Genomic DNA, 72,089 nt, shown 5'->3' on the forward strand with positions numbered 1-72,089 from the left:
CGTCTGCTGTCATGAAAAAACCTGAACTGTTCCGACTTTCCATGTTGATACGTCAAATCAGATAGAATAAAACAAAACAAAATATAAGCATGCATGATCACTAAAATAAACACATCAACAGACTGGAAAATGAGGTAAAACCAAACAATGAAATGTGAATATGAAATGAAATAATAATGAAATCAAATTAAGAACTGGTTATAGAGACAATACACGTCAGTCACTTCGTCTGCTTCGTGCATGAAACTCATTGACAACCGAAATGAAATGAATTTTAGCTATACTGGTCATATTAATATTTCACATTGTTTTGAGGCAAAATGTTTTTAATTTACTGTGATTTTACTGAATCAATTGGTTCATCCCTGGTGGCCTATGCCCAGGACCACTGAAGACATTGACCTTTTAGCACTGTCCTGGTTAAATAATAGTAAAACAATATCAAATTCATAAAATCTCCTCCTCAACATTCTATGAATTTTGAGAATTTTGTATAAGATATGTTTACCTTCCAGGTAGTCGTAGTTCACATTAATTTCATGATGGAAATGTACTTTCAGAAACCTCAAACTTAAAAATTTGTTAGAATTGTGTCAGTACATCATTACTGTCTCTAATGTGCAAACTTTTCGTTTCAAGTTTGTTCATAGTAAAATGAAAGGATGCAGTCGATGACTGGTACAAAAGAACAAAAGAACGAAAAGCCCAACCTTAAACCTGAGTTTTAGTTGCCTAACAAGAACCATACCTTAAATGTAGTTTATTTTGTCATCTCCACACTCTTTTACCATAGTGGCCATTCAAATTTACTGTAAAAAGAAAGAATTTTAAATAATTATTGTGGGACACAATCATTAATCTACAAAACACCTGTGGTATAGTTTCAAAGACCATTGTTAAACACAGAGTATGTAATCAGAACAAGCAGGCAACATAACGTTCTGAAAAAACATGGACTGCATTTAGTGACAACTGTTGAAATTCTCTCTTTCTAAATGGTAACCTCAGTATACAGTAGTTAAGGTTACGGTTGAAGACTTCACATGGACCCATTACAAGATTCCGCAAAATCCTAGATTATGTTCAGTGATGTCTTCACAATAAATACCTTTTTTTTTTTTTTTTTTTTTTTTTTTTAATTCTTGTTTTCTATAATATCCGTGAATGTCAAAAACAGAGATTGTGGCTACAGGTAAGAAGAAAAAAACACACAGCAGGTCTGTGAACTTTGAACTTTGGTCTCCTACACACATTCACCACCCCAGCCTCTACATCCCTCTCTACATAACAGGCACACTACTCCCTGCTTTCACACATTTGCACTGGACATGAATCATGAGGTACAGAATTGTCCATTTAAACATAATCTCTACTGGGGTGGGTTGCTCCAAATATCGACCCAACTGGACTCTGCCTGGATGACTCAGACATTTCAGGCATACCTGCAGCCTGGAGTCTCCCAGTTCAACTTCTGCAAACTGGCCCTACTGGAACCTTCAAAAAATATTGAGCTAATCCTGAATTATGGCCCCTTTACCTGTACTGTGTTTCATTACAGCCACAATGGTAGTCGGCTGACCCCCTCTGATTTATATCCACCTCCTCTGCCACTGCATGCCATGCTGGGCCTGTGAAGGCTATCTGGGCCATTCAGAGCAGGATCCCATCAGCCCTGCTGGCTGAGTTATGGCGACAATGCCAGAACACTGCAATGTTGTAGCAATGAGACTGCTGGGGATTTATTAAAGCACAGCCACCCCCCGTCTTTTCTCTTCTGCTCACCTCCCTGCCCCTTCTGTTCCCTGACAAAAAGAATCCTATCTATCTCCAACCCAGAAACACACACTCAGCATCTGAGCAGACTTCAGTCGTCTTGTCTTGCCTGCTGAGGCACACACACACACACACACACACACACACTCAGGTGCCATTACATTACAACTAATAAATATGATGATGATGTTACATGACTCCGCTGTCATGTCTCTCTAAAAAAATCCCCTCTAAGCATGGATTACCAACCAGGTAAAGCAGGCGACTGTCCAGGGGCCCCAAACTCTCCACACGCCTTTGTGGCAATTACTATGTGGTGATTTGATTTACTACACTTTTGTCTGGTAAAACAAAATAAAAAACTGAAATGATAAGGTGGGCTAATCCATAACTCAGAACCAATCATAAGGCCGTTTTATGGAGGGGCCTTGTGTCAAAATCTAGCTTTATTACCTCTGATATGTAGTTTACATGGTACATATCCTTAAAGAAACACATATTCAATTAAAAAAACACAAATTGGTTAACATGCAGCAAAATCAAAGGCAGTAATCCAGTGTTGGTTTGCACTGGGTTAGCTGACCCTGTCTGAAATCCACAGTCCTGTCTGTGGTTTAGGCAACAAAAGCACTCGGGAAGATGGTGATTTTGGTTAAATGTAAATAAAACATAGGGGCTTGAGCCACTTTAAACTTTCTCTGTATAAAACCAGACCAGGATCCAGAGTTCTGTTTGAAATGATATGTTTATCGGTTGTTGGGAAGAGGAAACATGCTCAAGGTTACTCAGAAGAAAAATAGAAGAAAATTATCAGCTTTTATATCTCTTTACATTAATTTGAAGTCTTTTTATATGCTATTACTATACTAACACTAGAAACATCATATATACTGTAGGTTTCCGTTTCAAAATGCTGGAGCTGTTCCGCTCTTCTGAATAACTTATTTACATGACATTACCTTTGCTCTTGTGCACAAATGACATGCAAGTAGCTATACATGCTCCAGGTCTTGTCTTTCCAGTTTTGTCCAGTATGTACATGTGTTGAATCCTGTGAATTCCTTGTGCAAATGCAGAACTAAAGACGGTAACTACATTGAATGAATGCAGAGTAAATGCCATCAACTGTATTATAGTTGATGGCAGTTTAAGTTGAACGGAAGTGTCTCTCCAGGTGTTGGCATGTTTGCATGAAAATGACATGGCACATTAATGGATGTTCAGCAAAGATTAGGGATTTTCATTGTTATTGGCTATTAACAATTATCCATACAGCATTTCCCATGTAGACAGCAACACAGTTGATAGCTGACAGTGATGATGAATATATTGGAATGACCTCATGTGCTGTATCTGCTCAGATTTGTTTCTGATTTGGGGCTGGATGGAGGAGGTTGGTACTTGGGGGTTTGAATGTAAGCTCATTCATCTTCATAAACCGCACAAGAACCAAGCAGCAGCCAAGGTGAAACGCCGTTTCTTCACGTGGGTCTGTTTAAGAAAAAAGGGGAGAAAGAGAGAGAGAGAAAATTTGCTTTCTGCATCCTCTAACAATCTCCACCCGTTTTATTCGCCTTTTCCTGCCTTTTTTCACACACACACGCGCACGCACGCACGCACGCACGCACACACACACACACACACACACACACACACACACACACTTCTCGTCCCTCCCCCCCTAGAGCGAGAGTCTCCCTGGTTGAGTTGTAGGCGCTCGTTATAAAGCGGAAAGCCCCGCCGTTCCCTTCAGATCGGAGCGCTACGACCGCTGCGTGCGCCAGCTATCAGACAATCGGGACTTGAACCTACCCACAGCTATGACCCTGCAGTTCTCTCTACCTGGATTAACTCTCAAGTAACCGCTTTGTTGCCCCCACGCCCCCTTAACACCACCCCCACCCGGAGCAGCAGCAGCAGCCTCCGTCCTGTCCCCCTGTCTCCAACTATCAGCTTTGTTCTGCGGTCATGGGGTGCATCGTGTTCTTTTTGCCTGGACTGCTGAGGGGCTTGGCCGTGCTGTGAGGTAGATACCAGGTGGATTTATGGTCCGCAAAACTGCAACTACCAGCCGAGGGAAATTAGTGGAAGTTTGAGTTCCGGGAGGATGCAGGTGACGTGTTGGTGCGCCGTGTTCCTCCTGACGCCTGTGCTTTGCCTGGTGAGTTTGATTCTCCCGCTCAGTCTTTTTTTCTAGTTGAACTTTTCTCCACTTCATACTGTTTGGATAGAAATCCTGAAAACCTTAAACGTTATTATGTACTCACAGTGAGAGTACTTTACTAGGTTCACCAGTATTCCAGACCCATTTACACCACGGCTGTGTGGCTATTTCACCGGGTGGTGGCACAGTGGCTGAACGGTCAAGTGTGTAAAGGAAGAATTCAAACTTTATCTACACGTTTTTCGTAATTGTTCGACAGTGAAACCTGCAGCAGGTGAGCTTTCTCCTATGCGCAACCCCACTGTGCGTAAAATATAGTTACTTACCATTACTGAAGAAATTATGCTGTCACGCACGGGGGAAGGGCCAAAATGCTTCCTGTCATAAAGATAAAATCTTTCACAATATTTAGGGGTTGTTGTTTGAATACTAAAGAAATCAAGTGCCTAAAACGGCGATATTTAAGCGGCACGTGCAGTGAAATGGTCTCACGGGGGCGCCCTAACAAACCAAAACTCCAAGTCGACAGCCAAGCTGCCTGCACTGTCAGAGCACACGCTCTACAGCAGGTTAGGCAGGGATCCAGGCACGTCATGTCGAAGAAATATAAGTCCTGGTAAATGTGCTTTTTTCAGTGTAGTTCAGGTTGTTTAACATGAATCAGCCAGGAAAATAACAGCTACGATCCGCGAGTATATTAACCATAATGAACTTTATTTCATTCATGTAGCCGAGCAGATGTTGATTCATACACACTTCAGTTTAGGTAGTTTAAAAATATAGTTTTTAAACTGGAACAGGCAGGTGATGGTTCACTGCGCCTTATTTTGACACAACGAAAAAGCAGTTTTACTTTACGCTCTCAGTTTCCGACATAAACCAACAGAAAAAAAAGAAAAAAAAGGACAATGATTCTTGTCAGCTTTTTAAATTTTCATTCCACTTTTTTAAATCGACAGATGAGATGAAATAAGAGGCCTGAATCAGAGAACGTCTAAATCCTCCATTTTCTGTAATTAAACATCCACCTCGCAGATCAGTTACTGCATTGCTTTATTTTATTTAATTCTTCATATACACAGCTTAGATATTCTAATATTCTATTTATAATTGTTAGGAATCTCAGCTAATGGACTGCAGCTATCTGTCAACAGGTGTTATCACTTTAAAATTTGAAGTATGTTACATATGAAAATAAATATAGCCTAAGCTTTGATGAAAAATGTATTACACACGCTTTACAATAGGCTATCCAATTCAATAATCTCAATGTATTTTCCCCATACTATAAATATGTGTAAACCTTTTCTATCCGCACTGGGTTTAGTGTGTAAATGTGTGTGTCTTCCTTTATCTGAAAGCTAACACACACGGTGGATGTGGAACTCTCCAAGGTGCTGAAAGTATTTAAACACTCTTTTCCTTTTAAATATCCAAAGAACCAATTTGTTTTATGAGCCATGACGGGACTAATAAGAAGCTGATAATATATTTAAAATGGAAGAGTACATTTTAAATAGGACTTTGAAAAAATTGAAAACTAAAGCCGAAGTTGTATTGTCTGTTTTGACACGATTCTCTTCTTGTCACATTTTGTGCCTGTGGAGTCCAAATTTTTCTGGCCTCTCTTCTTCTCCCTGAAATATTTCCCCTGATTTCCCTGTGCTGTCTTTCCGAATTAAATTCTGAAGGGTGAAGAAATTTATAGACGTTAAATACAAGCGGGAATTTATTGTAAAATTCCTACTCTCGAGAGAAATGTGTGTTTTTGAAATGGATGCAGCGCACTGGGGATAAAAAAATCCAGTCGGCTCTCCCAGTAAATCCTGTTCGCCGTGTTGTAGAGTTGAACGCTCGGTGCCATCCCGCCCAGCGTAAACCGAGTTTATTGTGCAGCCCGTTAATAATCAGTCCACAGCAGCGGGGATTAGAGCTGAACTTTGATGGTTTTATTTCGTGTTAAAGGCTCCTGTCTCTGCTTAAGCCTCTTGTCTGAGAGCCGCGCCTTGACCCCGATAACCGTACAGCTCAGGTAGACTGCTACAGTACATGAGGCTGAGCGGGACCATTACCTACGGGTCCACTATTTAATCAACTTCAATTAGCTTATTGTTCCTGGACAAAAGAAGTCCACGTGGGATTATCATAATTTGTATTCATACATTATTTTAATGGAATTTCTATACATTTAATCCAGAGCAGTTCATATGGATTAAATGTTAAAAGTTGTTGCGTTCATTTCGCCTCATTGTTAAATACTTTTCTCTACACATCTTTATAATACTGTGAGCTGTGATCAAACTGTATTTAAGCGTTTTCGTGTAATTTTGTATGTATCATGCCATATTGCTGTTTCCCCATATTCCCCTAATTAATGAACAAGTTAGATAAGAAGTCGTGGTTTTGATAATATTGTGACAGAAGAACCATATTTCAGTGCTGAAATTAAAAAACAGCTGTTTGAGCTTTAACTGAAAATGTGTCTAATTTATTAGCATAAACAGTGGTGCTGTTTAAAATGTTATTTTTGTTTTTATTGATGTTCTATATTTATTTTAACATTGTTTATCCTATACAAATTTAACACAGCTCTAACAGTATTTTTCTAAAAAATGTTGTATTATCAGTTGCTGCTGTAATGACACTTTTTCTTTAGAGGATTCATTAGATTTCATATTGTCATAGATATAAAATCAGTCGCTTGGGCCTGGGTGCAGCATTATGTGAAATAAGGCAGTGAGCTCTCTGCTGGTTGCTGGCTCCCGCCACCACTACCACCCCCCAACTCTTCTACCTCCTGTCTCCCCTGGGAGAAACAGATGCAATGGTTGCACTGGCAACAGTCATAGCAGCCACATTAAAGTGTTATTATCAAACAGCGCAAATGGGGCCTGCAGTGTCAAGCAGTCTGCACGGTGGGGAGGAAAGAAAGTCCCACTGAGATCACTACAGCACAGTTCACACAGTGTGAACCCCCCACTCTCTGACCCCCATCTCACCACACCCCCTCTTCAGTCCACAGACCTCTAAATTAGCTCATAAGAATAAAAAGCAATATGTTTTCAATGAGCATTTTGAAGCTGAAATCAAGCGCGGGCCAGTATTAATCAATTATATAGCAAATGCATTTGTGCAAATGCCCACATGCTGCGCGACTGAACACACACACACACATACACTCACACACACAAAGACAAGTGCATTGTGTGGCCATCAAGTGGGAGCCATGGAGAGTGTGGAGTGTTATGTTTTTTTCAGCCCAGATGTCGACTAAGTGAACATGTCTCTCAGTTCCTTGTTCAACCTTTGTGCTACTTAGCTTTTAAAGCAGCATGGAGGTGTCACTTTAGAGCTATTCAAGCCCGGCTGCTGGAGAGAGCGAGTACAAAAGGGCTGAGAGTTCAGTCTTGGAGAACAACACTGCAATTCCCCCACCGCCATCTCAGTGGCCTCAGCTCAGCCCAGTTACCCAGCTCTGTTACATTTACCAGTGTTCGCTCAGTGAAACTGCCTCTCACGGTGGTGACAAGCCCAAATTCAGGCAGGCTTGAGGGCCTCCAGGGGGCCTCAGCGGGTTTTTAGTCATCCGTCAGGATGGTGCTCGAAGGGGTTTGTCTTGTTCTTAAGGAGGTTTCAGGTGTTTTTAAGGAGGTTCCAGAGACCTTTAGCAGGTTTCATGCAATGTTAAGAGTGTTTTAGGGTTCATTCAGGTGGTTCTATGAGTTCTTCAAATTCGAGGGATCCTGGAGGGGTTTAGGAGGTCTTGGGAGTATTCCACAAGTCCTTGGGTTGTTTTGCATTATTTTTTAAATCTTTAATAAACAAATTGAGGGGATTTATATAAACATTCATATAAAAAGTGATCATGTGTATGTTATGTATTCAGAAAAAATCTATTGGCTGAATTATTGCGATATGTTTTTTTTTATTATTAATGAATTCATTTATTTATCTTTAACTTTCAAATGTAAATGTTGGTATCAACCCTTAACATCCACTATGCTTGGAAGTATATTCTGGTAAATATTTAGTTACTAAAATGTCAAGAAATTCAGTTTACAATGATTTAACATAATAAACAGCAGCAAATCCTCACACCTGAGAAGCTGGAACCAGAATGTTTGGACTTTTTCGCATGAAAAATGACTGAAAGGATTAATCAATTTGTAATCAACTTGCGCAGTTTTTTCTCCAGTCTTAATAATTGCTTAATTGCCACAAAGCATGTATGTTTTGTTGGGGAAGAAAAAATATGGAAAAGTCTGAAATCTATCTATAATTGAAACTGAGGCTGCTTGTGTGAAGCTGACCTTTCACCTCTAATCAGTGTGCCACTGTGCATCTTGGCAGTAAGACTAAGGTGCATGACATTGGAATTGACATGTCAAGGTGACTTATTCTTGTTCTAGGGCTTTACACTGTGTGAACTGTTACCTCTGTGAACCTGCCTGTGAGTGCTTGGCTTTCTGATCTGAGCTCAGCCTCCTCAAGCAGCTACATATTCCCACAAACAGCCAAAACAACACTTGACCTTGGTATTTGGCCATAAAGTCAATGGTAATAGCACCTGTGCTGTCTAGAGTCCAGCGGGTGGTGAATGAGGGAAATTGCCCATGGATTTGGATCTTTGATGGTGTTAAATGTTTAAGGAATCTCCCTTAAATATTCCCATAATAAACACTCAGCAGCTCTGTGTGTGTGTGTGTGTGTGTGTGTGTGTGTGTGTGTGTGTGTGTGTGTGTGTGTGTGTGTGTGTGTGTGGATGGTATGTTTGAGGTGGTAGGCGTGATTAATGACCACAGCCTCTATTCTCTCCTCTATTGCTGCTTTTTAATGGCATTCACAGTTCAGAGGTCAAAGCTGGAACTGATCATTGAAGGGTGTTGAAGCCCCGCTTGAGACCCAGGTTTCATTGTAAGGGAAGTTTCACACCCCTCGATTCTCTCTCCTCATAGAGCCATACTTTTATGGTGACACATGTGGCACTTTGAAGTAGCCCAGGGAGAGAAATGTCTCTAAAGGCAGAAAGTGACTAGATAACGTAGTCTACCCTATTTTACATCTCCAGGTACCTCTGTGACTCTAGAGTCTGTCGCTAGCTTGGCTCGTCACAGCTGAAGTGATAGAGCAATACCTCTCCAGTACTCACCCTGACAGCTGCATTCACGAGATGATTCAACAGTCTTTTTGATGGCACGATTTTCAGGCCCCTGTATCCACCATATATTCTTAAATTTTTGAAACTGAGCATTGAGCATTTAAAATGTTTTTACATCATCATTGTCATTGTCACAGTCACTTGTCAGTATTATTCAGATCATTGGTGTGATTTTACGACCTGCAGCTCCACTGTTTAGTTCAGTCCCACTCATTCTTCTCATTTGCAGCCACAACAGTTCAAAACTGTCCATTACCTGCCCAGAATCAAATAACAGACTTTTAGTGAAAAGCTGGTTAACATACCAAATGCTTTTGAAAGCTAAGTTGGTGAAGACTAAATAGAGCTAAAAGGATTTCTACAGATTTTTACTGTTGTGTTAACAGTGAGCTGGTCAGTCCAAATGAACAGCATTATTAACTAATGTGTGAATGAGTGTGTAATAGAAATGGCTCACTGGTGACTGGGCCCATTGGACACATTTGGCTGGATCAGAATCTGGCTTGCCCTCACTAACTCCTCTGCAATGATGCTACATAAAACCTTCTCCACATCTTATCTCACTCTTTTCTGTCGCTGACATTTTGGCAGCTTCTCTACAGTTTTCAGTCTTGTTTAACCATGACCTAAATTCTGTAGGCATTTTTGCCTCTATTAGATTTATCAGAGTGCAATCAAGCATGTATGCTACTATGTTACTCAGCCAGATGCAAATGACGGGTGGTGCAGTTACATGATCATTTTCTCAAACAAAACACCACAATGCCTCTAGACACTTTTTATATACCTGATCAAATTTAAGTTGTAAGTCTGAGTCCTTTTTTTTCCTTTATAAGAGGAGCTTCACTGGTTGGGTTAACGCTATTCCCGCACCTCATTCACTGCAGCCTCCCTGTCTGGCTTCAGTAGTGTTATGAAAAGGATGTGATCCCTCAGTGGAATCCCAGTCACAAACCCACCCACAAAGTGCATCATTTTCACAAATCTGTTAATTAATACTCTCAATAAAAATAATGTTGAAAAAAAAAACATATGACACTCTCAATATGACAACAGTGGAGCTTTGATTTGGATAAGGAAGGAAAAAGGGCAACAAACATGATACCCTGATCCCACACACACAGGACATAACTGTTCTATAGCTGTTTATTTAAACCTATACTGTGTGGCAGAGTTCTAATATTTTCTCCAGTTAGGTGATATCATAAACCATGATTTGGATACAAAGATGTTATGGGGAATTTGAAATTATAGTGAAGTATGGAAGTCATTTTGAAATAATATGTGATGTTCATTGAATTAGGAACCTTTATCAAATTTCAAGTGGGAAACAGTGATCACTCCTCATAGACATTGTCATTGTGTGGCACTAGACATTGAAAATTGACATTATAAAATACAGTTCTTATGGTTATATAACTTTTAGTGTGATTTGTTTATTAAAAATGAAATTGATTTGTACAAAATATGTATTACTGGCTTTTTTTCACCATATTGGAAAAAAAGCCTCAAAATAAACCTGATATTTTGTTTTTCTTGGACATTTATTTATGTTATTTGTTTTTATTTCAAGGTATGATAAATTCCCAGAAATAAACTTCTTTCCTGGAATTCTCCAATTTGAAGAAAAATATGTCTAAAAGGTTGAGATGGCTAATGACAGTTTTTTGCAGTACATGACCAATAATATCTATAGACTGAGGAGATAAGTAAATGTTTGAACTCCGGTTGTTCAGGCTGAATATAGTTATTAACCATGGTGTACAGCTAACTGTCTCTACTCTGATTAGATACAATGGTGATGCAGGCAGTGGATTTGGAGTGGTTTAGTGATGGATTGACTTGCTTTCTATGATGGGCTTGACTGACTAGTGTAACAGAGCAGGCTCAGAGTCTGCACTCCTCATGGAAGAGGAGGAGGAGGTGAAAATAGTGGAAATGGAGATGAAGAGGAGGTGGGGGTGAGCACTGCGATGCTTTCCTGTGCTCTGTCGGCAGTGATGGATCTCCCATCGCAGCTCGTGTCTGCTGCACAGTCCAGCAGTCACAGCCCTCACTGACGGGAAGTACCACACATGTCTGTTATCTACTCCTTTAGATCTTTCCATCCTGTTATGTTACAGTGACTGGCCATGCGCACGCTGTTGCCCTGCTTCAGAGACATGCATGGATGACTTAAAAAAAATCAATGAGTGATGCATACTTGTGAGCTCTCGAAACCAGGGTTTAAATCCATCTATTGGTTGACAGTATTGAACTATTTTTGAAGCAGAGAAATCATTACAGTGAATGTGGAAAGATTTCACTCAACAGTGTAAAACCTGCAATGTACCCAACCTACCCTGTCTAAAGAGCTCTGAAGGAATTCTCTCAGGCTCACTGGAGAGTTTTTTCAAAAGCTCTGAGTGCTATTTCAGTAGATTTTCCATCATAGAATTGATCAAATCCCTGAGAAAAGTTATTTATAAGATTTTTAGCAAAAAAATACTGAATTTGTTTTGAGTAAGTTTTTTCCAGCCAGTATCTTTATATAAATAAAAACTAAACTTCCCTCTCTTACCCTAATGACACATGGTGATGAGCCTTTAAAAACACATAAAATGATGTCTATTAATTCACTATTTACTATTCACACACTATTCACTTTTAAGTTTAGTGAACACATTAACTCACAGAGAACCTCTAGGTCAATATCAAATCAAATCAAATCAAACTTAAATCAGTGGAATAGTTTTCCTGTTTGAGCCTTTCCATCACTCTTGTTTTAAAACAAAGCTTTTCAAAAATGCAAGGAGAGTTTATCAAAATAAATAAATATATCATAGCTATCATAGCTGCATTTGAACTGAACACAGATTCTTTGCTCTGACAGGATTCCTGACAGTGTCGATCTCTTCTTCATCACTGCAGCTCAGAATAACATGAGGGGATTCTGTTATGATAACAGGAAATAAAAACTAAACTGCTGGTGTCTTTTATTATATATTATACTTTTATATATATTTCCATGATTATAAATTCAGTAATTTCAGTAAGTACATTCTTCTCTGCAGCAGAAACAGTCTGACGCTAACTTTAACTTTTTTTTAACTGCATCTCATGTTCATAATAGTTTGTTCATCAGACAAAAGAACAAAAATACTCAGCAAAAACTCAATAATAATTAATGTTCTCAATTACAATATATCCTTAGTCAGACTTTAATAGAAATTATATTTAGACATAGAAATAATATTTTTTTTATTATAGTCATATGTTCATATATTTACATTTCACCTTGTTGAATGTCACTTTTGGATGTGATCATATCATATTAAGTACTTTATTCATGGTTCTGACGATGTTGCTTATAATTAACAAATCTGCGTTTCATATGAATGTGCTCGTAACCAGATAGGTAAACCCTTAACTGAGCTAGTTGATAACCAGCTTCGTGGTACAGGTTATCAGGACAGTCAATGTTAGCTTCGGTTAACCCAGATAACTAAAAGTTATCCTGGGTATATTGAGCTTGCTTCATAGTACAGGTCTCTGGTTCCCCAAAGTAGACTACTATGGTTCTTATTTGCTTTCCAAATGACATGTATGAGCTGCGTCAGCTGAGGTTGTCCATCATCACAGGCTGTATGAGGCTGTATCATTTTTTATTTAAAGGGGAAAATGGTAACAAACTGCATTCCATTTACAAAGTAAAGTAAAATGCACTTTTCTGGTTGGCCTCCTTCAGTATTCATCATTCAGGAGGTCTTCTCTCCAAAAAAAACTAGTAATTAAAGGTAAAAACAGTGAATAAAGCAATCTCACATTAAAAGTCAGTGTTTTTCCGATGCTGTTGGTCAGACACAGGATTTCAGGAGAGGCTGCAAGAATCCGGCCATCCAGACATCCAGCAAACCATTTTTCTTGCAAGCAAGTTAATCCAACAACATATATTTTTAATAAATTAAATACATTTATTTAGTTTATTATTTCAATTTATTTTCATTTATATTTATTTTTAATAAATGTAATTTATTTTTAATAAATTAAATAAATGCATTTTATTTATTTATTTTTATTTATTTTCCCCATCATTAAACCTAATTTAACATGACACCTCATAATGATTTGATTTGTGGAGCTGTGGGGAGTGCGGACAGCCTTAGGGAAAGTACCTGACAGATGGAGTTAAGGGGAAATCAGGCCTCTGGTCACCCAAGAGGTTCCCCAACCTAAATGATCATTTTGGAAACTTTGACCTACCCTTGGATATGACACATAGTGTACCATAGTGCCATAGCTTACATTGTCTGTGCCATCATGGTACTAATAATAAATAGGCTGTCAGGGATGTAGGTCATGGTTTGGTTAGGTTCGGCAAAGATCATGGTTTCGCTAAAAATAAGCACTTCCTGTAACTTTGAGGACTTTTGTCATCATGGTCATAATGATAAATATGTGGTTGAGGTTGTGAAAAGTCCTGTGTTTTGTTTATCCAGCCATATATCCTCCTAATGTGGACTTTGTCACCTGACTTTCTCTCTTGCTCCCCTCATAATTAATACAGCCACTAGAGGTCACTATGGGTCATAACTACTTGCATAGACATCTCTCACACTAAATATGTCTGTCTGAAACAAAACTTTTAAACATATTTTTCTTAATCGCAATTTCTTGCACTACATCACATAAAAAGTCACATCCCAGTTATTCAGAGTGGGTAATGGAAATTTAGTCACTTTGGGGTGCTGTTATAAAAACTGCAAGAAGAATATTTGCAAGCTGATGGAGATGGTTATGGGTTGTTTGTATCTGTTCTCCTGCAATCTTCAGATCAGAGCACAGCAAAATCTTGACATTGAATATTCAAAGCAGCAATCTCTCTGACACCTGTGTTTCATTTGCTTCTTAGTCCAAAGGCAGAAGAAGAGTGAGAGATGTAGAACAGAACAGGAAAAGGAAAGAGGGAAAAGGTGGGAGGTGAGCATGAGTGACTTTTATACGCAGGCTGCTTTATGAGTACAGTACTCCAATTTGTCGTGAACTCCCACATGTCTGTCAGGAGGGCTGTTTGTGCTGTCGCTGTCACTCCAAGCAAACAAGCTGATATATAATGCAGCTGAGAAGAAGCAGGCTGCAAATTGTCAACACTTTTGAAGAGGAACAAATGATAAAGTCAGTTAGGTTTAACAGCAAACTGACAACCACCCTGATATTCCAGCCTCATTCTCTCCTTCACTGCTCATAGATGAGAGGAAAGGTAGAGAGCTGTCAGCATGAAGGAAACATTTGAGATACTTAAGAAAAAAAATAAATATATATATATATAAATGATGTGCCTAGCCTAGGAAAACTGCTGAAATGCTCTGAGTAATTCTTAATTTTTTTTGTGATGAACATACAAATAGTACAATAGAAAGTACACGTTTTATTTGTAGCATTTTAACCCCTATAAAAATGTTCTCACGATAAAATTTTATACATACACCTTATCAAATCTCCTTAAACACAAGTAAGTGTCATAAGAGTGTGAGTTTCCTATTTAAATACTAGAAATGAGTATCCACTGTTAAGAAGGACCCAAAGCACCATAAACAGTTTAAATGATTTATTTAAAACTGTTAAACCACCACAATAAAACAAATGAGATTAGATAACAAAAAGGATGTGACAAGACGTTCGCATTAAATATCTTTAAAATGGGGATGTTAAAAGTCCAATGTCACAGTGGGGATTAATCAGTTAAAAGAAAAGGGAGTACTTAAGATTCAGATTAGCATTGTGATGAAGGGGGTCCTGATGCCTTCAGCTCCTCTGCTTTGGCCCTGCAGCTCCGCTGGATCCCCATCTGCTACTGACGCTTTATTTATCATATACTGGGCGATGAAGCAACTCTTTTCTCTTCTGTCTGGCTCGTCCCGCAGTGGTTTGTCTGGTACCCCGTCCTGGCCGAATCCTCGCTCTGTCGGCCTGTGTTCCTGCAGCAGAACATACCGATCGAGCAGCCTCTTTTCCTACACTCCGCATCCTCATCCCCCTGTGTCTGGCCACAATTCAGTAAAACTAAATATGGAATATAAAATGCTATACAACATGCAACACCACAAGTTCAATTAAACCAATACAGAAACTATATGTATGTAAAAAGGTTATCTGGGGCTCTCCTGTGCTGCAGTAGCAGAATACAGTTAGCGGGTTGGAGAGAGCACATTAAACATCAGACTAAGATTTTGGTGGAACTCTTACACAATTAACATTAAAAAACTACAACTGATGTGATCTACTGTCTGTGACATTTTAATCAACACAAGCAACGTTCAGTGATGACCGTTGCTTTGACTGTCAACATATCCAGAAAGTTCAACCATGTCTGTCAGTCCAGCCCTCTCTCTGTGCCTTTAATGCATGGTGCTCAGGAAAGCGTGCCGCAGACGTTTTCCAGTCTCCAAGTCTGTAAATGAGTGCTTCACTTGTGATAAGGATGTTCTGGTATCAGTGCAATTATGAGGTCATTGTGGTGTAAATGGCTTGTGTATACAATATAAAAAAGCTGAATTAATTGATTTTCTGGCCACTTTGGTCAGCGGAACAAACTGAAAACACAATATCTACATATTACAATCCTTTTGCTTTGTTTTGGTCCATTAGTCCTGTGAAAAATTTATGCAACTATGTTTACCAGCTAGCCGCTAGCTCTATTTGTCTGCTTTTTGGTGGCGTTCCATAGAGCTGAATGCAACTGCTGAATTAGCTCACATAAGGGCTCATCACTATGAGTAGCATGTTTCTCATTATGCATAGTAACTGAACAGAAGAAATATTAGTGCAGCTTTAAATGCTTCATAAATGTAATTAAAAACAACAGCCTTCCTTAGCCTGACCACTGTTCATTTTGAAATTGATGTCACTGGTTTGAAAATATCTACATAAACTTTTAGACCTAAATTATCATGTGTTGAATAGACCGATCCTTTTCAGTTCACCTATTTGCTAAATGACAGGGCTTCATCGCTTACTGCAGCCCTGACGATTTGGGCCATTATGATTTTCAGAGGCGAGTGTGTCTGCATCTGACAGTTGTCAATCATGTGTCAGTGGGATGAGAGTCATCCTTTGGAGAGGTGGTGCAGTGGCGAAAGATGAGAAGAAGGAGTAGGAAGAGACCTTTAATTCCTCCCTTATCTCTTTTTCTCATTTACCGCCTCTCTCTTTCTCCTTGTCTGGTTATTGTGCTCTCTCTGACTTTCTATTCTCCACACTCTCCTCAGATTCACATGAATAACTCGTCTTATCTAGCTGACCCTCGACTTCAAATACTCCCTTACTTCCTGGGAATCAGATGTACTCCTCCTTATTGTTTGCCACTTTTTACATCTTTTTTTTTTTTTAACTCTTATCATTTCAGTGCCATCAATTCATGTTTTTCTACGTGAGACAGAGGAAATTAATTCTATGCAGCACATTGTTCAAATATACAGTGAAAACATCCTCACATGCATTTTCCTGTTTACTGTTTACTGTTAAAACAGACTGAATTCAGATCTGTGCTGTAGAGGAGTGATTCAAGTTGTGGGAGGTGATGGAGCAGACAGAAAGGGGAGGGAGTTACATTTCCTAAGAGAGTTAATGTTCTGTCAGCATCACCTTTAAAGCAGCACAGACACTGATGTCATGTATCTGTTTGCCTGCTAACATAAAGCCTGTTTGGTTTATTTATCAGTGTTTTCTCAGTGTAATGGCTTATACTGCAGTACAGGACAGGAATGCAGTTGAAACTCCATTAGTTCATAACTCCATCAGAACCAGATAAATAACCAAGATTTTTGTCCTTTAGTTATCACAGACTTGATTATAATCAAACTTATCAAGGGAATAAAGCTGTGGATTGAAAAAAAAATCTTAATTTTAATAACTTTTTCCAGAGCTTTCAATCTCTTTCAGAAACTATAATAATACTTAATATAACATACCATTCTTTCTTTAGTTTCTGCCTAACGTTATTAGGGTCGACGAAAAAACGCAAAACAATTCAGCAGCACCACAAACTGCAGCCTCTAAAATGACCATACAGTTGAACTAACACCTGTCTGAAACAGTTTCAACACAAACTGAACATTAAACCTTCATGGAGGAGGATTTGTTGCAAGACTGCTGAAGTTTTAGCAAGATGTACCGAGTGGAGATACAGGGTTAGGTTATACGCTATCATGATATGCAATTCATTATTTACCAGAAAAATCAAGTTACTTTATTTTTGAAATCCTGTGAATCAACCATTGCTCAGTTGTTTGCAACATTACCCACAATGATCTAATGTGAGAGATGTTGAAATGATATGAAATCTACCTTTATATAAAGAGTACAGAAAAATCTCTGATGGCAGACACCACATGTAACATTCTATTGCTCAATCCTAGCATACTTTACCAATTCCAACTTGTATGTTAAAAATGATTAAAAAGCAAGAACAAAAAAACTGCATGTAGACCATAAGTAGGCCTGGATAAGTAAGTCAACTTTATTTGTAAGATCACTTGTCAAAAACTGCACTAACAAAGTACTTCACAAGTGCACATAAAGTGCACACACTATACTGCAATGGCGAAGTGGCCATAGGGAGAACTGGGATTTTTCGCGGTGGGTCACTTCACAAACTGAGCTTGTGGTTCAATCTGAAAAAAATAAAAAAAAATAAAAAATTAAATTGCCTGTAGGTGTGAATATGAATGATTGATGTCCCTTGTAATAGGGCAACCTTAAAGAACAAGCAGTAGAGCTATTGGAAGGATGAATGTGTGGTGGAGATCAGTCCAGTCGAACAAGCTGCACAGCCCACAGCCATCATCTCCTTCATGTCTGGCTCCCTACCCAGCTTTCCATATGGTCCTGGGGCTCCACCCACTTGCTTAAACTTGTACTGAGGCAGACAGTAGTGGACTGTTGCTGCTGATTACTTTACGTGAATAACAGATCTTAAAATCTTAAGATCTTAAAAAAACATAAAGCTGTGGCTCACAGAAAAAAAATTAAAATCCCCCAAAATCCAAATGATTTACATAGTTGTGCATCAGGCAGCAGTGTGCAGACAACAGACAGGAGGAGCAGAGCAGCAGAGAGGCTTCAGGACCACGGCCCACACTGAGTCCAGTACAAACACCAGTCAAGTTTTACAGCATTCAGACAACAGGAAATTTCATCAGAAATTTTGATATATTAATGAAAGTGCTCACAGTCTGTGTGATCAGCTCAGACCTACAGTACTATATTTGATGTTGTACTGTGCAATTTAAATTCTAATCTTATATCTTCTATATCTAACTTGTAGCTACAAATAATGGAATGTGAAAAATAAAATAAAATTTAATGCAATGCAGATTGAGCAGAAGTAAACTCCATCTGCCTGGTCAGTGTTTGTTATGACTCGTTAGTGTTTTGACTCAGATATATGGTAATTTTTGAGATACTTAGCTAATTTGCTGTTGTGGTTGTGGACTTTGATGTGAAAAGGTTCAGTTCTGATACAACAACTATAGAAATAAATCATAATAGAATTTGTAAATTAATTGTTTAAATAACAATTAGGCTATAACATTGCAAAATCATATTAATATAATCCTTGTGTAGGTGTTTCTATTTCATTACATGTACTGTACATACAGGGAAAGAAATGTTCTCTCTTATTCAAAATTTAAGTTCTTGCTCTAACTCATGGCTTCTTGTGAAAACTCACAGGGTACAGAACTTTCTCTCATTCTGTGTGGCTCTCTGTCACAGAGAGCTCCCCTCGAGCATTTATCAAATCAATTACTGCTGATGGGAGTTCCTCCTAACAGATAGTGAGGTGTCTTGGCACTAATTCGCCCTGTCGCTTTGATGGATTCGCTAAGTTCTCTGAGCGTCAGGCCCACAGCTCGGGTAGAGCATGGCTGATCTGTCAGGATTCACAAGCCATTACTTAAAACATTAGCTGCTCAGGACGCAGAGTGCAGCTCCGCCATGATGATGAACAGGAGATTTCTGTGTGACCGCAGGGAGATTCAGGGAGGGCAGGGACTGGACTGTTACAGATGCAAATCCAGAGAGAGCTCCCTGAGTAGCTGTGATGCCATCAGAATATGTATAATATGTAAATATTATTATTGTATATATATATGTGTGTGTAATGCATACATATTTTTGCAGAAACTACACATTATTTTTTTCACATCGAAGGCAAAAGAAAAAAAAAGCAGGGGCTCATGAAACAAATGTCCATGTCCAACAAAAAGAGTTTGAATGCATATTTTTCCCATGTGAGACATTGACCTGCATTAACATACTGAGACATACTGTTTAGCAAAAAAAGGTGGTCACGATCAAAGATGTTTTTTTCTAAGCTGCTGATTGCTCGAAAAGCTGTAAGACTGCTCCTCTGAATAAACATTTACATCACAAAGAATGTCATAGATGCTGCAGCCTGACAGAGACAAATTAATTCATGGAACTGAAATTTTAAAGAAGAAACTGATTTTATTTGATAGAGATTGTTGATAATAACAGTTAACAATAAATAAACAATAATAATTAAATGAGTCCATTTCCTTTGGCTGAGTTGTTATACAGCCTGATGGCAGTGGGAACAAAGGATGTCCTGAACCTCTCTGTTCAGTGAGATGAGATGTTTGCTGCAGCTGTAGCTGCTTCTCTGTCCTGCCAGAATGTGGTGGAGAGGATGATTGGTATTGTCCAAGATGGCCTCCATCGTACATTGCATGCATCTCTACACAACAGTCCAAAGTGAGTCCAGACTCCTGCCAAACACAGCCTTTTGGACCAGCTTTTTCAGTCTCCTTGTGTTCATGTCAGACATACTGCTGCTCCAGCAGACTGCAGCATAAAAAAGGACACTGTCCACCACTGACTGATAAAACATGTGCAGCATTTCACTGCAGACATCAAAGGACCTGAGCTTCCTGAGGAAAAAGAGCCGGCTCTGCCCCTTCAGGTAGATGGCATCCGTGTTCAGGGACCAGCCCAGTTTACTATCCAGGTTCACACCTAGGTTTTTATAAGTGTGCACCACCTCAATGTCCTTCCCTCGAATGTTGACTGGCTGAAGGGTGGGCCTAGACCTCTGAAAGCCCATGACCATCTCCTTGGTCTTGGAGGTGTTCAGAAGGAGGCATTTCTTGTCGCTCCACTCACTGAAGGCCATCGTCAGATCCCTGTACTACTGAGTTGTATTTAAAGTCTGCTGTATACAGGGTGAACAGGAACGGAGCCAGAACATTCCCATGTACCCCTGATGATGTGAAGAGATACACTCACCACTTTCAGAGGTGTAACAGTAAAGCAGCAGTGTAATGAAGTACAATGCTACTCCCAGACAGTAATAAGTAGTAAAATTACTGTTTGAGTAATGAGGCCAACATGGAATAGAGCTGGGTACAGTACTGCTGCTGCAGAACGTCTCCTGTAGTTGCACATTCCCCAATAAAAACCCCATCTTGTATCTTTGACTCAGCTAAAATTTAAAAAAGTATTTGACTCTAAGTCTCAGGTTCTCAGGCAGTAAAGCCATTCCAAAAAAAAATTTCTGTGGAGTTAATTAAATGTGTTTGCTCTAGCAGGTTCCTTACAGTCAGCATAACTGCAGACTTTAAGCTGCAGCAGAGCAGGGGGAGAGGATGGGACAGGAAATACTGTACTGACACTGTGTGACCGCTCCTGAGCAGCCAGATATTGAGCTTGCTGTGTCATCCCGCCATGACTGACACACTGAAATCATCTTTCAAAGGAGAGCAGGATCTCCTAACCATGCTCTATCCCTGAGCATCCTTTCTTACAACCCCTTGCCTACCTGCTGTTACTCACCAAAAAGCACCTGTCAATCATAATCATGTCCTATTATTATTAATACATTAGTCCTTTTACAAATGTGTTCCATGCCCCCAAAGGAACGTTTATGTATTTGGCCTTGAATTCCTCTTCCATTTTGCTTGTGCGCTAGCACACACACACACACACACACACACACACACACACACACACACACACACAACACACACCAGCTGAGCTCCAGCACTGCCCCTTAGTGGGGAATGCAGGGATGGAATCGACTTTCTAACCCACACATTTTTAAAAAGTTGAAAAACCTGGATTAAATCCTCAGAGGGTTTGAGCAGCTCTCAGTCACCAGTAGAGATATACTGTAGCTAATACTGCAGCTGTTCAAATGACTGTGACGAAAATACTGTGGAGAATCTGGCAGTTTAACTCCGCAGCATCACATCAGACATTACTGTGCCAGATTCAAATCGAGAAGTGTCAGTCTGACTGTACATGCTTGATGGCACATATGTGTGCCATCAAGTAGGATGAGTTTGGGATCAGGCACATGATGTAATGTGACGTGGTTTAAGTCAATTTGTTTCTGTATGGATTAGTGTCATTGCCTCATTCAGAATCACTGACTTATTGATTGAGTACACATCTTTCTACTGGACAAAAAAACATGTGATGTGTATAAGTGTGTAGTTTTTTTCTAGTTGAGAGGTGGTTCGTTTCATAACATGTTCCTCTGTCACAATATGTGTGTGTGTGTGTGTATATGTGTGCGCAAAATGTGATCCTGAAGATACCAACTGTAGCAGGAACTACCACAGAGGCGGTTTTGAGTATTTTGGCAGGTTTTGATATGTGTGTCTGTGGACAGATTCTGTCACAGCCATAGCATCAAAACCATGTAACATACAATCACTAAACTTTACAAATGTGTAGTTGAGACCAGAATGAAGGCCAAGTTCAAAGATGGGTGCGGTCCAAACAAGGGCGCTGGAAGTACAGAATAGGAAGGACGGAAGGGGGCCATTGTCCTCCCACTTTATGCCCTTGGCGTAACTCGCAGATCCCAGTTTCCATCATTCCCGTTCACTCCACGACATTTGGTAAAACTAAAGACGATGGGATCACATCAGCTGTGACCCCAACATGGGACGTCAATGTGGGATTTCCTGTTGTCCCATCTTTCCTGTAATCAGCACTAATTCTATTTTGTTTGTGCCAGACTTGCTGAGAATTTACAGTTCATAGTCTTTTTCCTCGTCAGGGAAAATAATGGTTGTGGGATATGTCTATTATCACTGTTGGTTTTGAAGTTGCCTCTGACTATGAAACTCAGACTTGGGGTAAGCTTCACAATAAAGCATTCATTAATTTATGAAATTATGTTTGGGAGGGGTTTTTAAAATCAGATTACATACTGACAAGAAAGATCCCTCAACTGACCCTGAGTCACAGCTCTGACTGCACCCCAGTACAATAGAAGTGACTGTAATTAGTGCCTCGGGGCAGAGGTGTTAAAATTCCAATTTTTCCCAAAGTCATTCCCAACATACTGGGACTAAATAATGCATTATGAATGCATTGGAAGTTTCTTTAAAAACCCACAAATTTTCACCTTTTTTCTGAGTCACCCAGCTCTCTCATACCTGCACGTAGAAATGTGATTCAAACTATAAAACGGAGGAAAACTTCTGCTCTCTCAAAAACACAACAACTGTTTTTACATAACATGTAAACTTTTCAAACTATGAGCACTCAAAGGAGGAGTGGAAATCACTTTTTCTTCAAAGTTAGAGTGACAGCATCAGTTGGCTAGAGTGCGTGAAGCAGTAAAAAATAACCTTTATTTGTATTTTTAACTCGAGCTTACGGCCAAACCGTAAAAAGGAGACAAATAATTCTTTCTCAAAATGTAGACATAGTTGTTGGGATTCATAAAATGTAACTTTGACAGGCAGGGTCTGCACAAAATTTAAACGGGGGTGCCGAGTCCGGCAGCAATACCTGTCTCACTCTCATTGACACCTAATGTAATCGTCTTTTTTTTTCAAAAGAATCTCACTCTGTCTTCGCACTGAGTTTACTCACTCATTTTAAGGAATATCTGAATAACATAGAGACTGTAAGAAACTTCTGGCTTCAGTGTCTGTCACGGTCTTTTCGGTTTTTGGAAAAGAAGTAACGGTTTTCTCATAATTTGCAATTGTTTGAAGCCATGTAGAAGCCAAATTCTGGGCAGAGTTTCACATTGCCATGGCAACGGCAGCTCCTGACCTGTGTGCGTGCGTGCGTGCGCCTAGCAACCAGATAACCATGTACCCATCCCGGCAGTAGCCCCCGTGGCACTCAAAATGTCCCTGGAATTTTATAGTTTAATTTGTTGTGCTTAAACATTGAAACATGACATGACAAAAAAACAACAACAACAAAAAAACCCACTTTATTTCAAGGAAATAAAATTTACTGGAAAATCCACAGAACACACTGTCAACAGTCTTCATTGGGATTACTTCATTGATACATAAAAGTTGCTGACTGACCTTTGCCACAATTGTACCAGTACCTGTACAATTGCTTTAGTCTGTCCCAGACTAGAACTAGACTTAAACATTTTGCCATGGCTTAAAGGATAGGTTTGGGATTCTTTAAGTGTACCTTAAAGCTATATTGATGTGCCCAAATGTACATGAGAATAGGTCTTGGTCACTGTAACTATTCCTACTCTCTGCAAAAGTGCACTCCAAAGTTCAGCTGAAGCTAATATGAACCTCTGCTTAAGACAATCTGACCTCTGAGGTATCCCTCCACTGACTTGGAGGGATGGAGGGATGCCTTCTAGTAGTTAAATGTAGGTTTTTTTTGTGAACCAGCTTATTACTCACATGTATATTACATCTCGATGGACCTTTAGTTTGCCTGATTTATAAATGACAACACAGTTCACACACATTAAAAGGAACTACTTCATGTTCATAGATTTTTTAACTTAAGTTCATAGTTCCAAAAAATTAACTTGTTCACGTTAATTTTTTCCATTTTTTTTTTTTAAATGATGTGATCTGTTGTTTTTCACTCGAAACTCCTACTCATCCATCCCCAGCCAGAGATGGAAAATGTACTGGAAAAATTTTACTCAAGTAAAAGTACTCTTACTTAAGTCAAATTATTTGTGGAATAATGTACTGTATAATGTATAAGGACAGGGTAAGTCAGTACTTTAATGTTACTGTGTTTCATTTTTAAAAGGGGGAAAGAGAGTGGTAAAACATGTTAGGCTTTAATAATGATATATGATAAGACTATTACACTAAAGAAAATCTTTAGGCCCGATGCATATACACAATTTCAGGTGAGAGAACCAATAAATCCCAGTCAGGCACTTTGCAGCCTGTACACACACTGATAATTACAGCAATATACCCCAATATTAAGTTACATAAATCAAACAGCTGCCACTTCTCATAGAATTAACAACAGAATAAGTAGCAGAAAATGAAGATAGATGCACATAGATAGATAGATAGAGAAAAGTTAAATAGTTAATAATAAATGAACAATAATAATTAGATTAGTCCACTTCCTTTGGCTGAGGTGTTGTATAGCCTGATGGAAGTGGGAGAAAAAGGATCTCCTGAACATCTCTGTTCTGCAGTGCTGTGAGATGAGACGTTTGCTGCTCCTGGAGCTGCTTCTCTGTCCTGCCAGAATGTTGTGGAGAGGATGGTTGGTATTGTCTAGGATGGCCTCCATCATTATTATACATGCGTATAATTCTTCAATATAATAACTATAATATGTAATATAATAATAACGGATCTAACTGATCTAAGCACAGGTTCCACAGTTGCACATCGCATGTTCAATGAACATGCTCATTTAGCGTGTTCATGCACAACACAGCACAACCAATGTAGAATGTAGAATTTGATGTCTGATTTTCTGATCTTAAGCAACTGTGTTGCTCATATATTGATTGTGGCATGGCTATAAATGTGAGACAGTGAGTTGATATTTTAGGATAAAGCCATATTTTACACTGCTTGGTTTGTTTACATATTCCTAAGCATCAGCTTTCAATTAAAACTTTCAAAACGGCTGAAGATTAATAATAATATTAATTCTGTCATTGTGTTACTTATGGATGGAAGTATAATGAAAATAAATAATTAAGCTTTTTTCTGAGGGTTCCTCATTGGCAGCAGCAGGATGGTGTATATGGGACTGAGTCAAAATAAACTACAGTGTGCTCACAGTAATGAAGGAACATATCACCCAGTGCAACAGTGTGGCTCACTGATGTGTTTTTAATAGTTAATGGACAACAATGGAGCACTCTAAGTTATGTTATTTTAAGATAACAGTTAGGTTCTTAATGTTTTCTGTTTGCTGTGCAAATCCCCTTTAACCCCCCACACTCACACTATCATGAATATACACAGTGTAACTCACTTCCTTTCTGGCCTGTATGATTAAACTCTCTGCCCGTCAGTCTGAGGATGACAGCCAGCTGCTGTCCTCTGTGATTAATGGTACACAGCAATCAGGCTGAAAGGACAGCGAAAGGCTGGGAGGACAATGAGCATTTTAAATGGACATTATTCCTGCAAAAGCCCCATCGTGCTGCTGGACAATAGGCAAGGTCTTGACACAGTCAAGGTCAATCTGTGCTGCCTTTTGTTAAAATATCAGTGTTTGTTTTTGGAGGGAAGGGTGTAAGTCGGTGGGGGAGGGGATGGGGGAGGGGGTTGCTCAACTTTATATATCTTCTATATATGAGGCTGAGCAATGTTTACCTACAACCTGAAGGGGACTTGGGTTAATTTTTATTAAAATATATAAGGTTACAGAGGAGGTAACACACTCCTGAACACATGTTATGTTAAAGTCATCATCACATCCATGTTTTTGCTAAGCTGGCCTATGCCTGCATCACATTACAGTTTCTTTCGATTGCATAAACAGTAAAATCAAAAGTATTACACAATTATCAAAACCTTACACTCAAGGAGCAAAACATCGGCCCAGATTTGCACCACTATAAGCACAATGTCAGCCTCACACTTTTTGCATAACAATACACACAGTGGTTTGCAAGACACTAAACACACTTGTATACATTAGACACAGAAGTATATCATTATCACTTCCTTGCAATTCCAAAGCACTGACTGTCAAATTACCACATCTATGAGCCAATTGGTTAAACACAGCCATCAGGTGCGCAAACACATGATTGCTTAATTGTAGACACACCAATCAGGTTTAAGCACTATAAAAATGCAGCATTCACCTGTCTTCAACCAAAATGGAAGGGGGAATCCACGGCAGAGGAGAAGGAGGTAGAGGAAGAGGTGGAGGCCGTGCCAGAGGTAGAGGCAGAGGTGGAGGTAGAGGAAGAGGAGGACCTGAAGCAGGAACAGAACGTGCTCAAAGAAGAAGAGGACCAAATTTATCAAATGAAATTCACGCAACACTAGTTGACCATGTTGTGAACCATGGATTGACACTGAGGGAGGCTGGACTAAGAGTTCAGCCAAATCTTAGCAGATATACAGTGGTATCTGTCATTAGGAAATTTCGACAAGAAAAGAGGTAAAAAAAAAATCTGTCTACAGTTACAGTAATCAGCTGCTTATTGTATGCACCATATCAGCACGTTTGATACCCCTTCCTGTGACATTTTCAGAAGGTTACATGTATTTTTTTCTACATAGGATTGAGGATTGAGAATGACAAGGAGGAAGGGGGCCCATATTCACGCAAGAACAAGAGAGAGAGATCATAAACATGGTTCTGGCCAATAATGCTATCAGGCTCAGAGAAATTCAAGCAAATATTATCAGTGACCATGCCATTTTCAATAATGTCCATCAGGTCTCTCTGTCAACGCTGGCACGCATCATGGCACACATCAGGTTCAAATGAAGAAACTTTATTGAGTGCCTTTTGAGCGGTATTCATAGAGGGTCAAACAGCTGCGGCATGAGTATGTGGAGGTATGTAGTGTTCACTTTAGCACTGTGGTGTTGCATGCTGCACACATAACCTTTTTACATATAAATTTACTGTATACTAGATCTAGGCTACTAACTACTAACTACACAATCTTGTCTTTCACTGGATTTCAGAGAGTTTTACAGATGGATGCTGAGGAAATTCATATACATAGATGAGGTACCTCACAAAAGCAAGAAGGAGAGACAGAAATATCATTGGCCATAGGGCTATAAGCAATGTCCCAGGGCAACGTGGGGGCAACATCACCCTTTGCGCTGCCATTAAACAGAATGGGACCCTGTTCCATCATGCCAATATGTGCCTTTACAACACACCTCACATTCTCACATTTTTGGACCGATTGCACAACATTGTCACAGCAGTAAACCAAATGCACCAGATGCAATACATTGTCATCTAGGACAATGTGTCATTCCACTGCTCTGCTCTGGTCCAGAACTGGTTTCAACACTATCCACAGTTTACAGTACTATACCTTCCACCATACTCTCCGTTTCTAAACCCGATCGAAGAGTTTTTCTTGGCATGGCGGTGGAGGATTTACGATCTTTGTGTACTTCACTTACAGTACCCTAATCACTGACAAGTATAATTGCTAAAAGTGTTTTGGGTTAAGCACAGCAGTGTGTAAGTAGTTCAAACAGAATTAAGTCATGTGTGTGTGTTTCATATGGTAACAAAATATGTTTTTTATAAATTAATGTATAGTTTTTACAAGAGTGTTTCATTTTGCAAAGGAACTGAGGTGTCCTGCTAATTGGGTGTGTGGTTGTGCTAATTGTGTGTAGTGTTTTAAAAAACTGGGCCCTGTTTTCCAAAATCGTGCTTAACTAATCGAAAAAAACTGTAAATTTGAGTGGGTATTCATGGTCATCAGAGTAAAATTGGAATGTATTTTTTCTTTTCACAGTGAAAAAGCCATATATCCCCCCAGTTTGGTTATTTACCGCAATGATGGTCCTGTCTGTATGCCCGGGCACAATGAGCCGGGACTGGGCTATGCTACGTTAGATCAACCCTCAGAGCCTATAGTGACCTATTGAGGGGCCTTTCCAAGTCAATATTTTTACTTGTAAAAAAAAAATATATAAGGACAGATTGCTATGAAATATTCTTAGCAAATTCATTCAATGCACCGTTCTGACCCCTTGACCTTTCTCCACCTTTGGGAAGAGTCGTGGAATTTGCTGAACATGTGGTGACAAACTGTGATTTTAATTACCACATGGTCTTTCCTCTGGTGCAACCCTCTTGACAGAATTCACATTATTAGGCCTACTACTGCACATGCTGTAAGAACAGGAACATTTTCAGTTGTTTGTTAGTCAGTTGTTTGTATTGAACATAATGAAAACTTTTTCCTCCAGGCGATGCTGAAAGGGCTTTGGAGCTTTACCATGCTTTCACCAAATGTGCAAATATGACATTTCGCAGAGCAAGGCCATTATTTTTTGTGAGGATTGTGAAGCAGCTTGTGATGCATGTTGTCCTGATTATCAGTCAGAGGTCTAACTGATTTCAACATTGAAATGAGGCAGAAGTTATGAAGTTATGAATTTCCAGAGTTATGTAACTTCACTCTCTGAGTCTATCAGGACTCAGGTTAATACAATTTTACATTAAAGCTGCAAGCAGCATTGAGTGGGCCCTTGTTGTTCTGTGCACCTCAGGGGTGCTCATAGGGGTGGGTGATCTGTAGATCTTACTTTGGCATATGATCAACTTTTCAGATCAATCATACAGTTTGCGTCATTACAAGATGCTATATTTAGATATTTAATTAAGTTAAGTCAATGCTAATCAGCCCACTGTCAACTGTTGAAAACTAGCAGCTAGCCCGCTAACTGCAGCTGGCAATGTCAGTCCTTGTTCTGCTCTGTAGCCTCACAAGTTTGGCGTAGTGGCACGTAGCAGTTCTCCGCCTGAGCAGAACAAGAACCACGGTCACCAGATGCAGTACAAATGGTGGAGTTAAAGTATGCCTGCGAAACATGTCCATAAGTTAGCTAGGGGCTAGCGGGTTAGTAGCGACTGAACTTTCAGGTTAACATTTCCTACACAGATTAAGATGTACTGCTTTTTTATATGCATTCTTAATTGTGTCCACTAGGTGGAGCCAGAGACCATGCAATATGCACACATTATCTGTCTGTGAGTCAGACCACACAATAAAACATCGAAATTTGCCGTGCCACCAGAGCCACGCCTTTCAGCTGAAACCCAAAATTTTCAAGATTAAACATCTTCTATGTTTTAAGCAAGGTCTGACCAAGTTTGGAGAAGATTGAAGAGTGTATAATGGAGTTAAAGCCACTTCCTGTTGGGAATTTGCTGCACTGCCACAGCCACGCCCTTACATGAAAAGTCATCATCAAAGGGAGAAGTATTTTCTGACCAAGTCAGAGTAGGGTCTGGTCCACCTGATAGGAGGAGTACATGAAATTATAAAACATTATATTTACTATGCATGGAGATGTCTTCAGGACTCTTATCAAACAAATAAAGTTTGGGGCAGTTTGGACAATGTATGTTGGAGTTAAAACAACTTAATTGTTCATGACGAAATGTCAAATTCACCACACCGCCATGGGCAGGCATCATCAAGGTGTCCAGCAAGTCTGACCAAGTTTGGGGTGATGTTGATCAATTTGCTAGGAGAAGCAAATGTGTGTTGGTGTTATAGTTAATAGTTATAATGTCCTCTTTCATGGTGAATCATCGAAATTCACCATGCTGTCACGAGTAGGTCCTCTGACGAAAACTCAAAAGCTTAGCAATTTAGCATTGCAAAGGTCTTAAGATTAGACTAACCAAATTGATGTAGATCTGATTAATTCTCTTGGAGGAGTTCGTTAAAGCACAACACCTGGAAATCTGGAAAATCTCTCCATGTGCTACATATGCCTATATTTTGGACAATGTATATTAGACTTACAACCACTTTCTGTTGGGAATTTGCCATTCTGCCAGAGCCATGCCCTTAAATGACAACTCACAATATTTGCAATAAAACATCATCAAGTACAACCTGCTAGGAGGAGTAAATCAAAGAGTAAATTTGATTTTGCTATTAGGTGGTGTTATGAGTATTTCTAAATAGGGGCATGAAGATGTCTTCAGGCCGGGACTGTTTTCAAACATGGGGTACACATGCCTTCAGTAGCGGGGGTTACTGTAACACTTGACATTCCTCTGTCATGGCAAAGAATCAGAAATCGCCACACCAACACGAACACGCCGTTCAACAACTGTGAAAAACTATGCGATTTCAGGTCACAAAGAAGAAAGAAGGTATGCACCAAACTTGGAGTTGATGTGATTAAATTTCGAGGAGGAGTTCAGTAAAGTACCGCAGCTGAAAATGGCAACAAAATGAAAAAGCATACTAAATTCAAAATTGCGGACTTCCAATTGAATTAAGCTTATGGGTCCAAGAGGCTTTTTTGTAGAGTCCAATGAACTACACATGCCTACAAATTTTCATACATCTAGGTGAATCCTACTGTGGGGGCTACTGTGAAACATGACATTCCTCTGTTAGCGAACTATCGAAATTCACCATGCTGCCTAAACACGCCTTTCAACGACCGTGAAAAAGCTTCACAATTTAAGATCACAAAGGTCTTAAGATGGTATGCACCAAACATGGAGTGGATGGGAATAAAACTCTAGGAGGACTTCAGAAATCCAAAATGGCCCACTTCCTGTTTGGCTAAAAAAAATCTTATACTTATATGTGGAATCACCCCATCGAATTTCATGAACATCCGAGGACCTTGATGTTGACATTGCCCTATGTTCGGGGGTGCTATGGAGCCCGCTTGTGACACCCAAGCCCAATCACTGTGGAACTTTGTATTTCATAACCGTTTGGAGGTCTGTGCCAATTTTTGTGAGTTTTCGAGAATGTTAAGGCCCTCAAAAATCAAATCTTCCAGCAGAAAAATAATAATAATTAAAGCTGCAAGCAGCATTGAGTAGGCCCTCACATTCCTGTGCTCCTGGGCTCGCAGCACACCATTTGAAACAGTCGCACATCGTAATGAGCGCTGGACACTGTGCTCAGGTGTTAAGATTTATTGCACCAACTGTGTGGCAGCAGAAAAGATTTAAAGCATTCTTATATGCATTCTTAATTGGGTCCACCAGGTGGAGCCAGAGACCATGCAATAAGCACACAAGGGTCCAAGGACCCTCCGGTGCTCAGGCCCTAATTAAAGCTGCAAGCAGTGTTGTAATGCCTATATATTTTGGCCAATCTTCTCCAATCTTGGTCAGAAAATGCTTTACCAATTTAGTATGCTTCACTCTGAAAATCGCCTTCCCTCCGCTGTGTGGTCCATGTGGGAAATCTTGCTTGCTTGTGTGGAAATGTAGTATGGTCTTGACGATAGCCAGCCTCCCACAAGCAGAGTTTCTTGAGTTTCTGAGCATGGGAAGGCCCTCAAAAAGGTGCCCGGCCCATTCGGTGCTCGGGCCCTAATAATCAACACTATAATTTCCTAAAAAAGATGGAAGATCAGAAAGGATGGAGATATCAATCTGTAAGATTAGGACATGTTTCACAACCATGTCTACAGGCAAATATGTTTATACATATGTTTATACTGTACCTGTTCCAAATTAAATGCTGAGTCTGCCATCATGTCATGGCCTCCTCCTAGCTGCCTCACCAAGTTGTCTCAAAAATTCGGTCTATTGCATCTTTGAAGTCCTGACATGTTGAATTATATGAATAGAAATAATGTTGCACACTTTCAGTAAGTGTCTCTGCAAAGGCATTCATCGTGTTGCACTCAGTGACAAGAAGTTCAACTTTCATACCTCCACACATTAGTCACATGTAAAGTATGCATGATTGTGATTGAGTGGAGCTTTCAGCCACTGTTCAGCACTTCCTCTGAAGCATTCTGACGTAGTGTGTAGCATCCTAGTGGTTTCTTTATAAAATGGGTAATGCTTTATATAATACTCTTAATCCTACACTCTACTTCAGGGAATGTACTGTTGTACATTTAGTGTGAAAGACAAATTAGTTTTCTTTAGTTACATTCATAACACCAGGTTTGTGAAAAGTATCATCCTGCTGTTGGTTTGCTGAGGGAATTAAACATAAATCAGTGCCTTTAATAATCAGAAAACAATTGCCCTCCTTCATGTCACATATCATTTGACAGCAAAGTATTGCAGGTCATTTTGGTCCTATTCTCTGTTAGACAGCTTGTCATAGTGAAAGTCTGTATAGCAATGATGTGACCTGTTCATACCCTACTGCCCCCAGATACACCTCCTGAAAAGGTTGGGGGACTTTTTAATAGGTCTGCTCTACACCATACCTTAACAGACTACCTTGATTCAATGACACTGTGTACCACTCAGTTGGTCCAGAGCCACTGAAGTGAGCACTGATATGATAGGACCAATTAGTCCCCAGGCAATGGATAAGAGCTCACGTTCTTCTGCTGCTATGCTTTGATGAGACACAGAGAGAAAGACAGACATGGCATGAAATCAAGTACAGCGTTCACTTAGCACCCTGCACCCTCTGGCTTCAGATGCAACACAGGCCTTTGATTTTCACATTAGCAGTTGGAATAGAGGATGTACAGCTTAAACCTACCTGGCTTATGATGTTCAAAAATGAGCAGTGGAGATAGTTTTAAGCTAAACCGCACCACCTCCTTCCCTTCCCCCACACAGGGGCTTCAGTCAGGCTGATAAGGGCTAATCTGTTCATTTACAGCTTACCCAGATTCCACATTGATGTTGTGTGGCGGGCCTCATATCCACTCATCCTGACCTCTCAGAGGCTGTTGCAGTTCTGAGATCCAGGTGAGCACTTGGTTGGCTTCATTGGAATGAAAATGAACTCTCCTCACAGGAGTGTTTTTTAAGATGTGCAGCTGGGCAACATGCTTTGAATAGGAAGCAGCTGGTGAGAATTTAATTGGAATAAAATGATGAGACTGGCTAAAGCCATCTATTGGCTGTCACTTTGATTCTATTTTTAAAAAGAAAAGCTGTTGGAATACTTTCATTTTATGACTTCTGAGAGGTTCTTTGAGATTATTTATCTCAAGTTTTCATTATAATTACAACATTCTGCTTCCTGTCTTGTATTCATACAATTAGGAATTAGGACAACTGTTGCAGAGTTCTCCGCTGACCAAACAAAGTTTTTCTCATGGATTGATCCATTAAAATTCCAGTAATTACAGAGCACAAAACTTAGTCTAAAGCCTCGCTAGCGGCACTGATAGGCACTACTGTGAAAATGCTAGCATGCTAATGAGACCAAAGGCATGGTGCTGGAGTTCAGAAGGTACAGGAAAAAGTCACCACAACAGCTTCACCACAACAGCTTCACATTCCAAATTTCTATGTCTGAAAAAAATTGTACGAACTTCAGCCACATGGGCAACGCATTTGAAATGATACATTGAGTTAAAATATCTTTGGAAATATCTGAGTGAATGATGATCACAAGAAATCATTAAGAAAGGGTCAAACCATGAGCCAGCAGCCACTCTGAATGTGAACTACTCATTTTAGCCCCTGTGAACTGAGTTTTGAACTAGCTCTTTGTGGTTACCTTTATGATTATCACATGTTGTCCATGGCAGGACACCACAGAGGAAAATGTTTTACAGATTTTGAGAAAATGCTGCACTACATATGGTGTGAAAACAATGCTGCATACCAACATGAAAACATAATTTAAGACATCATCATAATCAAGAGAAAATTAAGTTATCAGGGTGGCTGTTGGTGGCACATGCTGAAGCTCAGTAGAGGTTGGTGATACAGCAGGACAATGGCTAAAGAAAGTCAATCTACTAGAGAATGACGTCAGAAAAAGAAAATCCACCTGTTGAAGTGGGCCTGTCAGAGCCCTTAAGCCAACATAGATGCTATGGAACGACCTCAAGATAAGCATTCACACCAGACATCATGAGAATCTGCCTGAACATTCTTTTTCTTGCCACAAAACACATTGGGACCTTCCTATTTAATGTCACCTCATGACATCATCACAATCAATCATAGGTTTGAGATGAGGTCCTTTGGGGTCAGTGGAAGCAAAAATGGTTCAGTTGAATAGTTTATTGGATAATTGGTTTAATTTTATTTCAGGCAAAAACTCTGCATAGCAATGAGCTGTGGATGGAGTCCTGTGGCTCTTTCTTTACTTGAATCCATGCTAATACTGACCCCAGGCCAGCTCCAGCACACTCCCAATTCATCTCTCTACATCTCTGTTCTTGGGAGAAGAACAAACATCATTGTGTGCGAAATAGCAAATCAAATAAAGTTTCAGACCAGTCTCCATTTGAATATATATTTTCCAATGTAACTGGTAAGAGATCAAAGTTATAAAGCAAGTCTGAAGTTTAACATAGAATATTTTACTTAGATTTTACTTTATTAACCCTTTAGTGCTGACCATAATTTTTCCCTGCCTACATTTGGATAATAATGAATATACATTCAGACATCTCACACTGTTCAATTATAGTGTGCAAGTAAAAGTTGAGATGACTATAGTCATCTATGGCTGCTTCTGCTGTATCAGTTTCTCAAACAAAGGCCTAAATATCTTCATGATAATATTTCTTTTTTCTTTTTTACCATGAAAAACTACTGTACTTAATACATATACTTTATTTTAAAAGCACTGTTATGGTTTGGGGAAACATTAATCATAGTTATCTTCAAGGAAAAAAAGTATATTAGTGACTAAATGCCATTTTTTCACATCGAAGTGCTAAAGACTCATACTGTTTAGATTTCCTGACCTCCTTGTTCCACTCCATCTCTGTCCATCTCTGTCCTCAGTCTGGTTTCATGAATCCCAGGACGTGTAATCTGGCTATTTGTATTGAAATCTGACGGAAGAGAGTTAGATGAAAAAGTTGAACAAAAAGTACAATTCTATATAAGGTTCATGTTAGCAGAATAACATGTAATAAAAACAATTACTCTGAATTACTTTCTTGAACTGCAGAGAGATCCAGGCCTTTATTTGAAATTTCCCCCTGTATTATATATACTTTTTTTATGCCTTTATTGACAGTGCAGTAGAGAGAGACAGGAAATGGGGAGGCAGAGAGAGGGGGAATGACATGCAGCAAAGGGCTGTCCGATGTGGGACTGGAACCGGGGCCAACTGCAGCGAGGACCATAGCCTCTGCACATGGGGCAGATGCTCAACCAACTGAGCTACTCGACGCCCCTATATTTCATTTTAATGTGCTTTTAGAAAGAAGCCTCCCTATTTCCTGCTTTTGTTTTAATTTTTTGTTGCTGTTTCCTGTTAAGGGAAAGATCAAGATCAAGATTTTCCTCCATGTTGTCTTGATAAATTCAGTATAATGTTCATCTCACTATGGTGACCTCTAAGGATAAAGCACATACAAGAGAGAAAGCGCAAACATTAAGAGAAACATGCTCCAAATCGACAAATGTCTAAGTCATTAATGATCTAGCATATGAAGCTTCTCTGACCAACAAAAGACAATATAAAAGCCACTGTATGACTCCAAACGCAGTGAAGTTGCTGAGTGTGAGCGGCTGATTGAGAAGTTAAATCATCTTGAAAAGATTGAAATGATACATCAAATACATGAGAGTCTGTAGCAGTTACCATACAAGATGTCAATCCACAAAATACTAACAGACATACACAAGTTTTTATATACGGTGGCTCCCAAACCAGCCCTAGCTAATGACACTTCTTGCTGGTGCTAAACTGAAAGCGTAAACTCCAACCAGAACTTGGTCTGATGCTGAAGAGAATCAAATAAGAGCGCATCAATGCTCACTCCCCCACCTGAACTTGCAAAATGTTATGATCCAATCACTCAAATGAAATACTGTATGTGACACTACTAACAATGTTGATACCAGGGAAACTAATCACACTTGCTTTGCCATGGACCAGAAGAAACATTGCTCACTGCACAGCTCAGCCAGACACTATTCTGATTGGTTACTCTATAACCAGGCATATAAGAATGGAAAAAAATGAAAATCAAACTCTAGCTGACACATTTGTCAAGGACAGGACGCGTTGCCAGCAACGGGGTGGTTGTCAGTTATCCTGTCTACACATCCAGGCAATATGAAGATTATTATCAAGCGAGGTCTTTTGACATTCTGTGAGATCCTGAAAAAAGGCTTTTCCCTGCTCCTGGAGAAACTGAGCAACTGTCATTTTCATCATGTATTCATCAGGCCCCATTCCAACTCTGTGGAAAGAGATCAAATATTTTAGCAGACTCCTTGATGTGAGTACATGGCTGATAATGGTGGGCCTCACCCAAGGGATAAAGTTTGTACTTTATATTAATTTAAATATTTTTTGAAACTGTTAAGACCATTTAAACCTGATAGGGTTCATCCAAACATCACTGGATCCGGACTGCTCAGTGCCAATCTACTCAAACAAGAATGTGTGGAGTGAGAAAATTAAAAGCAACAGAATATCTTTGTTATCTTGTCTCTTACACCTCCGTCTGGGTGACAAACTGTTGCGCCACCTCTTTGCCACTCACTGAACAGAGTAGATGCAGAGAGAGGGCAGTACACTATGTGCTTTGTTGAAAAAAAGCATCTAAATCTACTGACAAATGTGTTAAGTTGGCAACACTGGTGCTGTAGATGCCCTGCTAATGGAACCTGTTTGTGCCTATTCATTTTGAAAGAGCACTAGCCAATGGAGGAAATCAAACTCAATCACGCATTTGGCTGAGCAATGGTGGAACTATGATCAGTCATTCAATCAGGCAGTCAGACAGTCTTGGATATTGGCAATTATAGTGTTGGCCCAGTTTCTGCACTTTTTTAAGGAAAGATCATTGAAAAGGCTTTTTTTCATCAACTTAATGCTTTCTTGACAGACTGAAAACTGACTTTCTGGCATTGTTCTAAATGGGTTCAAATCATATAAGACATGGAATACTTTCTGTCAATTGGTAATTATAACTGAGCAAACAAAGATTATTGGAATTTTTTGGATCTCTTGTATTCAACATCTACACTGCTTAGATTACGGAATATTATTATCTCTTACCATTATTATGTAGATGACACACAACTCTACATAAAAGTGTCACCAGGCAACTACATCCCTTACATTCGCTGAATTAGTACATTGAACACATCAATGGGTGGATGTGCCAGAATTTCCTACAACTGAACAGAAAAAAACTGAAGCTGAACTGTTCGTGCATTCAGGCTAGACTATTATAACAGTGTCTTCACAGGTCTTAGTAAAAATCAACCAGGCAGCTGCAGCTCATCCAGAATGCTGCTACCAGAGTCCTCACTAACATCAAAAAAGTGGAGCACAGCACACCGTTCCTTAAATCACTGCACTGACTTCCTGTGTGTCAAAGTATAGATTTTAAAAATTCTACAACTTGTCTACAAAGCACTAAACGGTCTCAGGCTAATTTGCATAATGAGAAACACTGTAAATGACATAGACTTTTTGGAGTCACACTCAACACCAAATTTGCTAATCATTGCAAATCAAACTATGAGTCACACTGATTTGTATCTGTGGTTAGATGATCTTTAAATGGGGAGGACTTACAAAACAAGTGGGTGTGGTAGTGGTGCCAATATGTCTCTCCTCAAATGTCCTACTTAGTGCAGAGCATGTGTTAAGCAAGGAGCAAACACAACATCCCTGCTGTATTGAACTGACTTCTGAATTAGACTAATGCTAAATTAGTACTCAAAATAATTACTAATGTGCGTGTGTGTGTGTGTGTGTGTGTGTGCGCACAAGCTGCAGCAGACTAACTGGGGAAGGGAAACAAGCTCTGCACCCTTCACCTCAGAGTTCAGCTCAGATGTAAGACAAGTATAAATACACTAATAATACTTTATTGAAATGTTTTGCTCTCAAGTCTGTTCTTGATGTGTTGAAAATGTTCTTCAGATTCAGGAACATTTGTGTTATTTGAGAGATTCAAAGGAAAGCATATTTTTCAGACAAGACAAGTGCAATATTTGTCTTGTGTTATAGAACATGTGAAATATGTATATGAAATATTGAAATAGTAGCTACATATTGGTATATTGGTGTCAGGAAAGCAGAGTGGGAAAGGTGACTTATGTCCAAGACATGTCCCACATTGAACTGTTCACTTCAAGTTAAGACCACTAATCTCAAGAGCAAGTCACACCACGTCAAAAACCCCATTTCATCCCAAACCAGCTCCACTGGGTTCAGGTCTGGAGACTGTGCTGGTCTTCATCATGTGAAGCTGCCGTCTAGTTCTTTTCCTTCCAGTGTTGTGGCTCATTATTTTGCTGTAGGATGAAGCCATACACAACCAGTCTTATACTTGTCTCACCATTCTGAGAGAAATATACTCTTACAGTACAGTATGGTCCTAAAAACACATCAGAGGCTATAGTAACAGTTTGTTTCAACACTACCACAGACACAGGGTTTGTCAGTCATCAACCTGTAGGAATTGTTTCATTAACTTAAGGCTTCATTTACTTCCATTGCTATTATTGAGATCCATGTTAATAATAACATTGGAGCAATATATTTAATTTATTCACTCAGTATTGAAAACCTTAATAAAGTGGGAAAAAGGGGGTTACAGAACTTAACATTGAGCTTCTCCTGTTGACTTTACATAGATTTAATTTAGTATTTTTTTCAGAGATTTTTTGAAAGACAAATTCTACAGACATAAATCCCCCTGACATTTGTTCTATAAATATAAGAAAAACTTTTTTTTTTACACAATGTGTGAAACTGGGATAAATTATCCCTTGAGCAATATCTAATTTTCTGCAAATTCAATTAAAAGTCATTATTTAATCTATAGGACAAATGTCAGATTATTTATATCTATAGAATTTGTCTTTCAAAAGTCTCTGAAAAAAAATACAATACATTTTTTGAATAGATTTATTTAAATATTACATAGTAATCTATTCAGATTAGATGACATGATTTTAATATAAGGAAATATAGAACTATTTCCCCCTTTAAGATGTTCAAACACATTAAGGAATGGCCTCATAAGTTTTCAAGTTTGTTTTAAAATAATATTCAGGTATTCTTATGAAAACTGCTGTAATCATTCCTCCTGTTCACTGGCCATTAAAAAATCCATCCTAATGCATTTTCTATGTAGGTGATTGGGGACAAAATACACAGTGCTCATTTTGTACAAAGATTTATTCAAAGGTTTATCTGAAGCTAATGTGAGGCTTCACATCAAGTGAGGATGTTCCAGAGTTAGTCAGTTTACACAGTTACCAGCCCTCCACTGCTGGGGCCTCATATTAAATTTATATAAACTTTTAAATAAATTTTCACACAGAACAAGGGCTGTGAATGTTGTCCATCACCCACATTCAAAGTGCGTTCAGAAGGGAATTTAGCTGGTATGAACAAGAGAAATTATTTCTGCAAACAAAACGCGCTGATGTTATGAGCTATGTCTCATATCTTTATACCTCGCAGCACAGCATTATTGAACAAATGAATTGTGTAATGTGTTGATTTGTGTGTGTAGATGATGTTTAGCTTGATTGTTCCACTGTGTTACTTGTTCACGATCATAACATGAACAGGTTGAATTTCTGAAAAAAAGTAAAACTTAGGTTAATTAATACAATTAAAAGTAAAACTTAGGTTAATTAATACAAAATCATGACAGCAAAGTTAATATCTCTACACACAGAGGTCAACATTTGAATGTGCTGCTCATTAGATTAGATTAGATTAGATTAACTTTATTTATCCCACAACTGGGAAATTCATTTACCACAGCAGAAAATAAACATCTATAGAATAAACATCGGAAATATGGAAATATACAACAAAAATATACCAAATATACACTAATAAATACAATATACACAATACACACGATATGTACATGAAAAAGTGCAAGTTTGCACATGAGATCCTCTCAGCAGCCTAAAAGATTACATTTAACATCACATTATTCAAAACACTAATTTAATGAAATAAATCCCCCTTTGCAGATGTCAAAAGAATTAACAGATATTCTATTCAATTCAACTAACTAAACTGTTGATTTAAATATTTATCTCATTCTCATGATGTTTAATGACTCAGTGTTTGTTACTCTTCGGGACTGGAGAAATGCGGAAACTGCTAATTATAAATAATAATGCTGCACATTACATGCATACTGTACTTTCAGCTGTGTATTTGCAGTGTGAATAATTTAATGTGATTTCTTATGAGTAATAATCCTTCATAATGCATCATTTACTTAGAGGAGGAATAGACAGAAGGTGTAGAAGCGGTTGCTTAAAAGCATTGGAGGCAGTGGTTGGAATGGCAATGGTGGTGTGTGCTGGGGGAGTTATTGCTCCACTTACTTTACAAACTGAAAATCTCATTAAGCGTGACACTGAAGATTAGTTGAGAGGGACCAAAGTGGAAAGAGAATGAACTCACAAAGGGGCTGTGAGGAGGCTTTGGCTTTGTTTGCCATCATTAATTCAGCATTGAACCAACTCAGGGGGAAGCTTCGAGCTGCTGATCAGAAGAGCTGCAGATATGACAGGCGAACAGGTGCCCTTTTTCCTCTCCAAACACTTTTCTCTTTTAGCTCCCCTCCTCACTTCTTAATTGAGGTGAGCTGTATATTTGGGCCATCTGTGTGCTGACAAAATAAAGCCAGCTTTGATTTATGGTACCTCAGGACATTTTATCTTCTGAATTTCAGTGGCAAGAATTCTGAATGTAAACTCCAAGACAATGGGAGTGGGAACTGTGTTTGACTTTTACTAGAATTTATCAGCGGTGAAACAATATTGAATCACATAGTGCTTGTTTGATAAATGTTACTTGGTTTTATTGACAAATTCAAATTAAGCATCTACTCTACATGAAAGCTTTCAGCTGAGTAGAGAAAAACTTCCACAAAGAAATCACGTGAAATGGGAAAAACCCAACTCCTCCAACCTGAACAACCATCAACCCTCTGATACAACCCATAGGAGTGTCTCCTGAAATAGTGCCCCTACGGCTGCAAGTGTACCAGATCTTGGTTGTCATGGTTACAATAATAAACACGCAGACTGAACCGAGAGGGCGTACCTATCTCCATCGCCATGGTAACTATAATTATAACATATAATTATAACTCCTCCTGACGTGGCCTTTGTCTCTCTTTATACACCGTCACCGCTCTTACTTTGCTCTTGTCATAATTACTACGACCACTAGATGTCGCCTAGCAACAAAACCCAACTATGGGTCATATGAACCTGCTGCACAGACAACCTGTGGGCTTGTTTTTTTCAGGAGGACAGTCTGGGAAAAACAGTGACTATTTAGAATGAACTGCAGCTGCAACTTGAGTCTTTAGGCAAACACCCAGTCTGTGTCTGAAATCACTCTCTTGTTCACTATAGAACAGTGTTAGCAGTAAAAAGACATTACAGACACAATCATTTTGCACCATCACTGATAGGTGACAGCTGCACTTTTAATTTATCAATGAATTTCATATTAGGTGCAGGAAACAGAAAAAAAGCTAAATCAAACCCGTATTTGCTGTAACCCCCTATTGCATTTAAAACAGTACCAGTTATCTTCGGTATTCTTGTGCGTTCTTCAAGGTATTTGGCAAGTTGGTTGTTCCAATTTTGTGTTCTGTCTCTTCATGTAATCCCAGACTGACTCTATGATGTTCAGATCAGACCATCTGTTGCAGGACTCCATGTCCAGATGTGCATTTCACTCCAACAATCAACAAGCGATTATATTCCTCTGCTCTGTCTTATTCACAGTTATAGCTGATCTTTATAAAAAAAACTCATGATTTTATTAATTTATAACATAGTGCCTTTTATGCGACATCTCACTATGTCATGATTTAATTCACTGTTATGTTACAAGAGAAAGAGGAATGACCAAAAAAGTGAGTGTGTCCTGTTTTGCTCGCCTCTGTCCCTCATTGACTGTCCAAAAGTTCTATTTACCAACATAAAAAGCAGCAGGATACAGGACCTGTGCGCCTCCTCGATGGCCGCACTGATGAGAGCTCAGAGTCACCTCAGCAAACTTATCTATATATTATTCTCATTGGTTGCTCTTTATACAACGCTTTCATATATTCAATACGGCAACAAAAAACACTTTTGGAATTACGATTGCCACCCAGATCCAACTTTAAACTGACTTTCTACATGGCGGATGCTGAACTCCCCAGCGAAAACAGGGAAGCGAACCTGTGCAAACCAGCAGAGAAACAATAATCCTCCTGTTCTAGCATTCACCAAAACGTGACTGGAGCAAAGCGTGCCAGACTGCGCTGTTATGCTGGAGGGTTTTACTGTCTACTGGCACGACAGAACTAAGTATTCTGACAAGTCGAGGGGTGGGGTTGTGTGCTTAATGGTTAACTCATTGCGGGCCAGGGAGTTTGTGGTTTAACTAAGAATTGCTCACCACTTCTGGAGCTGCTGACTCAAAGTGAGTTTAGTTCAGTCCTCTGTACATCCCCCCACAGGCTAATAAATCATTAGCCTTAGACGAACTCTATAGGATGGTAATTGGAGTAGAAAACTCACACCCAGAGGCTGCGTTCATTGTTCTGAGAGACTTTAACAGAGCCAACATGAAGTAGGTTCACTGCTATACCCCATTCAAAAACTGCTATAAACCCATCCCTCGTCCCACTTTTGAAAAAGCAGGCCACTGCTCCATTGGACTATAACCCACATAGGCTACAGATGGAAACTGAAACAGGTAAAACTGGTTTCCAGGGTAATTTACAAAAGTAACAAAGAGGCTGATGGGGTCTTACAGGACTGCTTTCAGACAACTGACTAGCAGATGTTTGAGGCTGCAGCTAATGGCAACATCAATGAATACAGACTCTGTCATAGGCATAAATAAGTAAATGCATTGACGACATGGTTCCAAAACCCACTGTCTGCACCTACCCCAACTAGAAACCCTGGGTCAATAGGGAGATTCGTGCCCAACTTTGAGCACGGACCACCATCTTTAACTCATGAGACCCTGACGCCTACAAAGCAGCCAGATATGACCTCCGGAAGTCCATCAGGGATGCCAAGAGGGAAGGAGAGAGTGGAGTCCAACTACCACAACTCTGACACCAAATGGATGTGGTTTGGACTATGCTGCATCACGGACTGCAAAATGAAAAACAAGGACATTGTTCATTTCACCGCATTGCTTGTGGAGGAGTTCAACATCTTTTATGCTTGGTTCGATGCAGTTAACACAATGCTTGCCACAAGTCTACCTGGATGAAGAGGCTGCCACACTGACCACGATTGATGTCAGACAGTCATTTAAAAGAGTCAACCCTTGTAAAGCTCTGGGGCTGGGCAGCATCCCAAGCCGAGCACTCTGGGTGTGTGCTAATCAACTGGCAGAGGTGTTCACCAATGTTTTACCTTTAAGACTGAGACTAGCTACACCTCCTCTTCATTGATCCTCAATACAGTTGCACCGCGGTGGTATGGGAACTGTTCTGCCCACAGCAGTAAATCACTACAGAGTGTAGTGAAAGCACATTATTGGCAACAGTCTCCCTGACATTCAGGACATCTTCCATCACCCAGTACACAGACTGTTCTCCTTGTTACCGTCTGGCAGACGATACAGAAGCTTGGCTGCATGTATCAACAGACTCAGGGACAGTTTCTACCATCAGGCCATCAGGCTACTAACTCTCTGAACTAACACTCTCTCATGCCATATCTGCCATTGTGCCTGCTTGACTGCACTTTTACAATGCAATGTAATAGATTAAAATGTAATCAATCTGTTTTACCTGTTTTAATCACTACATTAAAGTACATTTGGTGACTTTTACAACCTAATGACCTCTTTTTGTTAATATTTAATGAAAACACAAAGCTGAATGAAGATAATAAGTGTTATTAGACCTCACACCTGTCAGAACCGCGTTGTCTGTAGATATATCACAGGAAGGAGAAGGTGTTCCTGTTCAAAAGATGCAAAGCAACAGAATGAATGTGATATTCTACATTTCATCTTTTTAACAAAATGAATATATTCTGACCTTTGTAAGCAGCAACTAAACTAAATATTGTACTATTAAATTTATTTTGTAATTTAATTAAGTAATCCTTTCACATGTAACTGGTTACATGTGAAAAAAAATTCATCCAAATATTAGTTAAATGTAAGTATGGCTAAGTGTAATTTTTTGATAATGTGTCACGACATATAATTATAAATGAAGCATTGTGGTGCTACAGAGACGCTCCAGCCTACAAATAATATTCTCCAGATGTAAGGGAACAGTCTTGTTTGGCACAGACCCAAGCAAAAACCATATCATTTTTATATTTTTTCCCAGTGAAAATGAAATGCAAAATTGATCATTCCCATTAAAATCATCACTGCAATCACAATATGTATATGTTTTGGTTTTTTTTTTGCATATTGCATATTGTTGAGCCCAAGTCTATAGTTTTAATTGTCACAGTTATTTGTCCCTTTTCACTGAAAAACAAATTAATTCAAACAAGGAATGTGAAAAACCCATGATGTTCTTGGTACATCCTTTATATTGTGACTCTCCGTTGCCTCTGCCCCATCTGCTGACATCTCTCTCAGCTTGAAGACCGGGGTTATTGTCACTGCTTTCAATGTCAATGTAAAAAGATGTGGTGTAAGGGAAATGTGAGGTGTTACACCACCAGTCTAGACGAGAACATGTGCACATACCGGGTTGTTGAAAGCACCCAAATTTGAATCCATTAAAATCCTTGTAGCCTTCTTCACTTATGACGCATATTCAAAATTCAGTGAAATCTGAATTGCAGTGTATCACATCCTAGTTCATTTTAGTTCTGATCAATTTCATGTTCATACTGACTTATTACACATGAAGAGCTGTAAACATGAAGTCAAATGGACTTAGAGTTAATTTACTGATTGGAAAGTTTTGGTTTTGGTGGTCATTCTGCATCATCTGTGCTCCATGCTCACATAGGAAAATCTAATTCTGATGACTGATGGTAGATCATGCTGCATTTGACTGAACCTGATGTGGTTATTTATCTTCTTTGTTATTACAAAGAGCCTGTTCATGAGACTGACTCCAAATTATATCTGGTCCTCACATGAATAATGCCAAGCTAATATTAAGATGGGTAAAAGGTGTGCAGTGTGCTAGAGAGGAGTTCAGGGGCAGGGTCACTACGTTTCACTCACTTTTAATGAGGAACTGCTAAAATACACAGAGCAGGACACAAGCACATCACACCTTTAACTTTGTTATGTATCAGTACAATATTCATGTGTTAGCATCATTACCACATGATCTAGCAGGAAACTATTATACCTTAGAAAACATGTTAATAGTGATTTTGACATATTGCCACCAGCTGAAATGGTGAATGACAAAAACAGTTGCACAGTGTGTAATTCCATGTGTAATTATCTAAATAGTAAATTGTTATACCTTTGAAAACATGTTAATAGTACATGTCCATGTCTGTGAGTCGAACATCCTTACAGGCCTATCAAGTATGTTCATTTATCAGTGTACAGCCAGTGTAGAGCTCAGTTTTTCTCTTACACTCTGCTGAACTGAAGGTTAATAGTCCATATGTTCAGGGTCAATCCTCCTCAGTCCTCCTCTTCCTATATTGTAACACCCTCAAACTTTTTCTCTTCCTCCTTTCTGTTTGGATTCTCTGGAGCTTTCATAAGGCTTCTTTCATGCACCACATTGTGTTCGGGCCTTCATTCTTTGCCCAGCATTTTATTCTGGCCCTGCTTTGCAGCTCCCTCTGCATGTGTATGATGATTGGAAATTTTCAAAAGAGCCAGAGAATCTGGAGCTCATCTCATCTCAGATCTTTTGTCTTCTGTCTTATTTTACTGTAAAAAAGCAAATGAAATAGTGTCGACGCTGCTCATTCTTTAGAAACCAAAGCCAGGGATTAGATTCTGTTCGTCTGCTTTCTACTTGTCATATAGCTAAAATTAATTAATAGATGGTTCGCTGGGTGTCACTTACCTATCATATCTGTTTTTGCATCACTACAGTGTGTACAGTATGAATTAATACAATCTGTGCTCTCAGGCCATTTCTTTCTCCAGTCACTGAGGAGCAAATATCCACAGTGCTCACAATAGAACATGGATCGCAATGCAAGTGTTGTGATTTGATTTATTGTCCCTCTCCGCAGCTGTTGGCAATAACATGGCCACATCAATAATACCTGTGTGTTCAGCAAAAAGTTAATTACAAGAACAAATGAAAGAACTCCTTGGATTTCTTCTAAAGTGAGAAAATTTAAGGGCACTGCAGTAAATCTGTATTTATGAGTTTTATTATCAGGGGTTTTCCTCAATCCAAATGACTGACGCTGGTCAAGAGTGAACAAACTAATCTTCCGTGCACATACATCTGAAAGTTATCAAAAGTTTACACTAGTATGTACTACCTCCAGGAAATAACCACATGCTGCACTCCAAAGTCAAACATGTTCTCACCATCTCCCACCTGTACAGCTGTTATATGTCACCAACAAACCTGCAGCTGTATAATGAGACTCACTTGAGTACTGTCTGATAAAGTTTAGCTTTAAGCACTGCAGGTGATGACTGACTGCATCCAGTTTTCCGCCTGGGCTTACCGTAGCTGTCTGCACTACAGAGACTGTTCAGTACTGAAAACCAGTACGAAGACTACGACTGCTGCTGATACCAGCTGTTCCACACACTTGAGTTCTGTGACACTGCCTGTAAACGCTGAACCACATACACTAAAGAATGCTGAAGAGGCTGCTTGGGAGCCTTGGGGTGCACCAGATTCATTCATGTAAGATAGACACACAGTAAACTCAGTGCTAGTCAGCCTGTTAGCCTGTGGATATTACTCATAACTCCTGCTGCTGGCAGACTTTGGAGAGATTTCTGCTGCAGTTTGGTTGAGGTACACCGCTTTTAGTGGCTGTTTGTGTTAATGATTGTTTTGCATATAACCTGGACATGATAAAAGTACTTATACTTTTATCATGTTGAAGTTTTTTTTAAATTTCTGCTACTGACATGAAACAACATTCATAGGAGTAGATAGAGTTTTGTTTATTGTTGGGTCTGAGCTCTACCTCATGAGCTGGACACCAAATATGTTGGATTTCTGTTGTCTATAAATTTATTGGCTATCATAAATTTATTTACAATGGAGCAGAGTAAAACACAATGTCTAATATAGTATATACAGGTGTGTGTATGTGTAGGGGTATGTGTGTGTGTCTGCGGGGACACAAACAAAGGCAAGATGGCCGATTCAAAGTGGTCACTGTGACCACATGACCAGAACAAAGAAGGCTACACAAGATGGCGGTAAACAAAGAAACTACTCAAAATGGTGACTGAGACCACCTGGTGTGTGTGTGGGAGGGAAGGTGTGAGTTTCTTTGTTAGCCTAGCTCATGTAATCTAAAGGTACCAGGTTAGAGGGAAAAGGTTAGTTTCATGCAGGTTCTAGAACTGAGATGTACTACAGGTATGTGTGTGAACATACAAGTACCCGATTAACTGTATAACTGACCACAACCTAAGCAAACATTTCAAAAACAAGACATTAATCCACATGTACATTAACAAAGTTAATGCTACTTAGTAGTGCTGTACTATGCCATGCTAGGAGAGGTTAGGCCCAGTCAGTTAACGTTACCCAGTCCTTGAAAACAAACAAAGAGGTCCTTTCTAGTGTTGTTGTTAAGTCCAGTGAGTTGGGAGGCTTCCTGGAGGAGTAAAGTCCTGTCTGTCTTTGTGGCTTCAGCTGTTATCTCCTTTGTTCTCCTCAGAGTTAGCTGTTCCATGCTAACTCTGCTGTGACTCCTGCTGCTTGGAAAATCAGCTGGCTTGCCTTGTGTTGTAGCTGTTGTTTCTGAAGACAACTTGGTTTACTCTTAGTTTATCTGAAGTAGGTCGCTGCTGTTGAGGAGAAGAGTGTTTGCAGTCTGCCATGAGCAGGCCGGCAAGACAGCTGTTGTGTCAGGTAGCAGGGCTGACCTGGGCTGGGGTCTTGTTGCCCCTTGAAGAGCTGAGAGGGGAGAACAGGAGCTGCTCTCCAGAGCAAGCTGAGAAGAGAAAAGAGAGAGAGAGAAGGAAATCTGCTTTTGTTTGGTGACACCCTGTGGGGTCATATGTCACACACTGATTGGTCAGTGAGGTCCCTGGGGGAGGGTCGTCCCCAGTTGTGAACAGTGGAGCAAAGAAACCTTTGGTCTCTTGAATGAGTCCCAACACTATCAAAGTCAGGGTCCTTGCTGTTATCATGTTCCTGTGACTCCAACAGTACATTCCAATCTGTGCACTCAAAACAGTGTTTTAGACACTCACTGGCCTCCGGGATCTAGTTCCTGAATGAGCAGGTGGTTGCAGCCTGCCTCAGTACACAGGGCTTGTAGGAAGGCTGAAGAAAAAACAGATTATGATCTGATCTGCCAAGTGGTGGTAGAGCTGACGCAGTGTAGGCCTCCTTGCAATTAGCATACAACATATCTAGTGTCTTGTTTTCCCGTGTGGAACAGTCAACATACTGAGTGAAGCCAGTCAGATGAAAGGGGAGAGTGACATGGTTAAAATCCCCCAATATTGCAATGAATGCATCAGGGTGCTGGGTCTCGCAACAGTCTCGTGAATGATGTCACAAGTGTCTGCAGGCTCTGCTCGTGGTTGAATGTAAACAACAATGGCGACGATGTGTGAGAACTCTCTTAGTACATAGTCCAAGACCAACTGCCAACAGTTCAATATCCCAACAACAGATCTTCCCCTTCACTGTGATATGACCGGGGTTGCACCATATATTGTTCACAAGCAGAACCAGTCCTCCACCTTTATTCTTTCCATTTGCTCTGGCGTCTCTGTCCGCTTGTACTGCAGTGAAGCCGGTTAAATCCACACAATAGTCGGGAGTGTTATCGTTAAACCAGGTCTCCGTGAAACACATGAGACTACACTCACGATATGCTTGCTGGTTCTTCAAAAGAGTTCATCATACTTGTTAGCCAGGGAGTTAACATTTCTCATGAGGATTGATGGTAGAAAAGGCTTGTATCTCCATCTCCTAGCCTTTAGATTAGTCCCGGCTTTGCATCCACAGTACGGCTTCTTCAGCTCAGCCGGTATGGGATGTTTAACTCCATATCTGGTAAACTTTAAAGCCAGGAGTTCTTCCTTGGTGTACATGATTTTGTCCATCGTGAGACGAAACGACCTAGAATAAAAAACATCAATCAACAAAAGATATGCTAATATATACAGATATACTGCAAAAAACTATGAGCTACACGGACTTACTGCCATTTGTTGTCAGCGCATCATTTGACATATGTACATGCCCAAACAGAAGTTGATCTGCAATAAAGTTATACCACTATATCCCCATATAGACCATATAGACCATAGCTTTTAAGATCGAACTTTTATGACCTACCTTACCTCTTACCTTTTTGAGATTCTTACTTTGAAAGTGTCTGTGATTCTGTGTTTGTCAGTATAAATTGCATAAGGTTTTGTATAACAGCCAATACTTCCCTAAAACATGTTGAGACTTATTTTGAAGGTTAATCCAATTTGTGGATATGATGTTTGTGTGGTTCTATCAATATATGTGTGTGTGTGTGTGTGTGTGTGTGTGTGTGTGTGTGTGTTTGTGTGTAGCGGTAGAACTGCCCAACAGAACCTCTAGTAAGTTCTTCTTACCTGGTCGAGACTCTTATTTTGTAGCCAAATAATAATAATTCAGAAGCCGCTCCAGATGGATGTGAAGTTGATCTCTCACAAGAGCCAAACGTAGCTCAAGATATTTATTACCTGCATTTAACTGTACGACCAACATGTACATAGTTCAGAGACTTCTTCTAAACACCTGCCCCAGTAAGGCCTCTGATCTGGATGGCCTCCCCAGCCACCAGCTGAAATCATGCAGTGAGATGACAGAGGCCTGGAGCCGGATGATCTACAGGATGTCTTTGGACTTACATGCTGTTCCTTCCAGCTCTATGATAATTTCTATTCCTAAAAATGCATTGTCATTTTTACTTTGAGTGTAAAGTGAGTGTAGAGGCTATAACAATAATAACTACTATTATTTAAAGTTCTATATTGTAGTGTGATGATTACCATCAGAGGAGTGAAACCATATTCTAGGCCTCCTCGTACAAATACCTTTGTGTATTTATTGATGGTGTACTGACCTGGAGTATAAATGTTGTCCCTGTAGCAGACTACAATGACGTCTGACTTTAATGCGCCGACTCTGGCCCTGTTCAGACTTAGTATTAACATGCGTCTTCAGTGATCCGATCACAAGTGGTCAGCCCTAAGTACGTCAGTTCACACCTGCTTTAAAATGTGTCTTCACATTCGTCTCCATTGAACACTTCCCCCCTTTATATCCAAATAAACAGGTATGTGTTGTTGTTTTTAGCCAATTGAGAGAAGGTCCGTTGTTAGTGTGTGTGTGAGTGAGAAAGAGTGAGAGAGAGAGAGCGAGCGAGTGAGAGAGATAGCAGGGCACGGCGGGGTTGAGCAAAGTCATGTGCTGTGCACAGCTCTACAGTGAAATAAGGTTTTATCCACTTGAAATAGTAAATTATAAAATAAAATTGGGACTAATTAGACTGTGACAGAGGATGTCAGTAGAATACCTGGTCTTTTAATGTGGCCAGGACGCATTTGTCTTCACACTGTGAAAAGAATGTGGACACATGTGGCCCAGACCACCTCCGAATGATAGCTCAGCCTGAATAAAAGAATTAAAATTTTTAATATTGGAGTGTTGGATTTAGATGCACATTGTGCTCCTTAAAAAAAGCTAATATATGTAGTTTCAGTCAGTTTAGTTTAATTTAATTATGATTAGATTTAAAAGGCTTTACTGAAAATAACTGGCAACACTGTCTCTGAGATGTCGTTACAAATTGTTTAAGGGGGAGGGAGCTGCATTTTGAGACATTGGAGTTAAGTTTGTCAGCCCGCGGGGGCCCTCTAACATCCCGGGGGCCCCAAGCAGTTGCCTGCCTTTGCTGTTCACAAGCGGCACTTCTGCTAATTAGATACATCACAGCTTGATTTGGGAAGTTCTCTTTGCAAATGAAATTATACTGGTCCAACTCATGCAGACTGTATGGGTAATAATATTAATATAATGTAAGATGGCACCCATCCCAACAGTCAACATACACATCTTGAATCTTAAGTCTTTGAGATTGACCCAGAGCAGCCGTACACAAAGTGCACAGCTCCAGTTTCAGAGAAGCTCAGCTTCCCATCAAATTCTGTTTTCAATCATTTTTGTGGTTGTTTTTGCCAGAATTTCAGGAATCCACTCTTGAAAGCTGCCCAATAAATAGTCAGAGACACAAAGCTGACATCATTAATCAACACAGATTTTTTTTCCCCAGTGGCATGAAAGAACTACTCAACTTCATCTGACTTATCTTATGTTGACTCCATAAATAGCAGCATAACACCATCTTTCACCACACAACCTTACTGATATTTATCTCAGACAACAATCCAGATGGCTGCTGTTTCACTCAAACTTTCACTAACTAAAAACTGCGGGCTAATTAATATTTAGGTCGGCCCAATCTGGGTCATTGATGGCCACATAACGTTACAATTCCACCAGCAATTCTGGGCTTTGACAGAACAACCAGATTACCAGTCCACCCTGTGCTGAATATTAAAGTGAGTATATGAGCAGCTATCCTAAATTGATGTCATGCATTGAACTCTGATTTAAAGGCTGTTTTTTTTCCAAGTAGACAGTAGATGTAGACATACTGTATGATGCCATGCATGTATTACAACATTATTGTCAAAGTGATGTAAATATTACAAACCTGTCTCACTGCAGACAGTCAGTACAACATCATGTATCTGTCAGTGGTGATAGTCAGTCAGTCAGAGAGTAAGCATTTGTGGTTATCAGACAGCTTACACCATATGCACATACACACGCACACACATACACACACACACACACACACACACACACACACACACACACACACACACACACACACACACACACACACACACACACACACACACACACACATACACACACACACACACACACACACACACACACACACACACACACATACACACACACACACACATACACACACACACACACACACACACACACACACACACACACATACACACACACACACACACACACATACACACACACACACACACACACACACACATACACACACAAACACACGCACATACACACACACACACACACCACACACACACACACACACATACACACACACACACACACACACACACACACACACACACACACACACACACACACACACACACAATGACACCTCCTGTGCCAAATGACCTGGAACTGGAAGCAGCTGAGACATCTACAGGACAACTTGAAACTGCTTCATAGCAGTGGGTATAAAGCTGAAGTCAAAAGGTCAAGTAATATAAAAAAGGACAGGTGAGACATGGGGAAGCAGGAGTGTCTCTTTCTTTCTCTCTCTCTCTCTCTCTCTCTCTCTCTCTCTCTACCCCTCTCTCTTGCCCAACAAGCTGAGACAGACTGCCCCGGATCTGTTCAAGATTTCTACCTGTTAAAAAGTAGTTTTGTGTTGCCACTGTCGCCAAGTGCTTGCTCATGGGGACATGTTGAGTCTCTGTAAATAAGATTACAAAGAGTAATGGTCTATACCTACTGTATGAAAAGTACCTTGAGATGACTTTTGTAATAAGAATAGATAAAATTCACTTGAATAGACAGCTCACTGTAAAGCAGCATGCAGCTTTTATGGGCTTTTATGTCTGGTTAATGAATGAGTCACCAACAGACTGAGGATCTGTCACACAAATATCTCTTTATACAAAAAAGCTTAACTCACAGCCTAAGAGATGAGTCACACCAGCATTTATAACTATGAAATTATAGTCAAAGACAAACACTTTAGTAAAGTCATGTCTGGAGTAAAGACAGTGCTGGTTGACTTGCCCAGAAGTCTTCCTTGCCTGGAGGCAACCAAATGGCTTTCTGGCTGTTTGTCAGGTATGTGCAAGGCCTGTGCTGGCCATGTTTACCAGATGCACCATTCCCTCAGGTGAGCATACTACAGCTGGCAGCTCCAGGATCCAGCAAACCCACTGGCCCTCAGCCAAAACATACTGGATGATGTTCGATCCTGACAACTGGCTGGAAAAATAATTGACCAATCAGAGCTTTGTGAACAGGATTAAGAAAAGGCTTATTATTTTCCTACATCTATTCAATCTATTCAATTCGATTAAATTTTTTATTTGTATAGCGCAAAATCATAACATACATTAACTCAAAGCAATTTACAGGGTGAGGCCAAGACCTTACAACATGAAAAATACTGACAGAAAAAATGGGCATATAAATAGTGTTAAATTTGTGATAAAATTGTTGCAGTTGTACAGGTTGTTTTAAGTCAACTTACATGTGTATATATGACAACTTTAAAATGGCATGTTTCTTAGATCTTTGTGAAAAACATTAAAGTAACTCCTAGCAGCTTCTGTGTTGACTTAAAATGACACTGGCCCTCCCAAACACACTCATTCTGTAACAGAACATCAGACTGAATGAATGCAGTTAAACAAAATAACAATTCAATTTATATATCAGGCTAACAACAGCTATGCACTGTAGTTTTTAACAAATGTTAAAGGACGCAGGAAACTGCCCAGGGAATCAAGACTCTCATGGGCCCCGAAGGCCCTCTGTTGTCTGTGAGGCAATTATTTTGTGGCAGTCAGATTAATTACAAATTCGTTTAGAAACATGCGCCACTAAAGCCCAATTAAAACCTGAAACGGTAAAAGCTCTATGATGGCTGGTGTATTTTTAGCCAATCTAACCAATATAGTTAATTTTCACCCCTGGGCTCTAAGAGAGTTAATCTGTCCCTGCTGTAACTAAGTAATTGTATTTCAAGTATCTAAATTTTAAGATAAACTTCTAATCCACTGTACTTTTTACTCTTCTACATCTTTCTGATAGCTATAGTTACTTTGTAGATTAGATTAAGAGTGAGTAATGTCCATATGGAATACCATGTATTCCTATACAGTAAATTATTTCAACCAACAGTATATAAAATTTGCCCTACCTCCACAAGATACATCTTAAAAATACTGCATACACATTAGTGCATCAAATAATAATCACTCTGTAATATAAACTGTAAGGCGTTTCATTGATTGGTATTGGTATTGATATTTTTATTTAAGTGAAGGTCCATAAATTGTCTTCCTCCACTGGTTCAGATGAAATGAAATAAGTTCTCACTGCTGGTGTGTGACATAGTTTTTATGTCACTTTGTACAGCTGACTAGACAAACTGAATTTCTATGAGGATTAAAAGAAAAAGAAGATCCAACTGCATCTCAGGCGCTTTGTCTTGTGTTTTATGTTCATTTTTTAGTAAATTCTACTGAATGCACTCTGAGAAAGGGACTTTTCCAGATCCTCTTCATAAGCAGTCACATTATCATAAATCCATTCCAATGTAATCCTCACCCTCCACCACACTGTGATATTCTTCAGTATGAGAAGGGCACCTCAGACTGTTTGAATAGGAAATGATTGCTGAGTGTGTCTGCCTCACACAGGCAAGTGCTCTCTGTGCTTAAACCTGCAGGCTACAGATAGATCCCCTGAGATCCTCTTCAGCGCCACTGAGTGGGCTGTTAACGTCAATCAGCTTCTGTTTGTTTCTTCACTTTTGATTTTCTTCATGTCTACTGTAGAATATATTCTCCGGGGGGTGACGTTTGTTATTCAACAGTCTTACACTTAGTATACAGTTAGGTCTGGATATAATGAATGTCCTTTTAATGTTACACCCTTTTAAATTAACTTTTTATTCATCAGTTTGTACCTGTGAAGTGCAAAGCTTGGCTTCTAATGATTACTATTCATTTTGGCAATTGACTTTGGTCTAGTGTCTTTTTTTGATTACATTTATATTATGATTTTAGATCAAATAGATTTAAGAGAGTTTAAGAGTTTTCATCAGTGAAATTTAACATCATGGACAAGCTGGTAAAAAAGGCTGGGTCTGTGCTTGGCAGGAGTCTGAACTCGCTCAGGACTGTTGTGGAGAGATGCATGCAATGTAAGATGGAGGCCATCTTGGACGATACCAACCATCCTGGCAGGACAGAGAAGCAGCTACAGCTGCAGCAAACGTCTCATCTCACTGCGCTGCAGAACAGAGAGGTTCAGGAGATCTGTTGTTCCACTGCCATCAGGCTTAGCCAAAGGAAGTGGACTAATTTAATTATTATTGTTTATTTATTATTAACAGTTTTTTATTATTATCAATAATGGACACATGAATTTCTCATAGGGGATAAATAAAGTATCTATCTATCTATCTATCTATCTATCTATCTATCTATCTATCTATCTATCTATCTATCTATCTATCTATTTTTTATATTTTTAAAGTATTTTGAGGTTGAAGCTGTCACCACGCTTGATGTTGACAGTTACCATGTTTACATTTGTTCTCATCTAACAGGAGGTTAGCAGAAAAGGCAGTTTAACATACCAGACAGCGATACAACAGATTTACTCTCCTCTGTAAATCCACTTGTCAAACTCATTGTACATTACATTTTATGAGATCAAATCATGCAGTATTGACTCAATACTGCATGATTTGATCTCACCCCGATACAATGTAATACCAGAATCATTAAAATTGTACATTGTACATTACATTGTATCAGGGTGAGATTACATTGTATCAGGGTGAGATCAAATCATGCAGTATTGACTCAATACTGCATGATTTTAATGATTCTGGTATTACATTGTATCAGGGTGAGAACCCTGATACAATGTAATACCAGAATCATTCAGGGTGAGAACCCTGATACAATGTAATACCAGAATCATTCAGGGTGAGAACCCTGATACAATGTAATACCAGAATCATTAAAATCTGTACAGATACTGATATTTTATAAATCACCATCCATCCATCCATCCATTTCTTACACAGACGACAGATGTGCGCTTAGACGTCCACCATCCACACTCAAGCGACTCAGCTACTGTTAATTAATATTCCACTTCATTCATTCAAATATATCCTCCCTTTAAACATAATCCAGTGATAATGTTGCAGTTTAGTTGTATAGAAATGTAATTTGTAGAAGACAGGGTTGCTGTGACATACTTTACAGTACAGATACATTCCCCTAGTAATAGTATGTGTAAAGGAGACTGTATGTCCCTATGGTCCTGAGAGACACACTGTGAGGCAATTCAATTCAAAGGCCAGGTGATTGGTAGCAAAACCTTATTTTCCAAGTATCGATCGTGGGGGCAACCAGCAAAATGCAAAAATCTCAGCAAGACAAATCTGCTGTCACGCCTTACAGTAGAAATCAGGCAATCAATGTCACATACCACCTCCAGTGGGGCCTGTATGAACATAATTCCACTCATTGGCGCTAAATAGTGAAAACCCTCGGGTTCATCAATCATCAATTCAAGGGGCACTCTTTAGTTAATAGTCTGGTCTTTTACTGCTGAACAGCCACTGACTTTATCTGTGTGAGCTAGCAGATACTCCCTAGGAGCAATATGTTTTATTTTGATTGCTGTATTCTCTTTCTCGCACAGCTTGTTGGGCTATAATTCCCAATTTGGAGCTGTCGGCATTTGAAATTGAAGCTTAAAGCAAAGATCGATTATCTCTAACCCCCATGGAATATATTTGATTGGTCAGTTTTGTCAAAATGGCATGCTCAAATGTGTCAATATTTCCTGAATGATATAATGATATAGATGATATAGATGATATAGATGATAAACATAAGTAATATCTCATGACGCATCACTTCACCCACTACAGAAATATGTTCTTGTAGTGGAAGAGCCAGCTAAAGCCCTTTTAGGGCCTTCAACTGTAACCCCCTTTCCGCTCATCCACCTCCATGAAATTCCACAGAATTCTTAAATAATACATACAGGCATATTACATCACAAGCATATTATATAATGGCACTGGGAACATTAAATACTGAACAGAACTTTTAAAAAAATCCAGCGCCCTGACCTTGTACATGTAGCATTGACCACGTTGATATAAAAAATGAGCTATAAGATGGATTTAGGGGAGCTATTGGGTGTTGTTAGAAATTCAAAGACAGCCCTTTATAGGATCTCTACACCAACACAAGTAGTTTCACTTACTTCACTTAGACCTCTCCTCAGGCTGAAGGCAGGGGGCGCTGTGCTGTGAAAGGTACTCAATGGAGTGTTTGACCACCAGTGGCCCTGTGGAGAAATGTTTTAATGAGCTGGTCTCAACTAACACCCACAGAAGTCCATGACATAGTACCCACACCTCTGGTTCTATCCTGTTGCACTGATGCACGGTTGGTGATGGTAGCTTACAAAGCAATGTGTTAATGTGCAAGTAAAGAGCAAAAGAAGACAGTAACACCTCATATAATGTGGGAGTAACAGAACAGTTACATTTAAGCCCAAGCAAATATTCATTCAATATTGAATTATTATGGATAATTTTATTTTATATATATGATGAATTGTTATGCTTGCATGGTAACACCATGTTCTGCTGACCAATTGGGCTCTGACCAAAAGAATTATTATTTATTATTAGCGGAATTCGTTAACTAGAACTGAACTTTACCTATCATTAATTCTAAATTAAACAGACTAAATTAGACAGGGAAAATTCTTGGAAGTTATAAGGGCATCATATGATAGTGTTACCAAAGAAGACTAGCTAGTTAGCAAACATGCATGTAAAAATTGCAAGTTTCAAATTAGTCCAGGCACTGGCTTTGCAAATTTTTTATGAAGAAAGAATGAATGAATTCAACACATTTTTAGGCCTCAAGTACACACACAGTGTTACTGCAACCCAACAGTAAAACGAACAGGAGACTCAAGGAGAAACGTGGCCAACCATATGAAACATATGATATATCAGCTGATGGATGCTTTTCTCTCTCTTCCCCAGGTTACAAGTGCCCATGTGAAGTCAGGAAGCCCCAAATCAACACTAAAGCATATATGGACAGAAAGCAGTAAGGATATGTCAATCAGTAGGCTGCTATCACAGACTCTGCATGGCAAAGAAAACAGCACAGCCTTGGACCTTCACTATGACACTCCAGAGCCGTACTCGGAGCAGGACCTGTGGGACTGGCTGAGGAACTCCACAGACCTGCAGGACTCGAGGCCACGGGCTAAACGGCGGCCCATGGTTAAGACAGGAAAATTCAAGAAGATGTTCGGCTGGGGAGATTTCCACTCCAACATCAAGACGGTCAAACTCAACTTGCTGATCACTGGTAAGATTGTGGATCATGGTAATGGCACTTTCAGTGTCTACTTCCGCCACAACTCCACTGGTCAGGGAAACGTGTCAGTCAGCTTGGTCCCACCCACCAAGATTGTGGAGTTCGATGTGGCTTCACAGCAGTCTGTCATCGATGCAAAGGACTCAAAGTCCTTCAATTGCCGTATCGAGTACGAGAAGGTGGAGAAAGGTGCCAAGAACACGCTCTGCAACTTCGACCCATCCAAGACCTGCTACCAGGAGCAGACCCAGAGCCATGTTTCCTGGCTCTGCTCCAAGCCTTTCAAAGTCATCTGCATCTTCATTTCCTTCTACAGCACCGACTACAAACTGGTGCAGAAAGTGTGCCCAGACTACAACTACCATAGTGACACACCCTATTTCCCCTCTGGGTGACAGTCCCATACTCACTTTCACCATGGACAAGCAGAGTACAGACTGGGGCTTCTACCCATTCCAGAGAAATGTGTATGTTAGCCGTTATGTCCCTAAACATGTCCACACCAGCGAGTCAACCATCCCAAGTGATTTTCCAATTTACTGTTCTGGATTTTGAGGGAGTTTTAACTGTTAACTGTTGTTAAAAGAAAGTATATAAAGAAAGTAATGTGCTTAAAATGACCTGAAAAATTCTGATTACTATAATTATTATCAGTTTGAATTTTGTTGCTGAATTATGTTTTATCCCTGTTGAACCATGTGTAGCTAACTAGGGCTTATTGGTCATTTGTTTTTTTTATCCTTTTTTTATCCTATAAACTCTGCCCTTTGTTTTTACTTCATGTTTAGTTCACACTCCTTATCAAATTACATGTTTGTAACCTTGTTTTCCTCTCTTAGCATATTTCATATGTAATACATGAACTCTCTGGACAACAACATATTGACTGTTTGCCCCTGCTGTGCTATTTACACTCTGCAGTTCATCCTGCATAAATAGAAAACAAAATTAACTCCTCATTTAAAAAGAATAAAAAACAAAATAGCTAGCTCAGATGTTTTTTACAAAACCTGCAAGGCATCTGAAGAAGACAGTGGAGATTTAAATGTGAGTTTGATGCTTTTAGAAATGTGAGTTGGTCTTATCTATCTAGTGGTGAGCTTGGACTGAGCAGACGTCTCCCTCAGGCAAGTCTCATTCAGGAGAGAAAATGTGGTAAAGCGCTCAGACACTGAAACGCTGTCACTTCTCAGCTGTGCTCCTGCTAGTGCAGACAGATGTTGAGTTTGTTGGGTGATTGCTTCATTCTTGGCTGATTGAATGTCTGATTACATGACTGATTGATCAGTGATTTGTTCAGGGAGATGGGGCTTGCTCATTGTCACTTAATATATCAAATGTAATGTATTGAATTCTATATCTTAGAGCCTAATTTGTATGAATGGTTTGTATTGTACATAGTTTATCCCATTTGCGCTACTTCTATACATGCCCCCATGAGCTGTGTTCCACTTCCCGCTATGTCCTCTTGTTCACTCATTTATGCTCGTTCTTGACTCCTCTAGCAAAGAAAATGATGTTGCTGCCCTAGATGTGATTTTCATGAAAACAGCAATCCTGTACATAAGCTGTAAAACTGACTAAATATATTAAAAGTATTCATTGAAATTTTCTTTACTGAGGGGTGGGGTGGTGGGGTGGTGGGGGTGGGGACTGGAGATGTACATATGAATTAAATTTTATCAACTGAATGCTGGTACATTTGAGTTCTTACTGTGACTTTCGTCCTAATGAGTCAGAAATGATTTGTTGAAGTTTACATATCAGTGTACCTGTCAGCTGTGGAAGAAGAAAGAGCGACAACACCAGGCACCAGTGTCTAGGGACAGACTGAATTACACCATAGTAGTTTCAAGTTGTAGATAGATAGATAGATAGATAGATAGATAGATAGATAGATAGATACTTCAGCTAATTAATTAACTAATTGTTTACAGACGGCGCAAGCCCAAGCACATGCTTGTTTCATGGTCACAATGGAGTTTGTATCTTACACTCTCTAGTATTAAGCGTTTTGTTGCGTGTGCTCAGGATAGTGTCCCCTCTGCTACTGCTAAGCCCCGCCCTTTGGGAAGTTTTTGAATAATGGCAGCCACAAATTGATGACATAAGAGAGATGAATAGGCCACACCCACATCCATCAATCAAACACCTCAAAAAGATTTTTTTACAATAGCTGCACATAGTAAGTAAAGTATGATAAGATTAGTGGAAAATCATGGTTATGCCAAATAAACTATGGTTCAAGTTTGAGGGTTAGTTCACTAGCATTGGGGTCGGGGTTAGGGCTATGCTTCATGAAAGATTGTACCTATGGTTTGAAAAATGGTTTCTCCTCAAGTCTGCTCTCCCAAAGGACAGTGGTTGTTTATGGAAGGAAGCAAGGAATTTGTTTTTCAGGCTAGCGACTGTTTTAGCAAACAAAGTGGCATTGGCATTATATCACTTCTGTTCATTTAAAACAATTATTTTCACTTATCGTGGAGTCCAGTTGTAAAGTATCACAAAAACAACAACTGAAGCGAGTTATGCAGATCAGTGAAAATGTACAGAAATCTGCACTGTGACTACAAGCCATAGAACTGTGAGAGCACTGTGGCAGCAGACAGTCAGAAACCTCACAGTCACTGACACAAGGGTGGACAAGGGGGTGAAAAACTGTGATCTTACAATACAATAGAGAAATGGAACCTTCTTGAGCAGAACCTTGAAGCTGAATGCTGCATACAGGTGAGACAGACACTGTTGCACTTATTATTTGTATTCAAAGCTGGCACGATATATCATCCATTGAGATAACCAAGTTTATTAAAGCTGAAGACAACCAAATATGTGTCACATGGCTGCAGCTCTGGCAAAACTCCTTTCTCCATCCCACTCTTGGTGCCTGTACAAGGATACAGCGGACACAAAGAACTGGTCCCTTTTCAACCAGCCCTCAGATGTAAAATCAAAAAGTGAAGAATACAGACAAAATCAAAATTAAGTACTTACACACTGGAATTACTTTACTGTGGCATTTTCTTTTCAGGCTTTGTATGCCTTTATTACAGTAGCAGTGAGAGAGAGACAGGAAAGTTGGGGGAGAGAGAGGGGATGACATTCAGCAAAGGGCCTAGGGTCGGATTCTAACCCAGGCCGCTGCGGTAAGGACTGAGTACTGAAGGCACGCGCTCTACCAGGTGAGCCACGAGGTGCCCCTTTACTCTAATTTTTATTAAAAGCAAACAACACTTTTCCCTTCTGGTCCCTTCATGTTCGCTAAGCAAGAAACAAACCGGAGCAAACCTGACAAAGCCACAGGTCAAACGCGTTGTATGCTCTTAATGCAAGTCGTTTCAATGTGCGATGGTTAAATTTGATATTTACTGAAGACGTTCCTGTAACCAACTGGCACCTGATTACTAACAATGGCTGTGCATGGGGAGTTCTTCAGTAACTTAAGACTATTGTGAATAACCTCTACCTGATGCTCTGCCCCTATTATGAAGCCAATCCTTTTTTAAACATAACCATTTCAGTTACTCTGTAATAGTAACATTATAGTATACTGTGGTATATTATCACAATCATTTGCATATAAAGGATTCCTTTTGCAGCTATACAGAAAATGTGGGGATGAATCATTGGGTTTTGTTAGCTATTTGGTTGTACAATGGCAGAACAATGGCAGCACTTCATTTGTGCTGTAAATTGAGCCTTTATTTTCCTGGGAGATTTCAGACCCAGTGGCACACAGTGGCGAGCCTAAACATCGATGATTTACTTCATATACATTAAAGCAAAAAACCTAAAGTTTGCAACTATGCTTAAGCGTTAAGCCCCTTTCATTGCTACTGCTGCTGTGTTTTTTAAGATCAATGTGAATGGTCACACATTGATACTTATAGTTCCACTGGATTAAAAAACTGTCTCTTCTCTTAATTTACCTGTTTCCATGGTGATTTTTCTCATTATTAATCTATAATAACACAACTCTCTCAGATCAACTACGCATATCACTTTAATTTAAGAAGAGATGCACCAATTAAAACTGACCAGGTAATCATAAGAAGTTTATATTGGGTTATCTCGCATGAATGTGTGTTTTGAAAGCACTAAGAAAACTGTCATGGTTTGCTATGGCAGACACTTTTTGTTAGTTTTGTTTTGGAGTTTTTGCACTTCCTGTTTTATTTTGTAATTGGTTTCCATGTGTGTCAGTGCTTTTGCTTCCTGTCTTGGTCCTGTGTCTGTGATTGTCTGCCCCGCCCTAATGTGTTTCACCTGTGTTCAATCACCCTTGCCTCCCTTGTCTATATAGTCCTTGTGCTTCCCTTTGTCTGTGTCGGTTCGCCCCTTTTTAGTTCAGGGTTTGTTCACGTCTGTTCGCGTCTGTTCATGTCACGTTCATGCCATGTTCATGCCATGTTCATGTTTGGATTTTGGATTTTTGTTTAATAAACCTGCCTGCACCGTCTCCCATGTGTTAGCTGCATTTGGGTCCTACTTACCTCGCAAAAACCCTGACAGAACGAACCGACCAGAAATGGACCCAGCGGTCTACGCCAGCCTCATGGCTTTTTTGAGTGTGCATCCATCCTGTAAGCAAGCGCCCTCGTCGGTCATCAGATCTCTGTTCAAGCTGCCTGTCCCCTTCTCGGACTCGGACCTGGAGGACTCTGACCGGGAGGACCCTGACGAGTCCCCTTTCAGGGGAACTCGCCTGGCAATTTTCAGGGGATCTCGTGGAGGCCAAAGAAGGCCAGGTAATCACGGCTCCCGTCGCCATGGGGAGGCTCGGCCTCGGCCCCAGCCCCAGGTTTCTCGCTTCCAGCCCAAGCCAAAGACCAAGGTCCACCGCTTCCAGCCCAAGCCCCAGCTACCCCAGTGTCCAGAGCCTCTAATCCCCTGTGGGCAGGAGCCTTCACCAACCACCCTGGCTGACGCATCAGCTGTTCCAGCGTCGGGGGTTCCAGTTGGCGTTTCGTCGGCTCCTGCCCCACCTCCTGGGTCGATCATCCCGGCCGGCGCATCAGCTGTCTCAGCGTCGGGGGTCCCGGTCGATTCCTCCCTAGCCCCTGAATTGGGTGGGCTGGACAAAGTCCCCCCTGCTCCTCCTGTCCTGTCGCAGGTCCAGCTGACTCCAGACTCTTGTTCCCAGTCAGTGGTCCGGCCGATCCCTGCTCCTCGTTCCCTGCCGTTGGTCCGGCCGAATCCTATCCCTCATGTCCAGTCGGCACTCCAGCTGACTCCTGACTCTGGTTCCTGGTCAGTGGTCCGGCCGATCCCTGCTCCTCGTTTCCTGTCGGCGGTCGCTGCTCCGTGTTCCCCGGCGGCGTCGACAACTGTTCCTGACTCTCCTGTGGTGTCGGCGGCCGCTGCTTCGTGTTCTCCAGCGGCGTCGACGGCGGTTCCTGATGTGACGTCACCGCTTCTCATGATTCCTGATGTGACGTCACCACCTCTCCTGGCTCCAGCCATGACATCACCCCCGCTCGTGGTTCCTGCCAGGGCACCACCCCCATTGATTCTTGCCCTGACTCAGCCCACGTGGCTCTTGGTGTCATTGACTCCTGCCGGGGCGCCGCCTCCGATGGCTCCTGACTCTTTGCCGCCTCCCGTGGTCCGTGACTCTGTGCCGCCTCCAATGGCCCCTGACTCTGTGCCGCCTCCGGTGGCCCCTGACTCTTTGCCGCCTCCAATGGCCCCTGACTCTTTGCCGCCTCCGGTGGCCCCTGACTCTTTGCTACCTCCGGTGGCCCCTGACTCCCTACCGCCTCCTGTGGTCTGGCCGATCTCTGTTCCTCGTGTCTTGACGGTGGTCCAGCGGACTACTTCCCCTGGTAACAGGTCGGCTCCTGGTCACCCTCCAGAGGGGCGACGCCATCCTCCGGCTCGACCTCCGGAGAGACCACGTCTTCGTCGCCGTCCTCCTGCTCGCCCTCCAGAGGGGCGACGCCATCCTCCGGCTCGACCTCCGGAGAGACCCCGTCTTCACCGGCGGCCTCCAGAACGGCTCCGTCCGTTTGCCCGACCTCCAGGTCGCCCCACTGAACTGCCAAGCCTGTCCATAAGGCCTCCGCCTCGTCCCCCTGAGTTGCCATGTGTTGCCCCTGAGCATCGGAAGATGCTGTCCACTGGCCCCTGGATCCCTCCTCCCGCCCGAGTTTATGTTTTTGTTTAGGGTCGTCTGGGATTCGACCCTTAAGGAGGGGATTCTGTCATGGTTTGCTACGGCAGACACTTTTTGTTAGTTTTGTTTTGGAGTTTTTGCACTTCCTGTTTTATTTTGTAATTGGTTTCCATGTGTGTCAGTGCTTTTGCTTCCTGTCTTGGTCCTGTGTCTGTGATTGTCTGCCCCGCCCTAATGTGTTTCACCTGTGTTCAATCACCCTTGCCTCCCTTGTCTATATAGTCCTTGTGCTTCCCTTTGTCTGTGTCGGTTCGCCCCTTTTTAGTTCAGGGTTTGTTCACGTCTGTTCATGTCACGTTCATGCCATGTTCATGCCATGTTCATGTTTGGATTTTGGATTTTTGTTTAATAAACCTGCCTGCACCGTCTCCCATGTGTTAGCTGCATTTGGGTCCTACTTACCTCGCAAAAACCCTGACAAAAACCAAGAGAAGTGTGAATATACTTTGACCAAATACAACTTCAGCCCCACATTATTATCTTTTCTGTGCTGAAACAGCACACACTGGAGTTTGGCAGTGACACAATCACTTTTAAAGGTCATGTTGTGTATCAGAGAAGAACAACTTTGGTAAGACTTGACTGCAATGAAGACATCATCTGGTCCAAGTATTTGTGCTTGTTGAACAAACACATCAGCCAGTTATATGAAGAGAATAAACGTGCACATTAGCATTTGAAGCATGACAGAAAGAGCATAACAGGGACAGACCTGAGTGTTTCTGATGTGATGGAAAATGTAAATAATGAATAATAATCAGACACAGTCACTTTGCTATTCACTATTTTCTGCCTCATAGGTTTTCACTCAAATGCTTTTATAATGGATTTTTGAAGTTACAATGAAAACTAACATCACCAATCTATTCAATGCATCATATTTTAAATAAAGCTATTTAACTTCAGTCTAAAGCATTTATAGGTCATGTTATTGAACTGGTTTGTTGTAGAGGTTTGTTGATTACAGGCTGGCAACTTCAATTCTGTCTCCTGTCAGTGTGCATCCTCCACACAGGCTTCCCACTAGACATCGCTCCTCACTACACATACGTGTTGAAGAAGTTTGGAAAAAGGCAACAAATAAACAAACAATTACATTTCTGTATCTACAGTCCTGTAGTTTTTTTGTGTGTTCGCATGTTCTCGTGATCTCGTGTTCTCATTTTCTCGTTTGTTTCCTTTGCCACTCTGGCTTCCTCCCTCAGTAGAAAGTAAAAGTTATATAGTCTGCCCTATATTTTCATTTAAACATGTAGTAGATAGATCTATCTATCTATCTATCTATCTATCTATCTATCTATCTATCTCCATATTTCACACGTGTATAGTGTACAAACAGAGAGTATGTAAACAGTCTGTGGAAAGCATCACATTGCTCCCACAGTGAAAGCGACCCAGAACACAAAAGCTCTGTGCCTGACTATAATTACTTCTTGGAGCTTCTTCTGATCTCGCACCATGTGTGATTGAGCAGATTTCCTAATAATCAAGCGTGCCAGAAAGTTGGACACATGGAGGCGAACTTGTATTTCAGTCCCTGGGAGATGTGGAGATTGGGATGCGAGACTGATAGCGTCTGTTTTGGGACTTCACAGTGGCACCTGCCATCGAATCCTCCAACTCGGCAGTTAGGATCAGCAGTCGGCTTTAAACAGATTAGAGCCTCTGGGGGAGGGAAATCCGCTGCCTTTAGCTAGCTCACAACTTATCAGTAATTAAAGTGGATGCCAGGTTTGTGTGTTCATTGGCGGCCTGCAGGTTCTTTTATCACTGTCCTCATTAAGGAGCTGCTTCGGTTTGCCCTCCATGCTCACTTTAACAAGCCTGCAGGGATTTCTTGAACATGTGATAGTATATGGCTAAATACCATCAGAGCAGAAGCAAACACATGACACAACAATTCCTGTTAATTGTAAATGCAACGAATATATAGAGCCAGTTTTTTACTGGTGCCATTGAGGAAATGTTTTGATTTGATTTTCATGAGGATCCGAAAGGGAACGTTATATTTTGTATGGACATTGATAAATTATGCAGAGTAAAATAAAGGGTGGTCATTAGTACTGTCGCCTTGCAGCAGTAAGATTCTTCCGAGGTCGTTATGTGTGGAGTTTTCATGTTCTCCCTGAGCCTGGGTTTTAAGTGTCTTAAATGTCCTTTAATGTTCAATGCCAAAAGTTTTACTTTTACAATGACTGTGGTCGTGGAAAATCAACTGTGGCTAGAGCAGGGTTAAGGTTGGGCAACTAAACACTTAGTCAATATTAGGATTAACTTTATATCCAATATCTGATGTCTGTACAAGATCAATTTGTAGTAACTACAGCATTATTACATTTTTTAATGGTTATGGCATCAGTAGTCTGGTCCACAGTGACAGTTTATTAATGTAATATTTCTTAACCAAAGTACTTATGTGGCCTAAACCTCACCACAGGCCAGAGTCTGGAGGTGAACCCTGATCTCTGGTGTCACTGTCCTGTGGTTATACCCATGGGTACACCCATCATCCACCTCAGCCACTTCCTTGGGATTTTGAATTTGAATTGGTCTTGAAGAAAACCAAATATGACAAACATCCAACATTTGATAAAAAAAAATGGTACATTATCAGCACAGTATATAATAGCATATATATTTATACATATATATATATATATATATATGGCACATATAGTCTATGATTGCATGAGCTTAACTGTGAACCTATCACCACATGTGGAACTTGTGTAGTGACACAGACATGTCAGAGAAATAGAAGCAACAAATTTTATGAAAATGGACCTTGAATACTATGAATCCCTGTCTGAGATCAGTGTAAGATTTATATGTTGAAATTGCGTAACAGGTCTTTGTGCTGTAATGTTGTTAACTAACTCATTCATAACCAGTGTTGGGAAGGTTACTTTTGAAATATAACAGGTTGCAGATCACTAAATCCCCTGTTAAAACGGTTTTAATTAATTACATAATGCCACTTATTACATTTGGTTATTTTCTGATGACTTTTGAGTTCCATCCATCTTTAGTCTGTTGGTGTCCTGTAGAAATGTCACCACCTAATGACCTCTCCTCGTTAATATTTAATGAAAACACAAAGCTGAATGAAGCACACCTGTCACCTGTATGACCTGTGATGTCTGCAGATATAGCACAGGAAGGAGAGGTTGTTCCCGTTCAGACAAAAGATGCAAAGCAACAGAATGAATGTGCTATTCTACATTTCAGCTTTTTTAACAAAAAAAAAATATTCTGATGTAAAACCTTTGTAATCACCAACATCTTCATTAGTAACTGTAAATTAACTACAAGTAACTGTAACTGTAACAGATAACAAATACATTTATTTTGTAATGTAATTACTTAATCCTGTTACATGTAACTGGTTATATGTTATATGTTCATAATGTAACCTATCTTAAAAACTGATATAAATAAATATAAAAGCCACTAAAATGCATAAACAAGTCATTAAATTGCTTAAATACTAATATAATAATAAAATGGATAAATAAGTGATTAAAATCTATAATTAACTTTAAATGGTTAAAATGTGTACATTTCATTGATTAAGAGTCAATTTAAAAAAGTTTTAATAGCCTTTTAATGGGAACAATTAAAAGTCTGCCTACAAAAAATGGTAGTGATACTTCCCCTTTAAGAGGATCAAAGCACCTTGTTACGGCTTAACCTCAGACAGAGACAGTAGAGAAACCAAGACGCTTCATTTCCATTTATTTCCTGTATCTCTGTGACGTGAGTTTCTCCACCTCCGGGCCCCTTTAGGAGACCGGAAGCAGGTCTGAGTGTTCATTTCAATGGGCGAAGAGAAGGAGATCACAGATTGTCACAGATTCTTTCGCTCCATAATCTCCGAAATAAATATTGGACCAAGTTTTCACACATCTTCAGAACATTCTGACATCAAAATGACATTTTTCAGACGAACAGATCAGGAGAAAATTAACTTTATTGGAGACCTGCCTCTGTCTCAGTGCCATACTCTCGCGAGATCTGTCAACTGCTGACATTGTTTGCCAACAAGATGTTTAGATGGACCAGTTATTTTTGGATTGATTTATTTATACGTTAAACAATGGATTAAACTTTTAAACTTAAATAAAACTTTGATTGCTTAACAATTGCTAAAACAGATTATTAGCCTATTAAATTTGTCCATGTTGTATCGTCTATTGTTGTATTCTTTTGGCAGGGACAAGTAATCCATCAGTTAGTGTTACAAATGCCCAAGCTTTATGCAGCAATAGGCTGTAATAACTAGAAAAACAGATCTGTCTTTTTTTTCCCAAAGAATGCAGAGAGGTAAGTCTAGACCTATGGTCTAGACAGGGATAGATTTTAATATTAGCTTGAAGGAGGGGTTGAGGGACAACGCCCACTTAGAAGACCGGAACTTTGCCTCAGAGCTCGGAGCTGACAGCAGAGGGCGGAGCAGGAGAGATGCAGAGGAATTTAAGGAGTGAAATATTTGATTATAAGTTGAACCTGTATAACCTGTGAAACAATACTTACCTGGTATGTAATCCATGAGGACATTATCTTTATGAACCAGCGGTTTTGGTGAGTTTTGACTCCTTTAATTGAAACTTTGCTCGTGATGCACTTTGCCTGTAATGTTTACACTCGAATGAATTAATGCCATCTAAAAGCTAAAATAAATGTGTGTAGAAGGTGATAAACATTATAAACTCCTTATGGTTTGATATTTCTAGTTTATAAAGGAGTGAGAGTAATGTTGTGCCATGTTAGGTCTGTGTAAACAACGTAGCAATAACGTTACGCTGCTATATTGGGCCTGGCTGAACAGCTTAGCAGTAATATTACACAGCAAATGTAAAACCTTATTGAGTTAATTTATTTTCTTCATGACCTGTCATCAGGTCAGGTTTTTTTTTCGTGTACCTGTTCGAAGTTGGATTTAGAGTGAGGATCTTTCCATGCTGTGCGTGTGGGGCCACACACACAACTGGAGACAAGATGGCGAGCCAAACCCATGACACTACATTTACCTAAAATAGAATAGTTAATTAAAGACCGGACTGAACTAAACTATTCCAAACATAGTTAAAAGTGTCTAAAAAAGGAATAAGTGACTCTTACTTACCTTTTGTGAATTTTACTTACCTTTTGGATACATGCAGGATTATTAACATCTGTTGATTGATTGTTATTTATGGTTTTGTCTAATGAATGTTCAGTAAAGTGCCAGCTTTTGCATTTAAATCATCTGGTCTATGGTCTATTTTTATACTGCTACCCCCACTCCATTCAAGCCTTGAACTGGTCCAGTAGCTTTATTGTTGTATTGGTTGATACAAGTGCTACAATAACATCAGAGAAACAAATGTTCTCACATTCAATTTCAGTTTATTTTTGCCCAAAGGACACATCAGCAACAAAATCCAACAAAAGCAGTCCAGTATAGTGTACTGCTGGATAATGACTCGGTTTCACTTGGCATTGGGGGGCAACTGGAACACAGTGTAGTACAATATTGTACTGGATTGGTGATGCTGCAGTAAGGCAGGCTGCTTGAGAGCCAGCAGGCCTGAATACTCACTGGGCAGCAGCCTGGGCTTCTGCCTCGTTGTTGCATTTCCTCAGCAGTATTATTTTTTCTTTTTTCTTATAGAAATCTTTGTGTGTAGATTCTGGATACCATTGACACAGTAGGCTTGTTGTAAGACAAAATGTCTTAAGTCATGTTGGCGGTGCTGTGATGCTACACTGTTTATAATATGTTCATATTTTCTAATTACTTCAAAAAAGGATTTCTGAAACATCTCCTACTGAGCACAAGTGACACTGGAAAATGTCAAACTTGGCCACTACATTTGAAAATCGAAGCTGACTACAACTGCCCTCCTTGAAAGAAAGAAGCTACAAGCTCTCTAGAACCACACAGTATTTGATAGTTTACTTTAAAGTTTAATTTGAAGCCGGAGATATACTCGCTTTTAACTACACTTTAACGTGCACAAGTAGGCTACCTCGCGTATCCTGTGCCAGTATGGAGTGTCAGCTGTGCACATTGTCAGAAATGAATGCTACACATATGGAAGATGCAGTATGCACATGAATACTAGGGGCAGCATAGGGGCATTATGGGATGTGACTAGGAAGCTGAGTGACAGCACAGCACTCTGCTGAACTGACAGGCTGGTGTGTGCTGTGCTGCATAATGAGCAGGCAGTAAGACAGTAAGTATAGTAAATATTACATATTTGAATAACAGAATCTTCTCAGAAACAATAAAATTAGACTAATTGCTGTTATGTGATGTACAATGTGGCTCATAACGTGGGGTGTTATACTATAATTATACTGAAATAAAATATGAGCCACTCTCATTTTAACATTGACCTTTTTAATCTGTAACTATGACAAAATATCTTTAGTGCTGGCTCAACACATTTCATTCATATGTTTTTACAGGGCTTAAAGTATTCTGTAAGAGGAAAAAATGAAAAATGAAAAGTCACTACACTTGGGAATTTGTTGTGGAGCCGGTTTATCATGTGGTAATAAAGTTCAGCTACCAATGGTATGAGAGGAACGCAGCTCTTGCTCTCAACCTAACCGGACACTGAACTTAACCAACTTTACTAGCCGATCAGAGGCAGAGTCGGGCGAGTCTTGGTAACACTGGCAATATAAGATCCAGCGGCTTGAAGGAGCCGGGCGCTTGACGTAGCTACTAAATGCCACCAGTGGTAAAAAAAAAACTCTCGTCATAAATTGGACCCTGTTCATAAAGCTGCTGTCTGCGCACTCCAATATACAACTACATTATTATCTGTTTTTCAGAAGGAAACACTTAAACATTGCTGTAAAGTATTGCAGTATTGTTAACAGTTGTCTTTTACATTGCACATACTTTTATGAAAAATAGTGCAAAGCACATATTGTATATGTGCAAATCTTTTTTCCCAAATTCTAATTATCCAGAAGTTCTTCAAAGTTGCTTGCACTTTAGACCTGTTGCACTGTGAGGAAGAAAATACACATCCTGTAATGTAAACTGGCTGGCACCTAGAAACCTTCTGTCTACCTCTTCCCTCTTACATCACCAACGCTTCATTGTCTTAACATCATCATCTTACCTGTCCATATGTTGATTCAGTCTAGGGTCCCTGTCTGCCCTATCCATACATATGCTGATCTAGTCTAAGGGCCCTTCCTGGCTCAACTATGGATATGCTGATACAGCCCAAGACCCCCTCCTACCCCCTGATAACTTGAACCTAGGTGCTACACTACAAGACCTCTGATAAACATTACCTTTTGTTATAACTTCCTTTCCTGTCTGACCAAATGTCTGTAACCCCAGGTATATGCAAATACAGTTGTCCATCCTTTGTCTTTCACTGTATAATTGTCCCCCTGCCCTACACTCGGGGTCAGTCTACTGCCTCAGACCCGCTCTGTGTCAGCTGGCTCACCGTATCCTGGGGTACCATTAAACTTACTTCTCTACAGCAAACTTCAAACTAAGGACTTGAGTGAATTTTCTTCAACAACTGTAACTGTTGACATATAG

The 72,089-nt window shown here is 40.0% G+C and overlaps 1 protein-coding gene across 1 annotated transcript; it reads left to right on the top strand.

Annotated features, from left to right (window-relative positions):
• Window positions 1-3,493: 3,493 nt before the first annotated feature.
• On the top strand, window positions 3,494-59,974 carry nxph1 (neurexophilin 1). Its single transcript, XM_056398644.1, has 2 exons — window positions 3,494-3,934; window positions 58,011-59,974. Exons 1-2 carry the CDS (start codon window positions 3,881-3,883, stop codon window positions 58,746-58,748), a joined length of 792 nt encoding a protein of 263 aa, XP_056254619.1. The 5' UTR covers window positions 3,494-3,880; the 3' UTR covers window positions 58,749-59,974.
• Window positions 59,975-72,089: the final 12,115 nt, after the last annotated feature.

The sequence above is a fragment of the Seriola aureovittata genome, chromosome 16, assembly GCF_021018895.1.
Source record: "Seriola aureovittata isolate HTS-2021-v1 ecotype China chromosome 16, ASM2101889v1, whole genome shotgun sequence".
In the NCBI taxonomy this organism is placed as follows: Eukaryota; Metazoa; Chordata; class Actinopteri; order Carangiformes; family Carangidae; genus Seriola; species Seriola aureovittata.

Excerpts from the sequence above, each read along its gene's own strand:
- nxph1 (XM_056398644.1), top strand. The coding sequence starts at position 3,881 with ATGCAGGTGACGTGTTGGTGCGCCGTGTTCCTCCTGACGCCTGTGCTT. Across the intron at positions 3,935-58,010 it reads TGACGCCTGTGCTTTGCCTG|GTTACAAGTGCCCATGTGAA; the intron begins GTGAGTTTGATT and ends TCTCTTCCCCAG.